The sequence below is a fragment of the Triticum dicoccoides genome, chromosome 1A (assembly GCF_002162155.2).
Source record: "Triticum dicoccoides isolate Atlit2015 ecotype Zavitan chromosome 1A, WEW_v2.0, whole genome shotgun sequence".
NCBI classification, from domain to species: domain Eukaryota; kingdom Viridiplantae; phylum Streptophyta; class Magnoliopsida; order Poales; family Poaceae; genus Triticum; species Triticum dicoccoides.
This window is the reverse complement of record NC_041380.1, coordinates 471742292-471814380: the sequence shown is the minus strand read 5'-3', so window position 1 is coordinate 471814380 and position 72089 is coordinate 471742292.

Here is a 72089-nt window from a genome sequence, read left to right as displayed (position 1 = left end):
GCGGAAGGCCACCTTCATCAGCACCTTCTGGAGAACCCCGGCGCAGATTTTGCGCGACTCGTCGGCCAGCTGCTTTGGGATCCTCTCCCGGAGCCGCTGGAGTGCCGTCGCCACGCCCTTGAAGAACAGGCTGAGCTTGGCGCTGGGTTGGAGATTCTCGTCGGAGGGATACCCAAAGTCCTCCATCCCCAGGTGCGCCAGCTCCTCGTCGATGATTGCGGCAATATTCACCAGACCCTCGGTCCAGTGCTCCACAGTATCTCTGAATGAGTTCTAGGTAACTGCGATGCTCTCCAGCAGTGCCTTGTCAGCCTTGACCTTCTCCGACAAGGTCTTCTCCCGCTCCTTGGCGTCGTCCAGCATCTGCGTCAGCGTGGCCAGCTTCAACTCCAGGTCTGCATTGGAATCCTTGGCGGCGCTGAGCTCCTTGCCCCTCTCAGCGAGAAGACCTTGCAGCTCACCGTGGGGGGCAGCATCCTTCTCATGCTCACGCTTGAGCGCGGCAAGCTCCTCGCCGCTCTTCCCGATGTTGGCCTCCAGCTGCGCCACCTTCTCCTCCAGCTCTTTCTTGGCGGCCTCTGCGGTTGCGGCAGCGTCCCTTGCTTCCTTGAGCGCCCCGCCAAGTGCTTGCTCGCGCTCGGCGAGCTCCTCCTCGTAGCTGTCGAGGTTGGCCTTCTGCTGCACCAATTCACCTTCTCGCGCGGACTGCTTCTCGGCGGCCAGCCTTTGTTCCTCCTCAGCTTCGGCCTTCTCGAGAAGGAAGGCCGTGCGCTCCTCGGCGAGTCGCTCCCGCTCCTGTGCCAGGGACCGGAGAGCTTCTTGATTGTGGCCCCGGAGCTCCTCTGCGCGCTTCTCCATATCAACTCCCGCCTTCGCGACAAGCGCTTCCCGGGAAGCCAGCTTGGCTTGCCGTGCGCGGTCGAGTGACAGCAGCTTCCGCAGCAGCTGCTCCTCCTCAGGCTCGCCACTGCTGCTGCTGGGCGCGTCGACCAACGACAGTCCAGCGGAGGCGAGCACCTCCTCGTCGAAAATTTCCCCCTCGACCGGCGCCCTGGAGCTCGACGCCCAGGGTAGCTTGATGAAGATATCGTCGCTGGCCTTCAAGTAGGCGCCGGGCTGGGGCTCCTCGGAGCCCGGCTCTGCAGCAGCGGCAGAGGGATCGGCGATTGGCGCAGCGCCTGGCGCTCCTGCGTCCTCAAGGTCGTCAGTGCGATCGCCCGACCCCTCGCCGGCTTCTGCGGCGGCAGCCTTGGCGGCCTCCTCGCCGGCGGTCTCATCAGCACCGGCCCCTTCTTCATTGGCGGCGGCGTCGTCAGTGCTGCCATGCGCGCCTTCCTCACCGGCGCCCTCTGTCTCCATTGGCTCAGCAGCAGATGGGTCTGAAGAACGAAGAAGGGAGAAAAATCAATCAAAAATCCAAGAGAAGAAAATCAGAAGAAGAAGAACCCAAGGGAAAGTTTTTGGACAAGTGAATTACCTGTGCCAAGATCTGTAGTTGCGGTCTCGGCCGCTGCAGGATCGACGGTGCTGTCCCTTGCTGGAGAACTGCCCCTTGCCGGAGAGTTCTCCCTTGCCGGAGAGCGCTCCCTTGCCGGGGACTCCTCCCTTGGCGGCGTAGTCGAAGCAGATGGCACTTCGGGACCAGCTTCCGGGCTCTCCTGATATGGCTGCTCTGCTCCTACACAAATCAACAAGCAAGATATCAACAAAGGAAAAAGCACTCATGCGCGCCTGACAGCAGAAAGCTAACTATGAACTTACGCTGGGGGCTGCACTGGGGGCTGCTTTGAGGAGTGGTTGCCGGGTCCGTCAAGGTGGTCTCGGACCCACCCCCTGCTGACACGGTGGGGTCATCTTCGATGACAATCACCACGGCCTTGGCCCTCTTCGCCGCTCTCTGGGCCAGTGTCCTGAAAAGAAAGGAGTTCAGATTGAAGCAAGTCAGATACAAGATAAAAACAGCAAGATTGAAGAACTACAAGAGCACCAAAGAAACTTACTCTTCTTCCTCCTCGTCGGAGCTGAGCGCGGAAAGATCGAAGTCCGGCTCCCCTCCGGTGCGGCGAGGCGGAGGAGTAGGATCCCTTGCCTGCTTGGCGGGGGCGGTGGCGGTGGCCCGAGAAGATCCCGCTCCAGTTGCCGCTGCTGCGTGAGGCGCTCCCGCGGCAACATTGCTTGCCGCGGTAGAGCGTGTCGCACGGCTCGGCGGCTGTTGACCCGGCTGCCGCCCCGCTACGTCCGCGGCCCTGCGAAGACGCCTTCTTGGCGGGGCCGGGGGCTCCGCCTGCGGCAAGCTTTCTGAAGGCCCGGGCTCTTCCTCGCCGGCCTCGCTCGGCTCAGCTTCAGAGCCAGCAGGCTCTTCCTCGCCAATGAACTCCGCGCGCTCAGCGAGGTTTGCCGCCTCTGCCGCCTCCGCCTCCTCCACAGTGAACCCGAACGCGCCCGCGGCAGCTGCGGCCGCAACCCCTTCCGCCCTAGTGGCGATGCGCTGCAGCTCCTCGTTGGTGGTGTCACGGGTGAGGCTCTTCTGCTCGTCAGCGCGGACCGGCACTTCTTCCAAGTTGTCGAAGAATGCTTGCACGACGTCATCCGCAGGCTCTTGCCAAGTTGGAACGATTCCGTGTGAATCGCACAACGGCATCATGGCGCGGATCCGGTCAAGCGAAGAATTATTGCACAATGGAACGATGCCCCTCGCCAGCGTGAATGGGTGCTGGGGATCGCGTTTGAACAACTCCAGGAGCATTGCATCTAGCTCCAAGACGGTGAAGTTGTAGTTGAGGCCCGGCCGCAGCCTCATGATGTCCGCCGAGTTCTTGAATTACCAGGCGGGCCTCCCCCTCTCCTGCAGGGGGGCGATGCGGCGGCGGAGGAAATCTGCGCCTACAGCGCCTACAGTGAGCCCGGCAAGCCTGAGGCGAAGGATCCTAGTGATGGCGATCTTCAGCCTCTCGTCTTCCGGGGCCATGTTGCTCCAGTCATTGCCGCGCACTATTGGAGCTTGGCACACGGCGGTGAAGGGCTGCGGATTCTCCTCGATGATCCAGCACCACTCCGCTCTCCACTCCTCCCACTTGCTGCGGAGCTCAGCCTCCAAGTACGCCTCCTTCTTGCCGACTTTCGAGATCCAGGCGATCCCTCCGGCAAGCGGCTCTCCTCTCTCTACCCGAGGCATGAAGAAGTGGCGGAAAAGGGCAACATTGGGGTGGACTCTGACAAAGTTTTCGCACAAATGTGCAAAAACTGCCATGGTCAGAACGGCGTTGGGGGTGAAATCAAGTAGGCGGAGGCCGTAGGTGTTCATGATATCGTAGAAGAACTCCGAGAAGGGCGGGCAGAGCCCGCAATAGAAGAACAGCGCGAAGAATGGGTACCCGTTTGGAGCCAGTTCTGAAGCAGCGGCCGGGAGTACCCTCGTGCGCGGATGCGCCTGCGTCTCCGTCGCCCAAAAGAGGTAGAAGTACTCCCTCAGCTCCTTCGCGCCGAGCTGGGGGGAGAAGATCGCCCGCTCCTTCCGCAGCGCCGCGAGCCGCTGCGCGTCGGCCGACTTCACGCCCTTTCCCTTGTCGGCTTTCGGAGCCATGGCGGAGGTGGTGGGGGAGGTCGACGGCGTTGGTGATGCTGGTGGCAATGGGGGGCGGAGCGCTGCTCTCTCAGCTTCGAGAAGAAGGGGGGGAGCGGCGGAGGTTCGTGAAGATGGAGTAGTAGAAACCAGCGAGGGGGAACGAACTGCCCCTGTTTCCTCTGCTTATAAAGAGGGACGGGGCAGACGTTTCGCCCTTCCGAATAAAGAACCACCCACGATCTCTCCCACGATGCCGCATTCAACGCGTGCCGTTAGGGGAGAGCGCGGTGGATACGGAGCGAGATTTGGCGCGGCCCAGTCCGCGTGTGCCCGTGCCCTGTCTTGGGCCTGGCCCAACAGCGCTCGGCACCGTGTCTGGCCCAGGCCCGGGGGCTCCTGTCGGTGTACTAGAATAGGGGTACCCTAGTACCCTGAACTTGTGCACGGGCAGTTGCAGCACCCTGCGGCAAGGCTTGCCGGGCGAACGCCAAGATCCTCCGTGGTTCCCTTGGAGCCATTCAAGAACAAAGTATTTAAGCTCAGGAGACAAGGCCCCGGCAAGAGGAGCTTGCCGGGAAGGCCAACCAAGGCACTCCAAGGAACTTGCCGTGACGCGCCACGTGCTCCGGCAAGGCAACAAGGCCCCGACAAGAGGAGCTTGCCGGGAAGACCAACCAAGGTACCTCGAGGCCCGATGAGCGACAAGCTTCCGGACCCGACAAGATAACAGCACTGGCAAGGCGCTTGCCGCGGCAGGCGGCCACTCTGTGCCCACGCTCCAGCACATCCACCAACGTGTCGCTCTGGGGGCCTCTCCAGGCGCGCGTGGCGGGAGGCTGTGCAGCCAGCGGTGCGCAGTGGCATGCGAAGCTGACAAGATCGCCATCTTGGCGAACGGTGGCGCCCCTAACGGTCCTTTTCTGCACTGTTTGGGCGACTCAGACGGGCATTTAATGCCCTTGTCCCCTGCCGTCAGGGTTAGGTAGGGTGCACTGTACAAGTAACTGTACCAAGCACCTCACTTTTTACATTTGTACCCTTCTCTGCGTTGCCACCTGTCGGTGACCCCTTTAGCGTATGAAAGGAGGCCCATGCGCAACGTAGGGGGGTTCGACTGGTTCGGAACCCAAAAAAAACACTACGCTCTCTCTATGGAGCAAGAACACAAGATAATCAAACAAGCAGCAGTAGGAGTGTTATCTCTTCGGAGAGCTCCGAAGCTGGGTAAACTGCTCGTGTGCTTCGCCTCGATCTGCTCTTCGTGTGATCTCCGCCCCCCGCCGAACCGAAAGGGGCTCGGTCCGCCGGCCCCATAGATGTTCGTGGATCAGTTTTGCCAACAATATTCCTCCCTCGTAATAATATTCAGTAGCATCATGAATGAATTCAACAATATAAGCAGCACCTAAAGCATTCTTTTCATGATCTACAAGCATAGAAAATTTACTACTCTCCACACAAGCAAAATTCTTCTCATGAATAATAGTGGGAGCAAACTCAATAAAATAATTACCATGTGAGGCATAATCCAATTGAAAACTAAAATCATGATGACAAGTTTCATGGATATCATTATTCTTTATAGCATACAAGTCATCACAATAATCATCATAGATAGCAATTTTGTTCTCATAATCAATTGGAACCTCCTCCGAAATAGTGGATTCATCACAAAATAAAGTCATGACCTCTCCAAATCCACTTTCATCAATATGATAATCATAAATAGGAGGCATGCTTTCATCATAATAAATTTGCTCATCAAAACTTGGGGGACAAAAAATATCATCTTCATCAAACATAGCTTCCCCAAGCTTGTGGCTTTGCATATCATTAGCATCATGGATATTCAAGGAATTCATACTAACAACATTGCAATCATATGCTCATCATTCAAAGATTTAGTGCCAAACATTTTATAGACTTCTTCCTCTAGCACTTGAGCAGAATTTTCCTTTCCATCATACTCACGAAAGATATTAAAAATATGAAGCGTATGAGACAAATTCAATTCCATTTTTTTGTTGTAACTTTCTTTTTATAAACTAGACTAGTGCTAAAACAAGAAACTAAAAGACTCGATTGCAAGATCTAAAGATATACCTTCAAGCACTCACCTCCCCGGCAACGGTGCCTTAGGGAGTCCTGGATTAGGGGGTCTCCGGACAGCCGGACTATCTCCATTGGCCGGACTGTTAGACTATGAAGATACAAGATTGAAGACTTCGTCTCCTGTCTGGATGGGACTCTATTTGGCGTGGAAGGCAAGCTAGGCAATACGGATATGGATATCTCCTCCTTTGTAACCGACCTTGTGTAACCCTAACCCTCTCCGGTGTCTATATAAACCGATGGGTTTTAGTCCGTAGGACAACAACCATAACATACAATCATACCATAGGCTAGCTTCTAGGGTTTAGCCTCTCCGATCTCGTGGTAGATCTACTCTTGTACTACCCATATCATCAATATTAATCAAGCAGGATGTAGGGTTTTACCTCCATCAAGAGGGCCCGAAACTGGGTAAAACATCGTGTCCACTGCCTCCTGTTACCATCCGGCCTAGACGCACAGTTCGGGACCCCCTATCCGAGATCCGCCGGTTTTGGCATCGACATTGGTGCTTTCATTGAGAGTTCCTCTATGTCGTCGCCATTAGGCTTGATGGCTCCTACTATCATCGATAGCGATGCAGTCCAGGGTGAGACTTTTCTCCCCGGACAGATCTTCGTATTCGGCGGCTTTGCACCACGGGCTAATTCGCTTGGCCATCTGGAGCAGATTGAAAGCTACGCCCCTGGCCATCAGGTCAGGTTTGGAAGTTCGAACTACACGGCCGACATCTACGGAGACTTGATCTTCGACGGATTCGAGCCACAGTCGGGCGCGCCGCACTGTCACGATGGGTATGACCTAGCTCTGCCACCGAATAGTACCTCAGAGGCCGCACCCGCATCAGCTCCGACCCTTAGCCTGGAGCCCACCGCGCCAATCGAGGACGGGTGGTTAGACACCGCCTCAGGGGCTGCAGTCTCAATGGCGATCAAGCCAAACACCAGCCTGACCCTCTGCGCAGCCCGTGACTCCAAGGTGCCGGACTCTTTTCCGGACTCCGAACCATCCGCGCCCCTGCCAGTCAAATTCGATTGGGCGCCGATCATGGAATTCACCGCCGTGGATATCTTTCAGCACTCGCCCTTCGGCAACATTCTGAATTCTCTAAGGTCTCTCTCTTTGTCAGGAGAGCCCTGGCCGGACTATGGCCAACAGGATTGGGATGCGGACGACGAAGAAATTTGAAGCCCACCCACCACCCACTTCGTAGCCACTGTCGATGATTTAACCGACATGCTCGACTTCGACTCCGAAGACATCGACGGTATGGACGATGATGTAAGAGACGAACATGAACCAGCGCCTATAGGGCACTGGAAAGCCACCTCGTCATATGACATATACATGGTGGATACACCCAACGAAGGCAATGGCGACGAGATAGCGGAGGATGACCCCTCCAAGAAGCAACCCAATCGCTGACGTCAGCAGCGCCGCTCTAAGTCCCGCCAAAGCAAAAGTGGTGATATCGGCACAGGAGATAATAACACTCCGGATAGTGCCGAAGACAACAACAATCCCCTCCAGCAAGATTTAGAGCAGGAGGATGAAGGAGCCAGCTCTCGTGAGAGAGCGGCAGATGGAGAGGAGGAGGATGACAACTACACCCCCACCCTCCGAAGACGAGGCAAGCCTCGGCGACGATGAATTCGCCGTACCAGAGGATCCCATCGAACAAGAGCGCTTCAAGCGTCGGCTTATGGCCACGGCAAATAGCCTGAAGAAAAAGTAGCAGCACCTTCAAGCTGATCAAGATCTGCTAGATGACAGATGGACTGAAGTCCTCGCGGCCGAGGAATATAAACTCGAGCGCCCCTCCAAGAATTACCCAAAGTGCAGGTTACTACCCCGACTGGAGGAAGAAGCGTATGATACGGCTGATCGGCCACCTCGTGGCCGCAATAGAGAGGCATTCCAGCCAAAAGCTCAGCCTCCACCCCAACGCCATTCAAATAAAAAGGCATGGGGAGATACGCCAGACCTGCAAGACATATTGGAGGACAAAGCAAAGCATGCAAGATCGATCTACGGATCACGACGGCGCACCACTTTGCGAGACGATAAACGTCACACCGGATACAGTGAAAGCAAATCTGGCCGGGCCGAACACAGCGGGCAAGACCCATTCGAGTTGCGTCGCAATATAGCCCAATACAGAGGCGCCGCACACCCCTTATGCTTCACAGACGAAGTAATGGAACATCAATTCCCAGAAGGTTTCAAACCTATAAATATTGAATCATACGACGGCACGATAGATCCCGCAGTATGGATTGAGGATTTCCTCCTCCACATCCACATGGCCCACGGTGATGACTTACACACCATCAAATACCTCCCACTAAAGCTCAAAGGACCAGCGCGGCATTGGCTTAACAGCTTGCCAGCGGACTCCATTAGCTATTGGGAAGATCTGGAAGCCGCATTCCTTGACAACTTTCAGGGCACTTATGTGCGTCCACCAGACGCCGATGACTTGAGCCACATAATTCAGCAGCCAGAAGAGTCGCCCAGGCAATTCTGGACTCGGTTCCTTACAAAGAAAAATCAAATCGTCGACTGTCCGGATGCGGAGGCCTTAGCGGCTTTCAAACACAACATCCGAGATGAGTGGCTAGCCCGGCACCTTGGTCAGGAAAAGCCGAAATCTATGGCAGCTCTCACGACCCTCATGACCTGCTTTTGTGCGGGAGAAGACAGCTGGCTGCCTCACAGTAATAACATATCAAAGAACCATGATACCTCAGATACCAAGGATGGCAATAGCAGGTCACGTCGCAACAAACATAAGCGCCGCATTAACAGTGAAAATAGCGAGGATACGGTAGTCAATGCCGGATTCAAAAGCTCTAAACCCGGTCAGCGGAAAAAGCCATTCAAACAAAGTACGTCGGGTCTGTCTAGCTTGGACCATATACTCGATCGCTCGTGTCAAATACACGGCACCCCGGACAAGCCAGCCAATCACACCAACAGGGATTGTTGGGTGTTCAAGCAGGTCAGCAAGTTAATTTCCGAAAACAAGGACAAGGGGCCGCATAGCGATGACGAGGAGGAGCCCCGGCAGCCGCACACTGGAGGACAGAAGAGGTCTCCCCCGCAAGTGCGGACGGTGAACATGATATACGCAACCCACATCCCCAAGAGGGAGCGGAAGCGTGCGCTCAGGGACGTATATGCGTTGGAGCCAGTCGCCCCAAATTTCAACCCTTGGTCCTCCTGTCTGATCACCTTCGATCGCAGGGACCACCCCACTAGTATCTGTCATGGCGGATTCGCCGCACTGGTCCTAGACCCAATCATTGACGGATTTCACCTCACTCGAGTCCTTATGGATGGCGGCAGTAGCCTGAACCTGCTTTATCAGGAAACAGTGTGCAAAATGGGTATAGACCCCTCAAGGATCAAACCCACAAAAACGACCTTTAAGGGCATCATTCCAGGTGTAGAGGCCCATTGCACAGGCTCAATTACACTAGAAGTGGTCTTCAGATCCCTGGATAACTTCCGAAGCGAAGAGTTAATCTTTGATATAGTCCCGTTCCGCAATGGTTATCATGCGCTGCTCGGGCGAACCGCATTTGCTAGATTCAATGCGGTACCGCATTTTGCATACCTCAAGCTCAAGATGCCAGGACCTCGCGGAGTTATTACAGTCAATGGAAACACAGAGCGCTCTCTCCGAACAGAGGAGCACACCGCAGCCCTCGCTGCAGAAACGCAAAGCAGCCTCTCAAGGCAATCAACAAGTTCGGCGCTTCACAACCCGGACACCTTCAAGCGCGCTCGGGGCAATCAGCAAATAGACCGCCTGGCGTGATCTGAGCTCGCGTAGCAATACGGCGGCCACCCCAATCCCAGCCCAGCAGTGAAACTCGTGCCGCGCGTACATAATTACACATTAAAAATACCATGGGCATAGGTGGGGAGGGGGCACAACTGTGGCACGCCCCAAGACGCGGCCTAAACCGCACTAGGGGCTCCCCGTTTGGTTATTTTTCTTTTTCTTTCAGGACCTTAATCTCTGGAAACACTGTCCGGCAGCACTATTGCCGAACACATGATGCAGCAAACCAAGGAGGCAGACAGCTATGTTATACCACAGAATTCCCAGGTTGATTACAGTAACGAGTGAAATATTCAATTTAATATCATTCCTCAGCTTGCCCTTGGAAGGGACATAGTCCTACTCTTTGCTTATCGCACTATCTGTATCACTCTGCTTTAACGCAATTTTTTAATAAACAATGCATGACATTACAACTATTATTGCATTCTTGTTATATATATATATATCTATGTGTTCATTGATGACGCCTTGCAACCGTACACTATGGTAAAGCCAATACACTAGGGGCTTATGTACCCCACAATGCGGTGTGAAAAGTCCGAACACTTTCACAAGTGCGGCACCCCGAACTTATAGCATTATATGCATCAGCTCCGAATCATGTCTTTGGTCAAATGTTGGGTTTGCCCGGCTCCTATGTTTTGGTACCTTACGTTCCGCTCTATCGGCTAAGGTAGCACTAGGAGAACTACTGCGATTGTGCCTCGGTTCTGCTGGGTTCAGCACCTCAGTAGAGAAAGCTAAAACTGACTATCATGATATGGCGAGAGACTGGTCGCTGTTCGCGCGAGGTTTTCAAGTCCCTAAAGACTTATGCCGCTTAGAGCGAGGGGCCGGCCCTGTCCGGCTTAAAGGCGTGTATCGCGCCCCGAATTCGGCCTTCCGAATACCAGGGGCTTCGCCGAAATTTAAAATTATAGAATTCTATGGCTAAGTGAGAGTGATAAAGCATTATTAGTCGGGTTGCCTTGTTCGCTGTGCTGAGCACCTCCCTCAAAGGACCCAAACATGGGAACAAGAGTGCTCACGTTTATCCAGAACAACCCAGCACTCGTGGCATGGGGGCAGAAACCGAGGACTAGCCATCTCTCAGATTGGATAAACAGCTAAACAGAAGGTAATATTTTAAATTCCAACAAGCGTTGCATAGCGCATATGAAACAAGTTTTCATACATACAGGATAAAATGAGCAAGCCTCATTCAAATATTACATCTTTTGAACACTCGTCCGTGATGAGACGGGGACCCGGCAAAACACCCTCGTAGTACATCTCGGGGTGGCGGTGCTCCTTGCCCTCCGGCGGCCCCTCCTTGATCAGCTTCACGGCGTCTAGCTTGACCCACTGCAATTTCACACGGGGGAAAGCCTGACGTGCACCTTCAATGCAGACAGATTGCTTGACGACCTCCAGCCGTGGGCAGGCATCCACAAGCCGCCTCACCAGGCCGAAGAAGCTGTTCGGAAGGGCGTCGCCAGGCCACAGCCGGACTATAAAGCTCTTCATGGCCTGATCGGCCGCCTTATGTAGCTCGACCATCTGCTTCAGCTGGTCGCTCATTGGCACCGGATGTCCGGCCTCAGCATACTGAAACCAGAACAGCTTCTCCGTCGAGCTTCCATCCTCGGCCTGGTAAAATTGTGCGGCATCGGACACACTGCAGGGCAAATCTGCGAATGCTCCTGAAGAGCTCCGGATCCGGGTAAGTAATCGGTAATTTACTTTTACATGCTTGCTTTGCATATAGAAAGCCTTACCCGCCGCTATCTTATTCATCGCGTCGATCTCTTGGAGGGCCTTTTGGGCTTCGGCCTTGGCACTTTTTACACTCTCGAGGGCCGCGGCAAGGTCAGACTCCCGCGTCTTTGAGTCAAGCTCCAACGCCTCGTGCTTCGCCACGAGAGCCTGGAGCTCTTGCTGCACCTCGCCCACCCGAGCCTCGTGCTTCTCTCGCTCGGTGCACTCCTTGGCCGCTTTATCTTCGGCCTTGGTTAGCGCTTGCTTCAGGGTCGCCACCTCGGTTGTGGCCCCTGGCAAACATATGATGATCCTGTCATTTTGCAATCGCGTCCTCTTTTATATATACATATCTATAGACAGGGTATTACTTACCCTTGTTCTCCTCGAGCTGCCTCTTGGCAAGGCCGAGCTCTTTCCTGGACCCCTCGAGGTCCTGCTTCAGTACGGCGACCTCCGCAGTCAGTGCGGCGGACGCCCGTAGCGAAACCTGCATATGCATATTGACACACTTATATTAGAATCCTGCGATATTATTTGATCCTCTGTTCATCTTTTCTTTGTGAACACCGAACAAAGCATCAGGGACTACTGTCTATGCGGTAATATTTCTACTACATATTAAAACACTTACCTTGAAGCCTGTTAGAAGGCTGGCACAGGCTTCAGTCCATCCGCTCTTGGCGGACTGAACCTTCTGGATCACCGCACTCATGATAGTGTGGTGCTCCTCCTTGATGGAAGCGCTGCGAAGCGCTTCCAGCAGATTGTCCGTCGCCTCTGGATGGACAGAGGTCACCGGCACAGGCGTCTTGCCCCTCTTAGAAGGAGGCTGCCTGCCCGAGCCTGGAACTGCTGGAGGTTCCGGTGCGGTGTTCGGCTGAGGGCCGAACTCGAAGCTCTTAGGGGCCCCGTCCCCTCGGCTCCCGGAGTCCGGAAGGTCGCCTTGAGGTGCCTCTGGGACTGTCTCCCCTCGATCCGGTGCCTCTTGAGACAACACCTCGGCGTCGTCGGCAGGATGAGGGGAGGTGGCGGTCGGGACTGGATCTCTATCCATGTCCGACAAGCCCAAGGAGCCGTCCGACGATACATCGATACTGGCTCGTGGCGGCCTGCATAATTGTGTTCGGCGTTAGGGAAAGCAGTGCGACAAAGGAATCCTATGGGTACTCTGGTATCCAAATACTTACGATCTCCCCGGGGGCTTGGCCCTGGGCAACCACTCGTCTTCGCCTTCGTCGGCGGCGGTGGAGCTGTCCGGAAGGAGAGTCCTTCCCTTCTTGGACCCTTCGCCCTCCCCCCCCAGTTGGGGCGGCCTTCCTTTTCCTGTCTCCCCTAGTCGGTGGGGGAGCATCTTCTTCTTCTTCCTCCTTGTCTTCGGGGGAAGAGTGCGCCGCAGAGTCATCAGACGGTGAGTCCGACGACGCCTGGCGTCGGGAACTCTTTTGGGTTCTCTTGGCCTTCTTGGTCTTCTCCGACACCGTATAAGGGGTCGGAGTCAACATCTTCACCAGAAGAGCGTCTGCGGGGCCTTCGGGCAAAGGAGCCGGACAGTCGATCTGTCCGGCCATCTTCTACTAGTCCTGTCAAAGGTACGGGAGTTTAGATCCTGCATAGAGTCAATCTATAAAAAAATAAGTATCCTGTGAAAGGAAAAGAAGCTTACCGCACTGGCTTGGCGCTTCGCACTGAATCCGCGATCCTCAGTAATAGGAGGGGGGACCTCGGCACTTTTGAACAGCACCCTCCAGGCATCTTCATGAATCGTGTTGAAGAGCCTGTTCAGAGTTCGGTGCTGCGCCGGGTCGAACTCCCACAAGTTGAACTCCCATTGTTGGCACGGGAGGATCCGGCGGATGAGCATAACTTGGACTATGTTGACAAGCTTGAGCTTCTTATTCACCATGTTTTGAATACATGTTTGGATTCCGGTCAGCTCTTCCGAACTACCCCAGGACAGGCCCTTCTCTTTCCAGGAGGTGAGCCGTGTGGGGATGCTAGATCGGAACTCGGGGGCCGCTGCCCATACAGGGTCGCGCAGCTCGGTGATGTAGAACCACCCCGATTGCCACCCCTTTATGGTTTCCACAAAGGAGCCCTCGAGCCATGTTACGTTGGGCATCTTGCCCACCATGGCGCCTCCGCACTCCGCCTGGCGGCCGCCCACCACCTTCGGCTTGATATTGAAGGTCTTCAGCCATAAGCCGAAGTGGGGCTTGATGCGGAGGAAGGCCTCGCAATGACGATAAACACCGAGATGTTGAGAATGAAGTTCGGGGCCAGATCGTGGAAATCCAGGCCATAATAGAACATGAGCCCCCGGACGAATGGATGGAGAGGGAATCCCAGTCCGCGGAGGAAATGGGTGAGGAATACTGCCCTCTCATGGGGCCTGGGGGTGGGGATGAGCTGCCCCTCATCTGGGAGCCAGTGCGCGATGTCGTCGGGCAGGTATCCGGCTCTCCTCAGTTTCTTGATGTCTCCCTCTGTCGTGGAACTGTCACGGCAGATGTCCTTAGTGTCAGGACTTAGTCGCTAGGCCAACGCATCTATGTGGTAGCTTGAGAGGGGTTGAGCGGGATGAGAGATGCGATGTTTTACCCAGGTTCGGCCCCTCACGGTGGAGGTAAAAGCCTACATCCTGCTTCATTGATATTGATGATCATGATCACGGTTACAAGAGTGCTCTATTTTCGAGAGCTGTTGTCTAAACCTAACTTGTCCAACCTGTGGAACTTGTGAATCTTGTCCCTTTTGGGGAGCCCTGTCCCTCCTTATATATGTTGGAGGGGCGGTTTACATGTAGAGTCCTATTAGGATTAGGACTAGTCTATCTCTAATACAAACCGGATACAAGTCCAGGTCTTAGCTCCTTGTAAGATAATGTTCCTCATGCCTTTCCTCTTAAACCGGCCCACCATTAGACGTGAACCGGCCTTCTGGGTCTTGGGCCTTGTCATCCGTCTGTCCCGCACGCCAGATCACCAGTGAGTCATAATGACCAGGTGGGTTGCTTGTAAACCGCCAGGTCAGGGCGGGTCGCTAGTAACTCGCCAAGTGTCAGCGGGGTCTTCAGATAAACCGCCAAGTCCGGCCGGGTTAACTTCCAGCCGGTTTACACCGCGAGGTATATCCCCGACATTAGCCCCCAGTTTAATTTGGATTTATCCATGTTAAACTGATCCTGTAAAACAAATACAAGAACAAATTTGATAGATTATGCTCTGGGTTAAGAATTTTTGTAAACCGGTACCTGATCATCCTTAAGTCTTTGTTATTTCCTCCTTCTGGAAAATCCGGGTCAACAGACCAGCTTCATAATCAATTTGCCAACATTGGTTTGTCACCGAGAAATATTGTGAAGAATAATTCCTTTGACTCAGCTCCCAAAGCGCCGGTTTAAGAAATACGGGTCTGAAAATACTTATCTGATATTCAGTCGGTTTGAAGATGTAAAACTAGCCGGTTTAATATTACCAAAATGGCCGGGTTATAAAAACTGATGATCCCAGATTATGACCGTTGATAGACGCCGGGTTATGATTGTTGCCAACGCCGGTTCACAATGCCGGTTCATGATTATTGATGACGTCGGGTTGCAGCCACAGGGTCATAATGATTGGTGACGCCGGGTCAATCTGGTTTGCTCAAACAGAGAATTTGAAAATATTTCTTCGATAATAATATAATACCTATAGCCGCCAAATCTTGAGCAGAACAAAGTGATGGCTTAAGACTTGCTTCAATATAAATGTTACCAATTTTGAAGAAATCCATGTTGTTCATCCCAGTGACTAGTCAGAATTGAGTATTCCACATATGTAGCCCCCAAGTGTCGGGTTGTCATGCTTGCAGCAACCTGGGACTTGTAATTGCTTGATGCTCATAAAAACTTCAACCAGTGTAGCCCCCAAGGGCCAGGTCATTATGCAATAATGAGCAGGGACTTTGTAAATATAATCTTGTAAACTTTGAACAGCAACATGTAGCCCCCAAGGGCCGACTTAGTAAGATAATACTGAACCGGGACTTGATATATACTCTTTAATGAAAATAACATCTTATAATGTAGCTTCCATCGCAGGGCTTGAACCCACGTCCACAAGGTTAAAAGCTTTGTGCTTTACCAACTGAGCAATGGATCCTTCAATATTATGGATGAAAACTTGTGTACCTTGAATTGTTGACAGGAGCAATTGGTAGCCCCCAAGGGCCAGCTCATTATAATATGATGAGTCGGGTCTTCAATAAGACTAGTAAAAATGACTTTGCATTAGCCCCCAAGTGTCATGGTGCATGCTTGCAGCAAGATGAGACTTGCATGTAATCTCAATTTGAATACTGTAGCCCCCAAGTGCCGGGTTGTAAGCCTACAACGACTCGGGACTATTCCTTTCATTGTAGAATAAATCATATCCTTTGATAAAATAATAGCCATTGCGCTAAAGCGACTTTGAAAACTTAATAATACCGGTTATTAATAACCACAAAAATCCAGCCATGTTGGCTATTTAAGATAATATAATCCGGCATGAAAACCTTATTCATTCAATATCATAATGAAAACTCAGCCAAGTTTGGCTATTTGAATAATATGACCCAATGATTTATAAGCGCATGATTCCAATGGCGCAATCCAAATATATATACTGGCGACTTATAGTCCAAAGCCAGGCCGGTTTAACAAACCTGTTTCTGCATACAACAAGTTTAAAGTGTCCTGGCGGTTTACCGCCGGACGGGTCATAATGCCCAACATATAACCCGGGTTTATAACCAAGGCTGCACTTAAGAATAATCAAATATGAAATATATCATACCTGTGACATTGAATCACATTGTTGGTTTTACCAACTTTTTGTAGTAAAGGTAATAACCCCAATCTTGAGTACTGATAACTCCTTCCGTATTGTGCCTGTTTATGATAAAACCGTGCCGGGCTGTGATAAACACCGGTTTACTCCATAATAGGATGGTAACAGAAAATCAAACCGGGCAGATAGTCTCCGGATTAAGATTTGACCGTGCTCCGTCAATTTGTAATTGACAGTTTGGGCCGGTTTAAAACTTTGTCGGTTTAAAAACGCAACAAAAACAAAAGAAACAGCTATCAAGGAAAATATTGAAGCAAAGGCAATGATCAAACCATTTGCAAAAAGAGGCTTATTTGAGCTGATCAGATGGCGTTACCATGGTCGGACACGACCAAGCTCCCGATAGGTGTAGCTATGGTTCAAGTCAGCCAGGTCCCCAAATGAAACCGTGGCATTTATGTCGATCAAGTGGCATGGCAATGGTTCGGGTTTGACCAAGCCCCCAAGTGATTCTGTGGCCTTAGGCCGATCAAAAGGCATGACTGGTTTAGACGTGACCAAGTCCCCAAGTGATCTGGTGGCTCTCGCCTATCAAGAGGTATTGCATTGGTTCAGACACGTCCAAGCCCCCAAGTGATATAACATGATGCTTTTGAAAAGCTAACTCAAGGGGTAAACCGGAGGCCGTTTTAGAACAACTCCGTGTACCACACATGATGTAAAAGAACAGAGACCCCGCTTTATGAAGCAGAAGACCCCATGTGATCAATAATATGTCAGGCCAGTAAGGCGGGATACCCATGCTTGAACCGGGCATCATGGCAGCAGGTCCTCTTTGACAATTTTTAACTTTTTGCAAGAGATAAATTCTTCTTGAACCGGGATCTTGAACCGGATATTAAGAGCTTCAAAGCTTTGTGGGAGACATCTTTCCCTTGAACTGGATTTTAAATCAAAATCCTTTTCTGATGACCCGAAACTTCTTCATTGAGTCGGGATTTTGTAACTGTCATATACTTTCTAATCCAGAAATCTTCTGACAACACGATGTGAATCCGGGACCGGGTTATCTTTCCCTCCAACGTATTGGGGTTCTTGACTTCACTGAAAATCGGCAACGTTTGCTAAGTCATATCATTGTAGCCCCCAAGTCTCAAGGTGACTCGAGGAGTTGGCTTGAGATTCTCCATATTTGACCGTGATATAAACCGGCATAACTTGTATATCATTGGCGTTGATAGAACGATGTGAATCCATAGAAGGTTGAGGTGACTGCGTCGGGTTGTAAATGATCCCATATGAGCCGTGTCAGCAACTCGGCCAATTGTTCCTTCCAACTGGCAATTTGAAGTTAATCAAAACTATAGTGGCGGCGACTTGTGCGCCTGCCCATTGAACCATCCAGTGCAAACAACGGTTGATGATAATTTGTCTCCAATTTGAAAGAAAACCGGGCTACCCAAGTTGTGACTTGCTCATACCCAATAAACAGCTCATGCAGACAGGTGCGGCCCGGTATGTTAATGTAGACCAGGCCGCGGGGGCGGACGACAAAAATGACCGCAGCATCACAGGCGGCACGGACAGATGAGTCGGCCACGGCGTTGTAAGCCGGTGCGGACGAGGAGAGTCGGCACTGGTGTTGTAAACCGGTGCGGACGCATGAACCGGCCGCGGGCATTGTAAACCGGCGCGGACGGAGAGTCGGCCGCGGCATTGTAAACCGGCGCAGACGGAGAGTTGGCCACGGGCATTGTAAACCGGCGTGATCGATCGTGGGTGTAGACAGACGCCAGCAATGTGCTCTCCGTATCTGTGGCACGGTAGCCACTCTTATAATGAGTAATTTTCCTGCACAAAGATCACAAACGAGAGTAATTGTTCTCGAATGAAAAAAAATATCTTAAAAATTGATCGGATGGATTTCACCTGATTCGTGTGGATGATGGACGATCAGTACGTGGCATCCGTAGATAATTTTGCAAAAAATGTTATCCTCCCAAAAACTGTTATCCTCACGCAGATAACCTCCACGGGAGTAACAATCCTAGCGGCCAGAGTGCTAGTACAGAGAGCATCCGATGGATTTTGCTTGAGGATCGGCGGTGAGTGAGCAAACTGGCGTGTATATTCTGATAAATTTTGAGGTGATTGCATTGAAATACGGCTTCTATTTTGTCATTGATACGCAGAGCAACACTTCCTAGCAGCCACACGGTTTTGGTTGAGTGCATTCAACAAGGACACTTCTGGTATATCCATCTTCATTCAAATATTGAGTCTGCTGGGTAATCTTCCCAGAACCAGTTTCACCAGCTATCACAACCACTTGATCTTCCCACACGGGTATTACCTCTGTTGACAAGGAAATTTTGATTCTGCAAAATCGCTGATTGCTTCTGTCTTTTCCTTAAAATGTTAAAAAAAATCCTTTGAAGTCAGCACCATCAACACGCGCCAGGTTAACATCAGCCTGTTGGACTTGACTTGTATATATTATGCTTCTTACAATTTTGCACCGTAAGTGGCCTGCAGAGCAGCATTAGCAAACCGGTGCCGGTCGGCGGGTAGGCGGGACTGCTGGCGAGCCGGCCAGCACGGGCGACGGTTGACGCAAGGGTGGGTGGCTCAAGGTGCAGCCGGCTCGCCGCAAGGGCTGCACCAGGCATCTCCTAGGCGGGCGGCCCTCCTGCTGCAGTCAAAGCGGGCGGCGATTCAGCGTTGACAGTTTAGAACAGGGCGGTTTACGACCGAAAACAAGGCGAGGCGCCCGACTGTGGTTGAAGCGGATTGCGACATTGGTCTTGATGGGTCGCCGAGGGCGGCGCAGGCCGCGGTGGCGGCCCAAATTCAGAGCGAGACGAGGCAGATCGAAGCCGTGGCGGAAAATGAGCCCATGAGTCACCTGCACAGTTCGGCGTCGAGGTGGAGGCGAGGCGCCTTGGAAACGAGCGGCGGCTCGGCAAAGGCCGGTGTAGCTCTGGCAGCAAAAGGCAGAAGCGGGCATCTTGTGAGTGAGTGCGGAGGCCCGAGGCGGCTTATGAGGCGACAGAGACCGTGGGTTGCCAAGAATGGAGACCATGTGGGTTGAATTCGTCAACTCATGCCGGGATGGAGCAAGGCGGGCGACTCATGCCCAAGACCGAGGCGAAGAACGGAGACCACGCGGCTTGAAATTGTGGTAGAAGCGGAATCCGGCGGCTTGGCAGAACCGCGGGACGAACGCCGCGGCGGCTCGGCAGCAGGCGGTTTGATACAGGCAACGTCCGGCTCATATCCAGGTATCGCGAATTGATGATTGCCGGACCCTAGTGACGGCGGGTCCCGCGAAGACTGCGACGGAGAACAACGGCCCAGGGGATTACTCAAAGCAGAAGCGACTTAGCCATCCAGCGGCGACTCGGCCGGGGTGACCACTCAGGCCGTAGCGAAGGCACTCTTGAAGTGTGGCGACTCAGACTCAACAGGCAATTTGACAGCGGCGATTCTTGGTAACTGGGCCGGTTCAAACCGGCGGCGAACAGGCGGACTGCGATTACTTGGATGAGGCAGTAGCAGTAGCCGCGATGGCCAGGCTCAGGCCAGTTTACGGCAGAGGCAAGGTCGCAAAGGCATCGGAGTCACTCGGTCGACAAGTCCATATCCATCTCCTGCCCGTGGTTCCTATTTGGTTTTGATGATTCCCTCTTTCTTCTAAGACGTAGACTCGATGAGTACAACAAGAGCTCTCTGCCCAGCCACAGTAAATATTGATCCTTTTTTGATCTGATAAAATGCCCGCGCAGATGTAGTCATCAAGCCTAAAAACTGATGTAGTACTAGTACTTAATTAGTACTAGCAATTGCTCATGCATATCAGTATGACTTGGTTCCATCTCTTTGTGATAAATCGTACTAGTTGCAGCGATGTGCAATCTCCTCGGGACTTGATCCTGTACGTGGACAACACGACACGGAGAATAGCAGCACAAAATCGACGGTGTATCTTTGGATTTGAACTACAGTGATAGCTGTTGTACTGTCGGAGTAAATAACCATGGGTAGCTTAGGCGGCTCCCCTGGCCCTTCTGAAAAAATTACGAGCCGATTCGGCCCTCAAGAATCCAAGACACAGGGCCGCCTTCCCCTTGCCGGCTGTCTCCAGGCCGGCTATCGGAAGGCGGCCCGACTTCAGCCCTCATGAAGAGAAGCTGCGGGAGGGCCGGCTCTGAGAAGCCGGCCGCGAGAAGGCCGACTCCAAGAAGCCGGCTCCCATAAAGCGGTCAAGATCGTACCCTCGAAGTCTGCATCCACATAACGGCGATGTGACGGGGCGTGGCTATAGTGAAGCCTGCCACCCCCGAATCCCGGAGCACGCCTGGCACAGTGCGCCGTACGGGTGGCCATGACCCGTCCGGCGCAGCGCTGTTGCCACGTTGACCTTGATGTCATCCACGACGGGCTACCAGTACGGCCCACGGGCGGTGGGCCCCTTCGGGCAGAGAGACACCCGAAGGCGGCCAGACCTCCCCCAGTCGGCCCAAGATAGAGCCGGCTCCCCACAGCCTGCTTGCCACCTCCCTCGAAGAAGATGCCCCATTAAGGAGACAAGACGCGGTGGGGCTACAGTGATCGCCCACCAGGCGGCGGCACTGTAGCCACGCCCACTTCGGCGAAGCCCTCGCCACCAAGATTGAGCAACAGTAACCAGCCGCCGACAAGGCCCTGACAGTGGGGCCTGCCTGTCGACCAAGGAGCCGGCAGCCGGCGGGACCCACTAGCTGGCGGGCCCCAGCAGCCGGCGCAGAAGCCAGAGAGCGTAGACACAGACGGCTAGGCCCCGCGCCCAGCCGGATTACCATTGTACCCCCGGGGGGTAGGCCTATATAAACCCCCCGGGGCATCCATGCAAAGAGAGATCAATCCCTGCTAGTCTCAGACAACACATAGGGAGGAGAAGAGAGCAAGTCGTGCCCTTCTTCCTCCTCTCGCCAAACAGCTCAAGGAGCACCGTGTAGCTACTTGTTCATCTAGTGACCATGCGGAGACCCCGCAGAGCAGCAGTAGGGGTGTTATCTCCACGGAGAGCCCCGAAGCTGGGTAAGATTCGCCGGCGTGCATGTCTTCGCCTCATCCCGTTTCCAGGCACCGACGACGTCTTACTAGCTCCCACAATGATAAGCCACCCGTTGGCATATGTCACACCTACCACCCGACATTTGGCGCCCACCGTGGGGCCAGGTGCACCGCCGTCCGGAGACCTGTTCTGGACGGGAACCCTCTTCCTCCCCCGCGAGTGTAGCCAGCCCGGCACGCCCGATGGCGCTTGCCACGACGCGCTACAAGGCATCACCAACATCTGTGCGGCGAGCAGCCTCGCCGATCTCCTTGACAAGACTCTCATCTCTGACGAGCTCGCCTCCGACGCGGGCACCGACCACCTCGTCAACCTTCTCGGCCAGCTCCACGTCTCCGGCGAGCCTGCCGTGGACTTGGAGTCGGTTGGCTCCACCGATCCGATGCCTGTCGACTCCGACACGGCCTCACTCGACACGTTCCCCACCAACGTCACAATCTACAACGACCCGCTTCCCCGGGCCAATGGCTGCGACGCTGTCACCACCGAGGTGATGGTCATCGGCCACGCCGGCGCTTCTGACGAGAGCGCCCCCGACGCCCTGCACGCGGCGGTCCACGACTTGTCCATCCCCCTCCCGGCCGATGCCGACGCTGAAGCACTGGAAGCTCGCCGCCTTGCCCTCCTCGCGGAGAGCCGGAAGTTGGTTTCCATGAGACGCCTCGCTGAGGCCCACCGACGCGAGGACGACCGTGCCGCCTTTGGCACGCCGCCCCCAGGCGGGCCTAGCCAGGCCGGCATTGTCAGACAGCGCGGCGCTGTCGTCGCCGATACGCTAGGAGTCGACCGCCCAGTCTACGCTACTCCACTCGAGAACCTGCACGCCGCCCAGGCGGCCGTAGACGAGCTAGATGGATTGGGGGCCGAAGAACTCCCCCACATGACCCGACGCATCCAGCAGCTGATCGATGCAGCCGCGCAGCGGCACGAAGCCGACGCCCGCGCGGAAAGCCCTCCCCCGCGCCGAGATCATGGCGCGACGTCCCGGACGCCGACTACGGGTAAAACCCGCGCGCGGCGCGAGAAAGAACCGGCTGCCAGCCGAAGCCGAACCCGAATCTCCATCGAGCGAGACGCAGAAGGCCACCCCCAGGCCGTGGAGTGGCGGGGCAACCTGCCTCCGCCCCGGCCCCATGGAGAGAGATATCCCACCCCGCCGCCTGTTGCGCATCTGACTCTCAGCGGCCGGCTAGGTCGCCGCGAAGGAGTCGGCGAGAACGACGCCCGCCATCGGATCGACCGCCTGGCGCGATCCCTGGCGTTAGAAGAAGAAGACGATGTCAGCCCGCCTTGCTTCGGCCCCCGCATCCGCGACGAGCCTTTCCCCAAAGGGTTCTCGCTCCCAAGAGACACGCCCAAGTACAACGGCTCCGTGAAGCCGGAAGATTGGTTGATCGACTACTCCACGGCGATTAGCATAGCCAACGGCAACAGGCGCGTTGCCATGAAGTACGTGCCCCTGATGCTGCAGGGCACGGCGCGGACCTGGCTCAACAGCCTCAAGCCATACAGCATCAACAACTGGCTAGACTTCACAGAAGCCTTCGTCCGCAACTTCACCAGCACCTACAAGCGGGCTCCCAAGCCCAGACAGCTCTCCTTGTGCGTACAAGGCCCCGCCGAGTCCACTCGCGACTACCTCACGCGTTGGGCCGAGCTCCGCAACTCTTGCGAAGGGGTGCACGAGGTGCAAGCCATAGAATACTTCACTGCCGGGTGCCGAGAAGGCACCCTCCTCAAGCACAAGCTCCTCTGCGACGAGCCGACTACCCTTGACGAGCTTCTGATCATAGCGGACAAGTACGCCACCGCCGACTCCTCGATGAAGACCGAACTACGGGTAGACGCGTCCGGAAAGGTACTCAACCCGGCACCCAAGACGCCGGCTGGGGACTCCGGCCGACGCCCACACCAGAACGACCACAAGCGCAAGGCCCGGTGCCGCCCTCCACCAGTCGGCAGGTGGCCACAGTCGAAGACGAGCAGCCCAAAGCGCGGCCCGCACCCAAGAAGCAGAGGGGCGGCAAGCCGGCTTGGCAGCTGGCCTTCTCCTACGAGCAGACTCTCGACGCCCCCTGCAAGTTCCACAGCGGCGCGAAGCCGTCCAAGCACACGACCCGGAAGTGCCACTAGCTCACCCGAATCTCTAAAGGCGAAGGGCTCGCACCGCCTCCGCCTGCCGGTCCGCCGCCTCCGGCTCCGCAGCCGCCGGCCACTCGGCCCGCAGTCGGAGCCGTGCACGATGAGTTCCCCGACGAGCATGCCACCTATATCATCTTTACAAGTCAGCCCGAAGACCGGCGCAGCAAACGTCGAGAGCACCAAGAAGTCAGCATGGTTGCTGCCAACCCCGCTGAGCACATGCACTGGTCAGAAAAACCTATCAGCTGGAGCCGGACCGACCACCCAGAGGTGATGCCGTCTCCCGGCTCTTATGCGTTGGTTTTGGATGCCACCCTTGCAACGGATAGACGCGCTGCCCGATTCTCCCGCGTGCTGATAGACGGCGGGAGCAGCATCAACATCCTGTACCGTGACACCATGGAGAAGCTGAATGTCAAGACGAAGCAACTCATGCCTACTCAGACTGTGTTCCATGGCATCGTACCCGGCCTGTCTTGCGCCCCCATTGGCAAGATCAAGATTGATGTACTTTTTGGGGACAAGGAGCATTTCCGCCGGGAAGCGATCTGGTTTGAAGTGGTGGACCTGGAGAGCCCTTACCATGCATTGCTTGGCCGACCTGCCTTGGCCAAGTTCATGGCAGTTCCCCACTATGCATACCTCAAGATGAAGATACCGAGCACCAAAGGCGTCATCACCATAGCCGGCGATTACAAGAAGTCCTCTGAGTGCGCAGCAGCCAGCAGTCGGCTGGCCGAGTCCCTTGTGATTGCCGAAGAAAAGAAGATGTTGGACCGAGTCGTGGCCATGGCCGGCAAGCAGTCGGCCTTATCCCCCGATCCCAAGGAGCATGATGCTCAAGGATCTTTCCAGCCGGCCAAGGAGACGAAGAAGATACCTCTTGACCCCGAGCACCCAGAGAGGTTTGCCGTCATCGGGGCAAACCTAAACAGCAAATAGGAAGGCGAGCTCGCCGATTTCCTCCGTGAGAATCGGGACATCTTTGCATGGTCCCCCAAGGACATGCCGGGCGTTCCGAAGGAATTCGCCGAGCACAAACTACACGTCCGAGAAGACGCAAAGCCAGTCAAACAACCCCTCCGCCGACTGTCGGAGGAGAAACGCAGGATTGTGGGAGAGGAGATAGCCCGGCTTCTGGCAGCCGGCTTCATTATGGAAGTTTTCTTTCCAGAGTGGCTCGCCAACCCGGTCCTCGTGCTAAATAAGAACAACAAGTGGCGCATGTGTATAGACTACACGAGCCTCAACAAGGCCTGCCCCAAAGATCCCTTTGCCCTGCCAAGGATTGACCAAGTGATAGACTCCACGGCTGGATGCTTACTCAGGGTATCACCAGATAAAGTTAGATTCGGCAGACCGCCTGAAGACCGCCTTCATCACGCCATTCGGAGCCTTCTGCTACCTGACTATGACATTCGGCTTGAGAAATGCCGGTGCCACTTTTCAGCGTTGCATGCAGAAGTGCCTCCTCAAGCAACTCGGCAAAAATGCCCACGTCTACGTAGACAACATTGTGGTGAAGTTGGGGAAGCGCGGCACCTTGCTGGAAGACCTCAAGGAAACATTTGAGAACCTACGCCGGTTCCAAATCAAGCTTAACCCCGAGAAATGCGTGTTCGGAGTGCCAGCCGGCCAGCTCCTAGGCTTCCTGGTCTCCGAACGCGGCATTGAATGCAACCCAGTAAAGATCAAGGCCATTGAGAGAATGGCAATTCCCACCAAACTTCGAGACGTCCAGAAGTTTACCGGATGCTTGGCCTCCCTGAACCGCTTCATCAGCTGGCTCGGAGAGAAAGCTCTTCCCCTCTACCGCCTCATGAAGAAGACCAGCCACTTCGAGTGGAATGACCAAGCCGATCAAGCTTTTCACGAGCTGAAGAAGATGTTGGCCACGCCGCCTGTCCTGGCAGCGCCGACTGAGAAAGAGCCCATGCTCCTCTACATTGTCGCAACCAGCGGGTGGTCAGCACCGTCATCATAGTCCAACGGCCAGAAGAAGGCCGAGCCCATCCGGTCCAGAGGCCGGTGTACTATTTAGCGAGGTGCTGTCTACCTCGAAGCAGAACTACCCGCACTACCAGAAGATGTGCTACGGCGTGTACTTCGCCGCCAAGAAGCTGAAGCCCTACTTCCAAGAGCATCCCATCACGGTTGTATGCACCGCCCCGCTGGCCGAGATCATAGGCAGCCGGGATGCATCCGGCCGGGTGGCGAAATGGGCCATCGAGCTGGCCCCCTATACGATCTTCTACCAGCCTCGCACCGCCATCAAGTCCCAAGCATTGGCCGACTTCCTCGTCGACTGGGACGAGACCCAGTACCTACCGCCGGCTCCCGACTCCACTCATTGGCGCATGCACTTCGATGGGTCCAAGATGCGCACCGGCTTGGGAGCCGGCGTCATCCTCACCTCTCCCAAAGGCGACAAGCTCAGATACACGCTGCAAATTCACTTTCCCGCCTCCAACAACATGGCCGAGTACGAGGCGCTCATGCACGGGCTCCGGCTTGCCAAAGAACTCGGCATTCACCGGATCCTATGTTATGGCGACTCGGACTTAGTGGTCCAGCAATCATCCGGTGACTGGGATGCCAAGGATGCAAATATGTCAAGCTACCGCTTCCTTGTTCAGCAGATCAGTGGGTATTTTGAAGGATGCGAGTTCCTCCACGTACCACGAGCCGACAACGAGCCAGCTGATGCCCTGGCTCAAATAGGCTCCACTCGGCAAGCAATACCAACCGGTGTCGCTCTACAACGCCTCCTCAAGCCGTCTATCAAGCCGTCTCCAGAGTCCGATTCCATCTTCGTGCCGCCTGACCCCGACGCAGCCGGCTTGAAGAACCAAGCAGGTGACCTGGGGACTTCGATAGTCGGCCAGGGGGTATCAGCAGGCGGCTCGGGGACTTCCGTAGTTACACCCGACCCGGGGACTGCCTCACCCAGCTCGGGGACTGCGGTAGTCGGCCCGGAGACTACACCAACACAATAGGCGGCGGCCGACTCCAGCATTTCACTGCCCAGCCCGCCCACCCTGGTCGCAGTAGCTGTTTTGGCAATAGAAGAAGTCGCAGCTTCGTCATGGGCTCAATCCATCCTCAACTTCCTAATAAACCAAGATCTGCCGACTGACGAAGTAGAGGCAAGACAAGTCCAACGCCAAGCCGGAGCATACACAATCGTCAATAGAGAACTCGTCAAGCGCAGTGTCACTGGAGTCCTCCAGCGATGCGTTGAGCAAGAGAAGGGCATTGAAATCCTCAGAGACATCCACCAAGGAGAATGCGGCCACCATGCGGCCTCAAGATCACTCGTCGCCAAAGCCTTCCGCCATGGTTTCTTTTGGCCGACTGCTTTGGATGACGCCAAGGAGTTAGTTAAACATTGCAAGGGATGCCAACTCTTCAGCTCCAAGCAACACATGCCGGCTTCAGCACTCAAGACCATTCCCCTCACTTGGCCCTTCGCCGTTTGGGGACTGGACATGGTGGGCCCATTCAAGACGGCGCGCGGCGGCATGACACATCTGCTTGTTGCCGTGGACAAATTCACCAAATGGATTGAGGCAAAGCCGATCAAGAAGCTGAATGGGCCGACTGCTGTGACATTTATCGCAGATATAACAACTCGGTACGGCGTGCCACACAGCATCATCACCGACAATGGCACGAATTTCGCCAAGGAAGCCTTGGCACGTTTCTACGTGACACAAGGCATCAGGTTGGACCTAGCGTCCGTCGCCCACCCGCAGTCAAACGGCCAGGTCGAGCGAGCCAACGACCTCATCCTTTCCGGCATCAAGCCCCGACTGATCGTACCACTGGAGCGTTCAGCCGGCTGTTGGCTCGATGAGCTGCCGGCTGTCCTCTGGAGTCTGCGCACTACACCAAACAAGTCAACCGGCTTCACTCCTTTCTTCCTCGTATATGGTGCCGAGGCGGTCATCCCAACTGACACCGAGTTTGACTCGCCTCGGGTAACCATGTACACGGAAGCCAAGGCCAAGGAAGCACGAGAAGACGGCGTCGACCTGCTGGAAGAAGGCCGGCTGTTAGCCCTCAGCCGGTCCGCCATCTATCAGCAGGGCCTGCGCCGCTACCACAGCCGGAAGGTCAAGCCAAGATCCTTCCAAGAGGGCGATCTTGTGCTCCGGCTGATCCAGCGAACAGCCGGCCAGCACAAGCTCTCGGCCCCTTGGGAGGGCCCCTTCGTCATCAGCAGAGCCTTAGGCAACGACTCCTACTACCTGATGGACGCGCAGAAGCCGAAGGCACGAAAGAGAGACGACTCCGGCTAGGAGTCGGAACGACCATGGATCGCCAACCTCCTCCGAAGGTTTTACAGTTGAAATGCAGTATGTATCACACTAACTTTTGTACTAAGTACGAGACAATAGGCCCCCCGAGGAGAGCTCGGGGACTGCCATCTTTTGTCTATGAATGAAAAGTATCATGCTTATGGCCTTGTCATTGCATTCACTTTTTTCCGTTCGGCACCGGGTTCGACTAGTCGGCCCGGGGACTGGCCGCCTGGAGTTATATTAGAAGTCCTACCCACAGTCAGAAAAGTAGTGTGCCGGCTCCCAAGCCTTCTCTTGCCAAAAGTCGCAGTTCGAAGAACCGGCTGTCCGGCTGGCAAGAGTTAAGGGCAGGAACGGGTGCCCACACGAAAAACGGCTAGGGACTAACGGACTAATATAACAAAAGCTGTTTTTTCTCCCACCGCCGACCGGCTACCAGAGTAGCCGGCCGGCCGGCTTCTATTCACCTCGCTCCAATCTAAGAAAGCTCGAGTACTTGCCTTCCCAGAAGGGGAAGGCGGCAAAGGAAACAGTCTAAGGATAAAAAGCATACATGAATGGAAACCAAACACGCAATAATATTTACATAAAAGACCTTCAAAAGGCCAGCATTCAACATAGTTCGAATACACCCCCAGTGGGTGGAACCGCGCAAGTTTAATAAAGTTGTCCAAAGGCAACAAGCAGGAAAAAACAAGGACGGCAGACTAAGCCAAGGGAGCGACTAGCGAGTCGGGCAGGTCGGTGGAGACGGCAGTGCCGGCTGGAGGAGTGGTCGGCTGGCGAACCTCGGCATGATCACCGCCTCCCGCAGAGGGCGCGCTAGCACGCGCCTTGTTGCCAGAGGCACGATCAGGCTGAGGTTGGCTGCCTGCTTCACCAGTCGGCTCAACGTCTTCGCTGTCCTCTCCTTCGTCGTCTTCGCCTTCATCACTGGAGGCGATCTCCTCTGCCGAGTCTTCACCCGCTGTCGGGTCCAGCCCGAACCACTCCTCCGGCTGGGCAACGCCGTCGTCATTGATCTCAGGAGCGAAGACACTGATGTCAGTACACTCGGCGATCGTCGAAGCGCGCTAAGCGATAGCCAGCCGCACCTCCTCCAACTCTTCGTCGGCCTCCAGCCGCCAGGTGCGCAGCTGGTCCAGGTTCAGCCCCGGATACCAGGCTCGGACGAACTCCAGCGCCCGCCCAGCTCCAAGCCGGGCTGCCGACGCCTTCCAGGCCTCGAAGCGGCCAACCGCCACCTCCAGCCAGTCGGCAGTCTGACTCGGGGTGCGGGAAATCGTCTCGCTTGGACAGAGGGCGGCCAACACCTGCGCCCCGGCACGCTGGAGGCGGCGGAGCATACGGTGAGCCGGCTGCAGCCGGGCTCGGACCGCCAAGAGCTGCTCCTCAAGCGTCCGGCTCGTGTTCGGCGCGATTTCAGCCCCCGCCTGCCGACATACCTCGCGATGGGCCTCGATGGATTGGGTGGCGAAGACGGAGTAGCCAGGAAAGTAGTCTGCACAGAGAACAAAAAGCAGCACAAGTCAGAACACAAATCAGGGATCAAAGGGCAAGCAGGGAGTGAAGAAGGCGGCTTACCGTCGATCAGATCCTCGATACGGCTGAAGCCCTCGCTCAGCGCCTGCTTCGCTTTAGCCCAGCCCGCCGCTTCGGTCTCGAACTCGGCCTTCAGGGCGTCCTTGTTGTCCTGCGCCTTCTTCAGGGCCGCCTTGTGGCTCTCCTCCTGGTCGGCCAACTTCTTGACCAGGCGGTCACGCTCCAGGACCAAGGCGCTGTACTCGGCTTCCTTGGCGCGAAGGGCGGCTTGGGCCCCGCTGAGCTGCTCCCTCAAGTCGGCATTGGCTCCTGCAAGCATGAAGACAAAGGAAAAATTAATAAGGGGAAGTTGTCAAGGAAGATCCGACCCGGCTGCTCAGCAGTCGGCCCGAATCTCGGGGACTACACCCAGTGGGTGCGCTGACGCGCCCCCATAGGAGATGAACGAGACAAACACGCACTTCGACTGCTGGTCAGGTCCTCAGTTCTCCGGCCCAGCTCCTGAGCCTGGGAGTTGAAGGCGGCTGCGCGAAGGTTATGATACTCCTAGAAGATTATACAGGAGGCAAGGATAAGTTAAGTTGTCAGAACCTAGTAAGTTCCAAGCCGCCTGCGCAGTAGCCGGCTTGGAACTCGCGGACTACACCCAGTGGGTGCGCTGACGCGCCCCCACGAAAGAAATCGAAAGAGCAAAATAACCAAGGACAGAAGACTCACCCGGATGACGGCTCGCGTTGAGAGAAACTCTTGAGTGTATCGCTGCAGCGAGGCGGCCTGAGCTTGAAGCCGGTTCCGGACCTCCTGGGCCGCCGCGTTCAGCTCGCCCGTCCCCCCGCTGGGAGTCCACTCGGACGTGCTGACGCTGGCCGCCTCTAGGGCCTCCGCCGTCTGGCTCGCACCCGCTGCTCGGTGCGGTTCCGGTGCGAAGGCGCCACCCCCTGCGCGCCGGCGCAATGCCGACTGCACCTCGAGGCCGGCCCTGCCGCCGGCTCGCCCCTGGATGGCTGCTCTGGTGCCGCAGCTGATTGGCCGCTTTGGCCCGCTCCAGTCGGCGCCGTCTGCGACGCCCCCTCCACGAAGATCACGGGGTCCTCCCGCCTCTCCATCACCGGCGGGCCTTGGTCGACCTCCTCCGACAGGGGCACGGGAACGTCGGGGGCCACGGCGCGGAGGGGAACAACGAGCACCGGAGGCCGGTTGTGCGAGGCCTCCGCCTCCGTCTCCACGGCTGCCACCTTCGCCCGGGCCTTGGCCGCCGCGTCGGCCTGCTCCTTCGTCGCCTGGGCGGTCCTTCGCTCCGCCGCCTCCCGCTCCTCCCGCGCGTTCCGCTCCGTGGCCTCCTTAAGGTCGGCGCGGGGATCCACGCGGCGGGAGTTTGAGGACCCTCCAGTCGGCCCGACTACGGAGCCGCCAAGACCTCGCTCGAGAGAAAGCGGCGCCCTGTCTGGCAAGAAAAGAAAGGTTTAGAAGAGTTTCGGACGAAGAAGACAAAAAATATATACGCAAGACATTCGACGACTTACGCAGAGATCGCCTGCGGCTGCTTCACCGCCTTGCAGAAGCGGGCCGCCTTCGCGGCCGCCTCATCCCGCTTGGTCGCCGCCGTGGAGGCCTTGGATTTTTTTGGCTGGCTGCCGAAGAAGGTCGACGCGGCCCGGCGCTTCTGCGCGCCGCCACGGGCAGCCGACACGGCAGACGAGCCCGCGCCTTGATGATTGGGTGCCGGCTGGCGGTGCGGGGCAACTTCGACCTTGTCGTCATCTGGCCAGTCCTCGAAGCTGGCCTCGAGTCTCGCGCCTCCGGCCTCGTCGCCTTCCCCCACGATGGCGTCTTCCATGGCAGCCGCTCCCAGGTCCGGATCGTCGGTATCGTCCACCGTGCGGTTGGGGAGGAGCTGGCGCTCTACCCCCACGGCCCCGGCTGTCGGTGGGAGAAGAGGGTTCTGCAAAAGGCAAACCAATTGATCAAGAGTCGGCTATCATGAGGCCGGCTACAAAAAAGGAAGAAAAGAAGAAAGAACTTACGGCAGGCGGAGGGTTGGCGCGGGAATACGGCTCCTTGCCGTATCGCCAATCCTCGGCGAGCTTGCAGTTGGAGATATAATTCACCATGTAAGACACCTCTACGTGAGGCATCTCCCTGGTGGTCAGCCGGCATGGGTTGAAGCGGCCGCTCATTTCGCAGATCATGTGAGGCCGGCCTTGGAGCGGAAGAACCCGACGCTCCATGAAGGCGGCCACCAAGTCGGCTCCGGTCAGGCCCTCCGACTGGATCATCACCCGAAGCCGGGAGACGGCTGCGTTCCCGGCCTGAGATAGCGACCTGGCCCGGTAGCTCCACGAAGGCTGCCTCCCAGCCGGCGGGCCAGCTAAGTAAGCCGGCAGGTTGACGTAGTCGCCTTGCTGGGCGACATTCTTCACGTAGAAATAAGACTTCTGCCAAAGCTTCACCGACTGGATCAGCGGAATGGACGGGAACGGATTGTTCTTGCTCGCCCGCGTCATGGCAATGAAGGCTCCGCAAGGGGTGGGCACACCCGCGACGACGGTGCCGAGCTTGCTTTGGAAGAACTCCCCCCAGAGCTCGAGCATGGGGAGAACTCCAAGAAAACCCTCGCACAGGGTGACGAAGGCCGACAGCAGCATCACCGTGTTGGGCGTGAGGTGATGCGGCTGGAGGTGGTAGAACTCGAGGAAGGCTCGAAGGAATCCGCTCGCCGGGAGGCCGAAGCCGCGCAGGCAGTGCGAGCGGAAGATCACCCGCTCGCCCTCCTCCGGTGCCGGCGAAATCTCCCTCGCCGGCGCTTGACGAACCCGCACAAGGTTCTCGCCGGGCAGACGCCGCGTCCGGCGGAGGAACTCGACGTGGTCCTCATGGACGTTGGAGCCATCCCACGAGCTCGACAGCGCCATGGGAGCGATGCGGCGGGGAACAAGACAAAGCGACGGCGAAACGGCGCGGCAAAGGATTGCTGCGGCGGGGAGCAAGATGAAGCGACAGCGGAACGGCGCGGCAAAGAGTTGCTGCGGCGAAGAGAAGAAGAAGGAGGGCGAGAAGGGGCGGAGTGAGGGAGAACGCGCGAGCCTCTGCCGCTCCCCCTCCTCCTCCTACTTATAGACCGGGCGACGGAGCCGAGGAGGCGCGGCGTGGGGGAACATGGGGATCAACTGCGTCCACTCCCCCACGTCCCGCGATTATTTGTGCCTTGATGGCAGAATAAAACCGCCGCGGGAAGGCGAGCGGTCCATGTGGGCCGCAGAAGATCCGCGCTCGGACCGAGGCCTGCGAGTGGCGGGCCCGGGCCTGCGGCGACGTCCCATCGCGCACGTGCATTGGCAGGATTTCCTAGCCACGTGGCCCGCGTTCCCACCTACGAGAAACGGAGCTTTTCCGAAGACGGCGCGCACGAGCAAAGCCGGCCCCTCGGGATAGGAAGCTGACCTAGCTTCTCGTCCCTTTGTCAGCCTCGAAGCTCGATCAGCTTCGGGGACTACTGTTGGAGTAAATAACCATGGGTAGCTTAGCCGGCTCCCCCTGGCCCTTCTGAAAAAATTACGAGCCGATTCGGCCCTCAAGAATCCAAGACACAGGGCCGCCTTCCCCTTGCCGGCTTTCTCCAGGACGGCTATCGGAAGGCGACCCGACTTCAGCCCTCATGAAGAGAAGCCGCGGGAGGGCCGGCTCCGAGAAGCCGGCCGCGGGAAGGCCGACTCCAAGAAGCCGGCTCCCATAAAGCGGTCAAGATCGTACCCTCGAAGTCTGCATCCACATAACGGCGATGTGACGGGGCGTGGCTACAGTGAAGCCTGCCGCCCCCGAATCCCGGAGCACGCCTGGCACAGTGCGCCGTACGGGTGGCCATGACTCGTCCGACGCAGTGTTGTTGCCACGTTGACCCTAATGTCATCCATGACGGGCTACCAGTACGGCCCACGGGCGGTGGGCCCCTTCGGGCAGAGAGACACCCGAAGGCAGCCAGACCTCCCCTAGTCGGCCCAAGATAGATCTGGCTCCCCACAGCCGGCTTGCCACCTCCCTCGAAGAAGATGCCCCATTAAGGAGACAAGACGCGGTGGGGCTACAGTGATCGCCCACCGGGCGGCGGCACTGTAGCCACGCCCACTTCGGCGAAGCCCTTGCCACCAAGATTGAGCAACAGTAACCAGCCGCCGACAAGGCCCTGACAGTGGGGCCTGCCTGTCGACCAAGGAGCCGGCAGCCGGCGGGACCCACTAGCCGGCAGGCCCCAGCAGCCGGGGCAGAAGCCGGACAGCGTAGACACAGACGGCTGGGCCCCGCACCCAGCTGGATTACCATTGTACCCCCGGGGGGTAGGCCTATATAAACCCCCCGGGGCATCCATGCAAAGAGAGATCAATCCCTGCTAGTCTCAGACACCACACAGGGAGGAGAAGAGAGCAAGCCGTGTCCTTCTTCCTCCTCTCACCAAACAGCTCAAGGAGCACCGTGTAGTTACTTGTTCATCTAGTGACCACGCGGAGACCCCGCAGAGCAGCAGTAGGGGTGTTATCTCCACGGAGAGCCCCGAAGCTGGGTAAGATTCGCCGGCGTGCATGTCTTCGCCTCATCCCGTTTCCAGGCACCGGCGACGTCTTACTGGCTCCCACAATGATAAGCCACCCGTTGGCATATGTCGCACCTACCACCCGACATGTACCCTCGTTGTACAATAGTTGAATACGGAAACTGTGATCTTGACGACTTGGCGGCAGATTCTTGCCTGGTTTCGGTTTCGCCGAATCATTATAATATGTACCGCAGCTGCTCCGTGCGCAACCCTAAAACTTGCCTCAATCTCATACCTTGCAGGCTGACTAAACTGGCTTCTGAATTGAATGTTGACGCAGATCTTTTTGAACTGGCGCTTTTATCCAGAAAATCGCAAAGCTTCTCATTCCATTAGAGAAATCCCTCCAAGAACTCAACACCACCGTGCGTGAGCCCCACGGTGGGCGCCAACTGTCGTGGAACTGTCACGGCAGATGTCCTTAGTGTCAGGACTTAGTCGCGAGGCCAACGCATCTATGTGGTAGCTTGAGAGGGGTTGAGCGGGACGAGAGACGCGATGTTTTACCCAGGTTCGGCCCCTCACGGTGGAGGTAAAAGCCTACATCCTGCTTCATTGATATTGATGATCATGATCATGGTTACAAGAGTGCTCTATTCTCGAGAGCTATTGTCAAAACCTAACTTGTCCAACCTATGGAACTTGTGAATCTTGTCCCTTTTGGGGAGCCCTATCCCTCCTTATATATGTTGGAGGGGCGGGTTACATGTAGAGTCCTATTAGGATTAGGACTAGTCTATCTCTAATACAAACCGGATACAAGTCCAGGTCTTAGCTCCTTGTAAGATAATGTTCCTCATGCCTTTCCTCTTAAACCGGCCCACCATTAGACGTGAACCGGCCTTCTAGGTCTTGGGCCTTGTCATCCGTCTGTCCCACACGCCGGATCACCAGTGAGTCATAATGACCAGGTGGGTTGCTTGTAAACCGCCAGGTCAGGGCGGGTCGCTAGTAACTCGCCAAGTGTCAGCGGGGTCTTCAGATAAACCGCCAAGTCCGGACGAGTTAACTTCCGGCCAGTTTACACCGCGGGGTATATCCCCGACACCCTCCGTGACGGAGGAGACCATCCACTTGCCTCCCGCTCCGGACATGGTTGGAGAAGGTTGAGGTGGAAAGTGTGGACTTGGGCGCTAGAGCTCGAGTGTGCGAAAACGGATGAGCAAAGGAGGAAGAGGGTGTGGATAGAAAGGTGAATCCTTATCCCTTTATATGGGCGGATGGAGCTAAGCGTCCCCAATTGCCTCGTAAAACTCGCTTATCCCCAAGCGCCACAATTGATGGCGCGGTTGGGTTACCCACGCCCGTATTGATGAGAATCCCGTAATAAGGGGACACGATCTCTGCTTTGACAAGACGTGTCGGAAAACTGCCTCGCGTTATGTGCGGGGCTGGTTAAAGGGAACAGTTCGAATAATCACCGGGCCATGACATGACGTCATACTATTAAGACAAGTCAGCAAATTAGATCTGTGAAAATATTATTCTCTCTAGGGTGGAATGTGGAACTTATTTTGCAGGGTCGGGCACTATCCTCATATTCAAATTATTCTGTGATGTATTCAGAGAAGGAACCCGACTTGCAATGCCGAAGACAATACTGTGTGCCGGACTCATCGTCATTGAAGTCTGGTTCAGGGGATACTGAGGGAGTCCTGGATTAGGGGGTCTCCGGACAGCCGGACTATCTCCATTGGCCGTACTGTTAGACTATGAAGATACAAGATTGAAGACTTCGTCTCGTGTCCGGATGGGACTCTATTTGGCGTGGAAGGCAAGCTAGGCAATACGAATATGGATATCTCCTCCTTTGTAACCAACCTTGTGTAACCCTAACCCTCTCCTGTGTCTATATAAACCGAAGGGTTTTAGTCCGTAGGACAACAACCATAACATACAATCATACTATAGGCTAGCTTCTAGGGTTTAGCCTCTCCAATCTCGTGGTAGATCTACTCTTGTACTACCCATATCATCAATATTAATCAAGCAGGACGTAGGGTTTTACCTCCATCAAGAGGGCCCGAACCTGGGTAAAACATCGTGTCCCCTGCCTCCTGTTACCATCCGGCCTAGACGCACAGTTCGGGACCCCCTACCCAAGATCCGCCGGTTTTGACACCGACAGCGCCAGAAAAGAGCTTGATGTCTACTACACAACCTTCTTCTTGTAGACGTTGTTGGGCCTCAAAGTGCAGAGGTTTGTAGGACAGTAGCAAATTTCCCTCAAGTGGATGACCTAAGGTTTATCAATCCGTAGGAGGCGTAGGATGAAGATGGTCTCTCTCAAGCAACCCTGCAACCAAATAACAAAGAGTCTCTTGTGTCCCCAACAAACCCACTACAATGGTAAATTGTATAGGTGCACTAGTTCGGCGAAGAGATGGTGATACAAGTGGTATATGGATAGTAGATAAAGGTATTTGTAATCTGAAATTATAAAAACAGCAAGGTAACTAATGATAAAAGTGAGCGTAAACGGTATTGCAATGATTGGAAACAAGGCCTAGGGTTCATACTTTCACTAGTGCAAGTCCTCTCAACAATAATAACATAATTGGATCACATAACTATCCCTCAACATGCAACAAAGAGTCACTCCAAAGTCACTAATAGTGGAGAACGAACGAAGAGATTATGGTAGGGTACCAAACCACCTCAAAGTTATTCTTTCCAATCAATCCATTGGGCTATTCCTATAAGTGTCACAAACAGCCCTAGAGTTCGTACTAGAATAACACCTTAAGATACAAATCAACCAAAACCCTAATGTCACCTAGATACTCCAATGTCACCTCAAGTATCCGTGGGTATGATTATACGATATGCATCACACAATCTCAGATTCATCTATTCAACCAACACATAGGACCTCAAAGAGTGCCCCAAAGTTCCTACCAGAGAATCACGACGAAAACGTGTGCCAACCTCTATGCATAGGTTCATGGGCGGAACCCGCAAGTTGATCACCAAAACATACATCAAGTCGATCAATAGAATACCCCATTGTCACCACGGGTATCCCACGCAAGACATACGTCAAGTGTTCTCAAATCTTTAAAAACTCAATCCGATAAGATTACTTCAAAGAGGAAACTCAATTCATTACAAGAGAGAAGAGGGGGAGGAGAAACATCATAGGATCCAACTATAATAGCAAAGCTCGCAATACATCAAGATCGTATCACCTCAAGAACATGAGAGAGAGAGAGATCAAACACATAGCTACTAGTACATACCCTCTGTCCCGAGGGAGAACTACTCCCTCCTCGTCATGGAGAGCACCAGGATGATGAAGATGGCCACCGGAGAAGGATTGCCCCCTCCGGCAGGGTGCCGGAATGGGTCTAGATTGGTTTTCGGTGTCTACGGAGGCTTCTGCCGGCAGAAATCCTGATCTATTGTTGCCACGGATGTTTTTAGGGTATATGGAGATATATAGGCGGAAGAAGTACGTCAGGGGGGCCACGAGGGGCTCACGAGGGTGGAGGGCGCGCCTAGGGGGGTGGGCGCGCCCCCCTGCCTCGTGGCCTCCTCATAGAGCCCCCGACGTGCACTCCAAGTCTTCTGGGCTTCTTTCTTCCAAAAATGAGTTCTGTGAAGTTTCAGGTCAATTGGACTCCGTTTGATTTTCCTTTTCTTTGAAACCCTAAAACAGGGTAAAAATAGAAACTGGCACTGGGCTCTGGGTTAATAGGTTAGTCCCAAAAATGGTATAAAAGTGTATAATAAAGCCCATAAACATTCAAAACAGTAGATAATATAGCATGGAGCAATCAAAAATTATAGATACGTTGGAGACGTATCAATGACCATACCCTCGAAATCACTTCTATCTTTGCTTGCTAGTTGATCGCTCTATTGCTATGCTGTGATGCCTACCACTTGCTATATCATGCCTCCCATATTTCCATGTCAAGCCTCTAACCCACCTTTCCTAGCAAACCGTTGTTTGGCTATGTTACCGCTTTTGCTCAGCCCCTCTTATAGCATTGCTAGTTGCAGGTGAAGCTGAAGTTTGTTCCATGTTGGAACATGGATATGTTGGGATATCACAATATCTCTTATTTATTTTAATGCATCTATATACTTGGTAAAGGGTGGAAGGCTCGGCCTTATGCCTGGTGTTTTGTTCCACTCTTTCCGCCCTAGTTTCCGTCATACCGGTGTTATGTTCCTTGATTTTGCGTTCCTTACGCGGTTGGGTGTTATGGGAACCCCTTGACAGTTTGCTTTGAATAAAACTCCTCCAGCAAGGCCCAACCTTGGTTTTACCATTTGCCTCACCACCACCTACTATTCCCTTGGTAGTCGCACTACCGAGGGTCATCTTTATTTTAACCCCCCCCAGGCCAGTGCTTCTCTAAGTGTTGGTCTGAAACAGAGCCACTTGCAGCGCCACCTCGGGGAAACTTGAGGGTTGGTTTTAGTTGTACGTAGTGTTCATCCAGTGTTTCCCTGAGAACGAGATATGTGCAGCTCCTATCGGGATGTCGGCGCATCGGGCGGTCTTGCTGGTCTTGTTTTACCATTGTCGAAATGTCTTGTAACCGGGATTCCAAGTCTGATCGGGTCTTACTGGGAGAAGGAATATCCTTCATTGACCGTGAGAGCTTGTGATGGCTAAGTTGGGACACCCCTACAGGGTTTTGAGCTTTCGAAAGCCGTGCCCGCGGTTATGGGCATATGGGAATTTGTTAATGTCCAGTTGTAGAGAACTTGACACCTAACTTAATTAAAATGCATCAACCGCGTGTGTAGCCGTGATGGTCTGTTCTTGGCGGGGTCCGGGAAGTGAACATGGTTCTTGTGTTATGCTTGAACGTAAGTAGTTTCAGGATCACTTCTTCATCACTTCTAATTCATGACCGTTGCGTTGCTTCTCTTCTCGCTCTTATTTGTGTATGTTAGCCACCATATATGCTTAGTGCTTGTTGCTGCTCCACCTCACTACCCTTTCCTACCCATAAGCTTAAATAGTCTTGATCTCGCGGGTGTGAGATTTCTGAGTCCTCGTGGCTCACAGATACTTCCAAACAGTTGCAGGTGTCGATGATACCAGTGCAGGTGATGCAGTCGCGCTCAAGTGGGAGCTCGATGAAGATCTTGATCATTGTTGTGTTCTGTTTCCTTTTGATCAGTCGTGGAGCCCATGTTGGGACGATCGGGGATCTAGCATTTGGGGTTGTCTTTCTTTATTTTTGTTCCATAGTCGGACCTTGATTGTATCCTTGGATGATGTATGATATATTTATGTTTTGTTTGAAGTGGCGATTGTAAGCCAACTCTTTATCCCCTTCTTATTCAGTACATGGGATGTGTAAAGATTACCCCTCTTGTGACATGCCTACCATGCGGTTATGCCTCTAAGTCGGGCCCCGACACGTGGGAGATATAGCCGCATCGTGGGTGTTACATAGGATCCTTGTGCCAGAGGTCAATATACTCAAGGATCAGCTTGGGATCCAACTTCAATGGCACATTTGTGCCTTTGGCTCTAGCGGCCCTCTGCTGTCTGTCTCTGATGATTTCAGCGAGTTCATCATCATCACCTTCGTCATCAGTGGACGATACTGTTGGGGAACGCAATAATTTCAAAAAAAATCCTACGCACACGCAAGATCATGGTGATGCATAGCAACGAGAGGGGAGAGTGTTGTCCATGTACCCTCGTAGACCGTAAGCGGAAGCGTTATGACAACGCGGTTGATGTTGTCGTACGTCTTCATGATCGACCGATCCTAGTACCGAAAGTATGGCACCTCCGCGATCTGCACACGTTCGGCTCGGTGACATCCCACGAACTCACGATCCAGCAGAGTGTCAAGGGAGAGATTCGTCAGCACGATGGTGTGATGACGGTGATGATGATTTTAGGCGAAACAGGGCTTCGCCTAAGCACCGCTAGGATATGACCGAGGTGGATTATGGTGGAGGGGGGCACCGCACATGGCTAAGAGATCAATGATCAACTTGTGTGTCTATCGGGTGCCCCCCTCCCCCGTATATAAAGGAGTGGAGGAGGGGGAGGTCCGGCCCTCTATGGCGCGCCCTGGAGGAGTCCTACTCCCTCCGGGAGTAGGATCCCCCCTTCCCTAGTTGGACTATGAGAGAAGGAAGGGGGAGAGAGGGAGGAAGGAAAGGGGGCACCGCCCCCCTTCCTAGTCCAATTCGGACCAGAGGGGGAGGGGCGTGCAGCCTGCCCTGGCTGTCTATCTCTCCACTAAAGCCCATTAGGGCCCATATACTCCCCGGGGGGTCCCAGTAACCCCACGGTACTCCGGTATATGCCCGAACTCACTCGGAACCTTTCCGATGTCCAAACATAGGCTTCCAATATATCGATCTTTATATCTTGACCATTTCGAGACTCATCGTCATGCCCGTGATCACATCCGAGACTCTGAACAACCTTCGGTTCATCAAAACACATAAACTCATAATACCGATCGTCACCGATCGTTAAGCATGCGGACCCTACGGGTTCGAGAACTATGTAAACATGACCGAGACACATCTCCAGTCAATAACCAATAGCGGAACCTGGATGTCCATATTGGCTCCCACATATTCTACGAAGATCTTTACCGGTCAAACCGCATAACGATATACGTTGTTCCCTTTGTCATTGGTATGTTACTTGCCCAAGATTCGATCGTCGGTATCTCAATACCTAGTTCAATCTCGTTACTGGCAAGTCTCTTTACTCGTTCCTAATGCATCATCCCGCAACTAACTCATTAGTCACATTGCTTGCAAGGCTTATAGTGATGCGCATTACCGAGAGGGCCCAGAGATACTTCTCCGATAGACGGAGTGACAAATCCTAATCTCGATCTATGCCAACTCAACAAACACTATTGGATACACCTGTAGAGCATCTTTATAATCACCCAGTTACGTTGTGACGTTTGATAGCACACAAGGTGTTCCTCCGGTATTTGGGAGTTGCATAATCTCATAGTCAGAGGAACATGTATAAGTCATGAAGAAAGCAGTAGCAATAAAACCGAACGATCATTATGCTAAGCTAACGGATGGGTCTTGTCCATTACATCATTCTCTAATGATGTGATCCCGTTCATCAAATGACAACACATGTCCATGGCTAGGAAACTTAACCATCTTTGATTAACGAGCTAGTCAAGTAGAGGCATACTAGGGACACTCTATTTGTCTATGTATTCACACATGTACTAAGTTTCCGGTTAATACAATTCTAGCATGAATAATAAACATTTATCATGATATAAGGAAATATAAATAACAACTTTATTATTGCCTCTAGGGCATATTTCCTTCAATCTCCCACTTGCACTAGAGTCAATAATCTAGTTCACATCGTCATGTGATTTAACACCAATAGTTCACATATTTATGTGATTAGTTCACATCTCCATGTGACTAACACCCAAAAGTTTTACTAGAGTCAATAATCTAGTTCATATCGCTATGTGATTAACACCCAAAAAGTGATCATGTTTTTCTTCTGAGAGAAATTTAGTCAATGGGTCTGTCACAATCTAAGCCATATGTATTTTGCAAATTTTCTATGTCTACAATGCTTTGCACGGAGCTACTCTAGCTAATTGCTCCCACTTTCAATATGTATCTAGATCGAGACTTAGAGCCATCCAGATCGGTGTCAAAGCTTGCATCAACATAACTCTTTATGACGAACTCTTTGTCACCTCCATAACCGAGAAACATTTCCTTATTGCACTAAGGATGTTTTAACCGCTATCCAGTGATCCACTCCTGGATCACTATTGTACCCTCTTGCCAAACTTATGGTGAGGTACACAATAGGTCTGGTACACAGCATAGCATACTTCGTAGAACCTATGACTGAGGCATAGGGAATGACTTTTCATTCTCTTTCTATTTTTTGCCATGGTCGGGTTTTGAGTCTTTACTCAACTTCACACCTTGCAACACAGGCAAGAACTCCTTCTTCGACTGTTCCATTTTAAACTACTTCAAAATCTTGTCATGGTATGTGCTCATTGAAAATATATCAAGCATCTTGATCCATCTCTATAGATCTTGATGCTCAATATGTAAGTAGCTTCACCGAGGTCTTTCTTTGAAAAACTCCTTTCAAACATTCCTTTATGCTTTCCAGAAATTTCTACATTATTTTCGATCAACAATATGTCATTCACATATACTTATAAGAAATGTTGTAGTGCTCCCACTCACTTTCTTGTAAATACAGGCTTCACCGCAAGTCTGTATAAAACCATATGCTCTGATCACTTTATCAAAGCATATATTCCAACTCCGAGATGCTTGCACCAGTCCATAGATGTATCGTTGGAGCTTGCTCACTTTGTTAGCCCTTTAGGATCGACAAAACCTTCTGGTTGCATCATATAAAACTCTTCTTTAAGAAATCCATTAAGAAATGTAGTTCTGACATCCATTTGCCAGATTTCATAAAATGTGGCAACTGCTAACATGATTCAGACAGACTTTCAAGCACCGATGCGAGTGAGAAAATCTCATCGTAGTCAACACCTTGAACTTGTTGAAAACATTTTTGCGACAATTCGAGCTTTGTAGATAGTAACACTACTATCAGCGTCCATCTTCCTCTTGAAGATCCATTTATTCACACTGACTCACCGATCATCGGGCAAGTCAATCAAAGTCCATACTTTGTTCTCATACATGGATCCCATCTCAGATTTCATGGCCTCAAGCCATTTTGCGGAATCTGGGCTCATCATCGCTTCCTCATAGTTCGTAGGTTCATCATGGTCTAGTAACATGACTTCCAGAACAGGATTACCATACCACTCTGGTGCGGACTGTACTCTTGTTGACCTACGAGGTTCGGTAGTAACTTGATCTGAAGTTTCATGATCATCATCATTAGCTTCCTCACTAATTGGTGTAGGAATCACAAGAAGTGATTTCCATGATGAACTACTTTCCAATTTGGGAGAAGGTGCAATTACCTCATCAAGTACTACTTTCCTCCCACTCACTTCTTTCGAGAGAAACTCCTTCTCTAGAAAGGATCCATTCTTAGCAACAAAATATCTTGCCTTCAGATCTGTGATAGAAGGTGTAACCAACAGTTTCTTTTGGGTATCCTATGAAGACGCACTACTCCAATTTGGGTTCGAGCTTATGAGTTTGAAACTTTTTAACTTTAAGAAACGACAGCTTTGGTTTCTTGCCAAACCATAGTTCATACGGTGTCATCTCAACAGATTTAGATGGTGCCCTAGTTAACATGAATGCAGCTGTCTCTAATGCATAACCTCAAAAAGATAGTGGTAAATCAGTAAGAGACATCATAGATCGCACCATATCCAATAAAGTACGATTACAACGTTCGGACACACCATTATGCTGTGGGTGTTCCAGGTGGCATGAGTTGCGAAACTATTCCACATTGTTTCAAATGAAGACCAAACTTGTAACTCAAATATTCGCCTCAGCGATCAGATCGTAGAAACTTTATTTTCTTGTTACGATGATTTTCCACTTCACTCTGAAATTCTTTGAACTTTTCAAATGCTTCAGACTTATGTTTCATTAAGTAGATATACCCATATCTGCTCAAATCATCTGTGAAGGACAGAAAACAACGATACCCGCCGCGAGCCTCAACACTTATCGGATCGCATACATTAGTATATACTATTTCCAATAAGTCAGTTTCTTGCTCCATTGTTCCGGAGAACGGAGTCTTAGTCATCTTGCCCATGAGGCATGGTTCGCAAGCATCAAGTGATTCCAAAAGTCCATCAGCATGGAGTTTCTTCATGCGCTTTACACCAATATGACCTAAACGGCAGTGCCACATATAAGTTCCACTATCATTATTAACTTTGCATCTTTTGGCTTCAATATTATGAATATGTGTATTATTACGATCGAGATTCAATAAACCATTTATATTGAGTGTATTACCATAGAAGGTTTTATTCATGTAAATAGAACAACAATTATTCTTTGACTTAAATGAATAACCGTATTACAATAAGCATGATCCAATCATATTTATGCTCAACGCAAACACCAAATAATATTTATTTTAGGTTCAACACTAATCCCGAAGGTAAAGGGAGTTTGCGATGGTGATCTTATCAACCTTGGAATCACTTCCAACTCTCATCATCACCTCGCCCTTAACTAGTCTCTGTTTATTTTGCAACTCCCGTTTCGAGTTACTACTCTTAGCAACTGAACCAGTATAAAACACTGATGGGTTGCTATAAACACTAGTAAAGTACACATCAATAACATGTATATCAAATATACCTTTGTTCACTTTGCCATCCTTCTTATCCGCCAAGTATCTAAGGCAGTTCCACTTCCAGTGACCATTTCCTTTGCAGTAGAAGCACTCAGTTTCAGGCTTGGGTCTATCTTTGGGCTTCTTCATGGGAGTGGCAACTTGCTTGCCATTCTTCTTGAAGTTCCCTTTCTTTCCCTTTCCCTTTTACTTGAAACTAGTGGTTTTGTCAACCATCAGCATTTGATGCTTTTCTTGATTTCTACCTTCGTCGATTTCAGCATCACGAAGAGCTCGGGAATCGTTTTTGTCATCCCTTGCATATTATAGTTCATCACTAAGTTCTAGTAAATTGGTGATAGTGACTAGAGAAATTTATCAATTACTATCTTATCTGGAAGATTAACTCCCACTTGATTCAAGCAATTGTAGTACCCAGACAATCTGAGCACATACTCACTGGTTGAGCTATTCTCCTCCATCTTGTAGGCAACATACTGTTAGAGGTCTCATACCTCTCGACACGGGCATGAGTACCAATTTCAACTGTTAGAACATCTTATATGTTCCGTGGCATTCAAAACATTTTTGAAGTCCCGGTTCTAAGCCGTAAAGCATGGTGCACTAAACTATTAAGTAGTCATCATACCGAGCTTTGTCAAACGTTCATAATGTCTGCATCTGCTCCTGCAATAGGTCTGTCGCCTAGCGGTGCATCAAGGACATAATTCTTTTGTGCGGCAATGAGGATAATCCTTAGATCACGGACCAAGTCCACATCATTGCTACTATCATCTTTCAACTTATTTTTCTCTAGGAACATATCAAAATTAAACGGGAAGCTACATCGCAAGCTATTGATCTACAACATAGATATGCAATTACTATCAGGACTAAGTTCATGATAAATTAAAGTTCAATTAATCATATTACCTAAGAACTCCCACTTAGATGGACATCCCTCTAATCATCTAAGTGATCACGTGATCCATATCAACTAAACCATGTCCGATCATCACGTGAGATGGAGTAGTTTTCAATGGTGAACATCTCTATGTTGATCATATATTCTATATGATTCATGCTCAACCTTTCGGTCTCCCGTGTTCCGAGGCCATATCTGCATATGCTAGGCTCGTCAAGTTTAACACGAGTATTCCGCGTGTGCAAAACTGGCTTGTGATGTCTACTACACAACCTTCTTCTTGTAGACGTTGTGGGCCTCCAAGTGCAGAGGTTTGTAGGACGGTAGCAAATTTCCCTCAAGTGGATGACCTAAGGTTTATCTATCCGTGGGAGGCGTAGTATGAAGATGGTCTCTCTCAAACAACCCTGCAACCAAATAGCAACGAGTCTCTTGTGTCCCCAACACACCCAATACAATGGTAAATTGTATAGGTGCACTAGTTCGGTGAAGAGATGGTGATACAAGTGCAATATGGATGATAGATATAGGTTTTTGTAATCTGAAAAATATAAAAACAGCAAGGTAACTAATGATAAAAGTGAGCACAAACGGTATTGCAATGCGTTGAAACAATGCCTAGGGTTCATACTTTCACTAGTGCAAGTTCTCTCAACAATAATAACATATTTGGATCTTATAACTATCCTTCAACATGCAACAAAGAGTCACTCCAAAGTCACTAATAGCAGAGAACAAACTAAGAGATTATGGTAGGGTACGAAATCACCTCAAAGTTATCCTTTTTGATTGATCTACCATAGAGTTCATACTAGAATAACACCTTAAGACACAAATCAATCAAAACCCTAATGTCACCTAGATACTCCTATGTCACCTCAAGTATCCGTGGGTATGATTATACGATATGCATCACACAATCTCAGATTCATCTATTCAACCAACACAAAGAACTTCAAAGAATGCCCCAAAGTTTCTACCGGAGCGTCAAGACAAAAACGTGTGCCAACACCTATGCATAGGTTCATGGGCGGAACCCGCAAGTTGATCACCAAATCATACCTCAAGTGGATCAATAGAATACCCCATTGTCACCACGGGTATCCCATGCAAGACATAATCAAGTGTTCTCAAATCCTTAAAGACTCAATCCAATAAGATAACTTCAAAGGGAAAACTCAATCCATTACAAGAGAGTAGAGGGGGAGAAACATCATAAGATCCAACTATAATAGCAAAGCTCGCGATACATCAAGATCGTACCACCTCAAGAACACGAGAGAGAGAGAGAGATCAAACACATAGCTACTGGTACATACCCTCAGCCCCGAGGGTGGACTACTCCCTACTCATGGAGAGCACCGGGATGATGAATATGGCCACCGGAGAGGGATTCCCCCTCTGGCAGGGTGCCGGAAGGGGTCTAGATTGGTTTTCGGTGGCTATGGAGGCTTCTGGCGGCGGAACTCCCGATCTATTCTGCTCCTCGAAGTTTTTAGGGTATATGGGTATATATAGGAGGAAGAAGTACGTCGGTGGATCTCCAGGCTGTCCACGAGGCAGGGGCGTGCCCAGGGGGTGGGCGTGCCCCCCACCCTCGTGGGCAGCCCGGGACTCTCCTGGTCCATCTCTGATACTCCGTGGGCTTCTTCTGGTCCAAAAATAAGTTTCGTGAAGTTTCAGGTCAATTGGACTCCGTTTGATTTTCCTTTTCTGCGATACTCTAAAACAAGGGAAAAAACAAAAACTGGCACTGGGCTCTAGGTTAATAGGTTAGTACCAAAAATAATATAAAAGTGCATAATAAAGCACATCAACATCCAAAACAGATAATATAATAGCATGGAACAATCAAAAATTATAGATACTTTGGAGACGTATCAGCATCCCCAAGCTTAATTCCTGCTCGTCCTCGAGTAGGTAAATGATAAAAACAGAATTTTTGATGTTGAATGCTACCTAACATATTTATCCATGTAATCTTCTTTATTGTGGCATGAATATTCAGATCCATAAGATTCAAGACAAAAGTTTAATATTGACATAAAAATAATAATACTTCAAGCATACTAACTAAGCAATTATGTCTTCTCAAAATAACATGGCAAAAGAAAGCTATCCCTATAAAATCATATAGTCTAGCTATGCTCCATCTTCACCACACAAACTATTTAAATCATGCACAACCCCGATGACAAGCCAAGCAATTGTTTCACACTTTTGATGTTCTCAAACTTTTTCAATCTTCACGCAATACATGAGCGTGAGCCATGGGTATAGCACTATATGTGGAATAGAAGGGTGGTTGTGGAGAAGACAAAAAGGGAGAAGATAGTCTCACATCAACTAGGCGTATCAAAGGGCTATGGAGATGCCCATAAATAGATATCAATGTGAGTGAGTAGGGATTGCCATGCAACGAATGCACTAGAGCTATAAATGTATGGAAGCTCAACAAAAGAAACTAAGTGGGTGTGCATCCAACTTGCTTGCTCATGAAGACCTAGGGCACTTGAGGAGGCCCATTGTTGGAATATACAAGCCAAGTTCTATAATTAAAATTTCCCACTAGTAAATGAAAGTGACAAAACAAGAGACTCTCTATCATGAAGATCATGGTGCTACTTTGAAGCACAAGTGTGGAAAAAAGGATAGTAGCATTGTCCCTTTTATTTTATTTTTTATTTGGCATTTCCCTTTTTTTATTTGGCCTTTCTTTTTTATTTGGCCTTTCTTTTTTTTCTCATTTTTTTGGCCTTTTTTGGGGGGACAGTACTCTATGAATGATGATCATCACACTTCTATTTATTTACAACTCAATGATTACAACTCGATACTAGAACAAAGTATGACTCTATATGAATGCCTCCGGTGGTGTACCGAGATGGGCAATGAATCAAGAGTGACATGCATGAAAGAATTATGAATGGTGGCTTTGCCACAAATATGATGTCAACTACATGATCATGCAAAGTAATATGACAATGATGGAGCGTGTCATAATAACGGAACGGTGGAAAGTTGCATGGCAATATATCTCGGAATGGCTATGGAAATGCCATAATAGGGAGGTATATGGAAATGTCAATATATCTCAGTGGCTGTTTTGAGGAAGGTATATGGTGGGTTTATGATACCGGCGAAAGGTGCGCGGTATTAGAGTGGCTAGCAATGGTGGAAAGGTGAGAGTGCGTATAATCCATGGACTCAACATTAGTCATAAAGAACTCACATACTTATTGCAAAAATCTATTAGTTATCGAAACAAAGTACTACGGAATGCTCCTAGGGGGATGGATTGGTAGGAAAATACCATCGCTCGTCCCCGACCGCCACTCATAAGGAAGACAATCAATAAATAAATCATACTCCGACTTCGTCACATAACGGTTCACCATACGTGCATGCTACGGGAATCACAAAGTTCAACACAAGTATTTATCAAATTCACAACTACTCAACTAGCATGACTCTAATATCACCATCTTCATATCTCAAAACAATTATCAAGTATCAAACTTCTCTTAGTATTCAATGCACTTATACGAAAGTTTTTATTATATCCCTCTTGGATGCCCATCATATTAGGACTAGTCTCATAACCAAAGCAAACTACCATGCTGTTGTAAAGACTCTCAAAATAATATAAGTGAAGCACGAGAGTTCATCTATTTCTTCAAAATAAAACCACCGCCGTGCTCTAAAAAGATATAAGTGAAGCACTAGAGCAAATGACAAACTACTCTGAAAGATATAAGTGAAGATCAATGAGTAGTCGAATAATTATGCAACTATGTGAAGACTATAACATTTAAGAATTTCAGATCTTGGTATTTTATTCAAACAGCAAGCAAAACAAAATAAAATGATGCTCCAAGCAAAACACGTATCATGTGGTAAATAAAAAATAGCTCCAAGTAAAGTTACCGATGAACGAAGACGAAAGAGGGGATGCCTTCCGGGGCATCCCCAAGCTTAGGCTCTTGGTTGTATTTGAATATTACCTTGGGGTACCTTGGGGTACCTTGGGCATTCCCAAGCTTAGGATCTTGCCACTCCTTATTCCATAATCCATCGAATCTTTACCCAAAACTTGAAAACTTCACAACACAAAACTTAACAGAAAACTCGTAAGCTCCGTTAGCGAAAGAAAACAAAACACCACTTCAAGGTACTGTAATGAACTAATTATTTATTTATATTGGTGTTAAAACTACTGTATTCCAACTTCTCTATGGTTTATAAACTCTCTTACTAGCCATAGATTCATCAAAATAAGTAAACAACACATGAAAAACAGAATCTGTCAAAAACAGAACAGTCTGTAGTAATCTGTAACTAACGCAAACTTCTGGAACCTAAAAAATTCTAAAATAAATTTCTGGAAGTGAGTAATTTATCTATTAATCATCTGAAAAAATAATTAACTAAATATCACTCTCCAATAAAAAATGGCAGCAATTCTCGTGAGCGCTAAAGTTTCTGTTTTTTACAGCCTGATCGCAAAGACTTTCCTCAAGTCTTCCCACAGGTTCTACTTGGCACAAACACTAATTAAAATCATAAAACCACATCTAAACAGAGGCTATATGACTTATTTATTACTAAACAGGAACAAAAAACAAGAAACAAAAATAAAGTTGGGTTGCCTCCCGACAAGCGCTATCGTTAAACGCCCCTAGCTAGGCATGATGATTTCAACAATGCTCACATAAAATATAAGAATTGTAACATAAATAGAGCATCATGAATAATATGACTAGCACATTTAAGTCTAACCCACTTCCTATGCATAGGGATTTTGTGAGCAAATAACTTGTGGGAACAAGAATCAACTTGCATAGGAAGGTAAAACAAGGATAACTTCAAGATTTTCAACACATAGAGAGGAAACTTGATATTATTGCAATTACTACAAGCATATATTCCTCCCTCATAATAAATTTCAGTAGCATCATGAATTAATTCAACAATATAGCTATCACATAAAGCATTATTTTCATGATGCATAAGCATATAATTTTTATTACTCTCCACATAAGCAAATTTCTTCTCATGAATAGTAGTGGGAGCAAACTCAACAAAATAATTATCATGTGAGGCATAATCCAATTGAAAACTAAAATCATGATGACAAGTTTCATGCATATCATTATTCTTTATAGCATACAAGTCATCACAATAATCATCATAGATAGCAACTTTGTTCTCATAATCAATTGGAACCTCTTCTGAAATAGTGGATTCATCACTAAATAAAGTCATGACCTCTCCAAATCCACTTTCATAAATATAATCATCATAAATAGGTGGCATGCTTTCATCATAATAAATTTGCATATCAAAACTTAGGAGACTAAAACTATCATCTTCATTAAACATAGCTTCCCCAAGCTTGGGACTAACATTAATTGCAGCAAATATATTCTCAAAAACATCATCTTCATCAAACATAGCTTCCCTAAGCTTGGGCCTTTTCATATCATAAGCATAATCACTCTCATCATTAATAGTATGGATAGCACCAATAGTATAGCAATTATCATCATCACAAGGAGTAATAGGATCAACATCATTTGGGAGAGATACCTTATTACCTTTGCTTCTCCGTATTTTCTTTTTCTTCTTCACATCATGTGTGGGTTTAATCCTCTTTTTGGAGCTCCTTATTAATGAGATTGGTTGAATAGAAGGCTCCTCCTCGTTACCTGATTCATCATAAGAAATAATAGGAGGATATTGGGAAGTCTCTTCCCTTTCATTAGTATTCTCTTCATCTTCTATTTGTTTTCTTTTCTTTATGTAATTGGCAATATAAGGATTTTCAACGCAATTCACCGCACAATACATATAAATTTCTTCTAGATCAACATCGAGGAATTTCTCGAGGTTATATTCTGGAATAATCTTAGTTTGACGTTTCATTTCTTCATAACCCAAAAGCAAACTAAGTTCATTATAATGTGCAAGGGAAATCAAGTCATCACAATTTTTGGACACGATTCGATCATGAAACAATTTGCATTTGACATTTAAATGACCATGTTTATTGCAAAGTTCACAAGTACGGCTAAGAAAATTTAAATTTTCAGCACAAACATCTAGCCTTTCTTGCAACCATTTAGTTTCTAAGTACTTATGCCTCTTGCAAAATCTATCTTCCCTAATTGGTGTGTACTTGCAAACTCTATGCACTCCACAAAAATCGACATGCTTATAAGAGACATTCTCATCATGACTAGTGCAATCATCATTAGTACTATGGATATTCAAAGAGTTCATAATAATAACATTGCAATCATGCTCATCATTCAAAGATTTCGTGCCAAACATTTTACTGCATTCTTCTTCTAACACTTTGGCACAATTTTCCTTTCCATCATACTCACGAAAGATATTAAAAAGATGAAGCGTATGAGGCAAACTCAATTCCATATTTTTTGTGTAGTTTTCTTTTATAAACTAAACTAGTGCTAAAACAATAAACAAAAAGATTTGATTGCATGATCTAAAGATATACCTTCAAGCGCTAACCTCCCCGGCAACGGCGCTAGAAAAGAGCTTGATGTCTACTACACAACCTTCTTCTTGTAGACGTTGTTGGGCCTCCAAGTGCAGAGGTTTGTAGGACAGTAGCAAATTTCCCTGAAGTGGATGACCTAAGGTTTATCAATCCGTGGGAGGCGTAGGATGAAGATGGTATCTCTCAAACAACCCTGCAACCAAATAGCAACGAGTCTCTTGTGTCCCCAACACACCCAATACAATGGTAAATTGTATAGGTTTTTGTAATCTGAAAATATAAAAACAACAAGGTAACTAATGATAAAAGTGAGCAGAAACGGTATTGCAATGCGTTGAAACAAGGCCTAGGGTTCATACTTTCACTAGTGCAAGTTCTCTCAACAATAATAACATAATTGGATCATATAACTATCCCTCAACATGCAACAAAGAGTCACTCCGAAGTCACTAATAGCGGAGAACACACGAAGAGATTATGGGGTACGAAGCCACCTCAAAGTTATCCTTTCTGATCGATCTATCATAGAGTTCGTACTAGAATAACACCTTAAGACACAAATCAATCAAAACCCTAATGTCACATGGATACTCTTATGTCACCTCAAGTATCCGTGGGTATGATTATACGATATGCATCACACAATCTCAGATTCATCTATTCAACCAACACAAAGAACTTCAAAGAGTGCCCCAAAGTTTCTACCGGAGAGTCAAGACGAAAACATGTGCCAACCCCTATGCATAGGTTCATGGGCGGAACCCGCAAGTTGATCAGCAAAACATACCTCAAGTGGATCAATAGAATACCCCATTGTCACCACGGGTATCCCACGCAAGACATACATCAAGTGTTCTCATATCCTTAAAGACTCAATCCGATAAGATAACTTCAAACGGAAAACTCAATCCATTACAAGAGAGTAGAGGGGGAGAAACATCATAAGATCCAACTATAATAGCAAAGCTCGCGATACATCAAGATCGTACCACCTCAAGAACACAAGAGAGAGAGAGAGATCAAACACATAGCTACTGGTACATACCCTTAGCCCCAAGGGTGGACTACTCCCTCCTCATGGGGAGCACCGGGATGATGAAGATGGCCACCGAAGAGGGATTCCCCCTCCGTCAGGGTGCCGGAATGGGTCTAGATTGGTTTTCAGTGGCTATGGAGGCTTCTGGCGGCGGAACTCCCAATCTATTCTGCTCCTCGAAGTTTTTAGGGTATATGGGTATATATAGGAGGAAGAAGTACGTCGGTGGATCTCCGGGCTGTCCATGAGGCAGGGGGCGTCCCCAGGGGGTGGGCGCGCCTCCCACCCTCGTGGTCAGCCTGGGACTCTCCTGGTCCATCTCCGATACTCCGTGGGCTTCTTCTGGTCCAAAAATAAGTTCCGTGAAGTTTTAGGTCAATCGGACTCCGTTTGATTTTCCTTTTCTGCGATACTCTAAAACAAGGAAAAAAAAACAAAAACTGGTACTGGGCTCTGGGTTAATAGGTTAGTCCCAAAAATAATATAAAAGTGCATAATAAAGCCCATAAACATCCAAAACAGCTAAAATAATAGCATGGAACAATCAAAAATTGTAGATACGTTGGAGACGTATCAGCTTGCACCCGTTGTATGTGAACGTAGAGCTTATCACACCCGATCATCACGTGGTGTCTCAACACGAAGAACTGTCGCAACGGTGCATACTCAGCAAGAACACTTATACCTTGAAATTTAGTGAGGGGTCATCTTATAATGCTACTGACGTACTAAGCAAAATAAGATGCATGAAAGATAAACATCACATGCAATCAAAATATGTGACATGATATGGCCATCATCTTCTTGTGCCTTTGATCTCCATCTCCAAAGTACCATCATGGTCTCCATCGTCACCGGCATGACACCATGATCTCCATCATCTTGATCTTTATCAATGTGTCATCACATGGTCATCTCGCCAACTATTGCTTTTGCAATTATTGCTATCACATAGCGACAAAGTAAATCAATTACGTGGCGCTTGCATCTTATGCAATAATGAGACAACCATAAGGCTCCTGCCAGTTGCCGATAACTTCAACAAAACACGATCATCTCATACAACAATTTATATCTCATCACGTCCTGACCATATCACATCACAACATGCCCTGTAAAAACAAGTTACACATCCTCTACTTTGTTGTTGCAAGTTTTACATGGCTACTACGGGCTGAGCGAGAACCATTCTTACCTATGCATCAAAAACCACAACGCGGTATAGTGATTGCTTTTTGATCTTCAGAAAGAACCATGTTCATTGAATCCGATTCAACTAAAGTTGGAGAAACTGACACCCACCAGCCACCTGTGTGCGAAGCACGTCGGTAGAACCAGTCACGTGTAAGCGTAGCGTAATGTCGGTCTAGGCCGCTGAGGGAGTCCTAGATTAGGGGGTCTCCGAACAGCCGGACTATATCCTTTTGCCGGACTATTGGACTATGAAGATACAAGATTGAAGACTTCGTCCCGTGCCCGGATAGGACTCTCCTTGGCGTGGAAGGCAAGCTTGGCAATACGGATATGTAGATCTCCTCCCTTGTAACCGACTCTGTGTAACCCTAGCCCCCTCCGATGTCTATATAAACTAGAGGGTTTAGTCCGTAGGACAACAACAATCATACCATAGGCTAGCTTCTAGGGTTTAGCCTCTATGATCTCGTGGTAGATCAACTCTTGTAATACTCATATCATCAAGATCAATCAAGCAGGACGTAGGGTATTACCTCCATCAAGAGGGCCCGAACCTGGGTAAACATCGTGTCCCCCGGCTCCTGTTACCATCCGCCTTAGACGCACAGTTCAGGACCCCCTACCCGAGATACGCCGGTTTTGACACCAACATTGGTGCTTTAATTGAGAGTTCCACTGTGTCGTCACCGTAAGGCTTGATGGCTCCTTCGATCATCGGTAACGATGCGGTCCAGGGTGAGGTTTTCCTCCCCGGACAGATCTTCGTATTCGGCGGCTTCGCACTACGGGCCAACTCGCTTGGCCATCTAGAGCAGATCAAGAGCTACGCCCCTGGCCATCAGGTCAGGTTCGGAAACTTAAACTACACTGCCGACATCCGCGGAGACTTGATCTTCGACGGATTCGAGCCCATGTCAGGTGCACCGCACAATCACAACAAGCATGACGTAACTCTGCCGTCGGACAGTGTTCGGGAAATCACACCGGAAACTACTCCGGCCTTTAATCCGGAGCAAATTGCGCCATTCGAGGACGGGTGGATAGACCCCGCCATGGAGGCCGCACTCTCAGTGGCGATAGAGCCGGATACTGACTTCACCCCTTATGAGAGCCGTGTTGCCGAACCATTGGATTCATCTCCGGCCATGGACTCCGAGCCGCCTGTGTCCATGCCTATCGAATCCGATTGGGCGCCGATCATGGAGTTCACCTCCGCGGATATCTTTCGGCACTCACATTTCGGCGATGTGCTAAATTCATTAAGGCCTCTCTCCTTTTTAGGAGAACCTTGGCCGAACTATGTCCGGCTAGAATGGGATACGGATGACGAAGAAATTCGCTCCCCACCCACCACCCACTTAGTAGCCACTATCGATGATTTAACCAACATGCTCGACTTCGACTCCGAAGACATCGACGGTATGGACGACAATGCAGGAGACGAGCTGGTACCACCGCCCACAAGGCGCTGGACCGCCACCTCATCATATGATATATACATGGTGGACACCCCCAAAGAAGGCAATGGCGACGAGATAGCGGAGGATGACCCCTCCAAGAAGCAACCCAAGCGCCGACGTCAGCGGCGCCGCTCTAAGTCCCGCCATAGCAAAAGTAGTGATACTGTCACAAGAGACAATAACACTCCGGATAGTGTCGAAGATGACAACAATCCCCTCCAGCACGATTTAGAGCGGGAGGGTGAACAAGCTAGCCCTCCAGAGCGGGCAGCAGATAGAGAATCGGAGGAAGACAATTACATGCCTCTCTCCGAAGATGAGGTGAGCCTCGGCGACAAATAATTTATTGTGTCTGAGGATCCCGTCGAGCAGGAGTGCTTCAAGCGCCGGCTTATTGCCATAGCAAATAGCTTGAAGAAAAAGCAACAATAGCTTCAGGCTAATCAAGATTTGCTAGCAGACAGATGGACCGAAGTCCTTGCGGCCGAGGAATACGAATTCGAGTGCCCCTCCAAGAGTTACCCAAAGTGCAGGTCGCTACCCCGACTCGAGGAGGAAGCACTGAAACCTACATCACCAGTGTACAATGCGGCTGACCGGCCACCTCGTGGCCGAGCCAGAGAGGCGTTTCAGCCTGAAGTTCAGCCTGCACCCCGCCGCCACTCAAAGGAAATATCAAGGCCTGGGACAACACGCGGGACCTGCGAGACATATTGGAAAGTAGGGAAAAACATGCAAGGTCGATATACGGGTCACGGGGGCGTGCGCCAACACGGAACGATGACCGTCACGCCGGATACACTAAAAGTAAATCCAGCCGGGCCGAATACAGTAGACAAGACTCATATGAAATGCGTCGTGATATAGCCCGGCACAGAGGCGCCACACACCCCCTATGCTTCACTGATGAAGTTATGGATCATGAATTCTCGGAGGGTTTTAAACCCGTAAATATCGAATCGTATGATGGTACAATAGATCCCGCTGTATGGATTGAGGATTTCCTCCTCCACATCCACATGGCTCACGGTGATGATCTGCATGCCATCAAGTACCTCCCACTAAAACTTAAAGGACCAGCTCGGCATTGGCTGACTAGCCTGCCAGCAGACTCCGTCGGCATTTGGGAGGATTTGGAAGATGCATTCCTTGACAACTTCTAGGGCACTTATGTGCGACCACCAGATGCTGACGACTTGAGCCATATAACTCAGCAGCCAGGGGAATCGGCCAGGCAATTCTGGACACGGTTCCTAACTAAGAAAAACCAAATTGTCGACTGTCCGGATGCAGAGGCCTTAGCGGCATTCAAGCATAACATCCGTGACGAGTGGCTCGCCCGGCACCTCGGCCAGGAGAAGCCGAAGTCTATGGCAGCCCTCATGACACTCATGACCCACTTTTGCGCGGGCGAGGATAGCTGGCTGGCTCACAGCAACAACACATCAAGGAATCTGAGCACTTCGGATACTAAAGATGCCAACGGCAGACCATGTCGTAACAGACACAAGCGCCGCAACAACGGCGATAACGTCGATGATACGGCAGTCAATGCCGGATTCAGAGGCTCCAGATCCGTCAGCGGAAAAAACCATTCAAAAGAAGTAATCCGGGCCCGTCCAGTTTGGATCGCATACTTGATCGCTTGTGTCAAATCCACGGCACCCCGACAAGCCAGCCAATCACACCAACGGAGAATGTTAGGTGTTCAAGCAGGCCGGCAAGTTGAATGCCGAAAACAAGGACAAGGGGCTGCACAGTGATGACGAGGAGGAGCCCCGGCCGCCGAACACGGGAGGACAGAAGAGGTTCCCCCCACAAGTGAATACGGTGAACATGATATACGCAACCCACATTCCCAAGAGGGAACGAAAGCGTGCACTAAGGGACGTCTATGCCATAGAGCCCGTCGCCCCAAAGTTCAACCCATGGTCCTCTTGTCTGATCACCTTCAATCGTAGGGACCACCCCACTAGTATCCGTCACGGCGGATCCACCGCATTGGTCCTAGACCCCATCATCGATGGATTTCACCTCACTCGAGTCCTTATGGACGGTGGCGGCAGCCTGAACCTGCTCTATCAGCATACAATGCGTAAAATGGGTATAGATCCTTCAAGGATCAAACCCACCAAAACCACCTTTAAGGGCGTCATCCCAGGTGTAGAGGCCCATTGCACGGGCTCAATCACACTGGAAGTGGTCTTCGGATCTTCGGATAACTTCCGAAGCGAGGAGTTAATCTTCGATATCGTCCCGTTCCGCAGTGGCTATCACGCACTGCTCGGGCGAACCGCATTTGCAAAATTCAATGCGGTACCGCATTACGCATACCTCAAGCTCAAGATGCCAGGACCTAGGGGGGTCATAACAGTCAATGGAAACACAGAATGCTTGCTCCGTACGGAAGAGCACACTACGGCCCTCGCAGCAGAAGCACAAAGCAGCCTTTTAAGGCAAACCGCCAATTCGGCGATATAGCCCCTGGACACCGTTAAGCGAGTCCGGAGTAACCTGCAACAGGATCGCCTGGCACATTCAGAGCTCGCCTAGCAATTCGGCCCCCGTCCCAGTCCCTGTAACATCCCAAATTTTCAATTTGGAATGTTATGCATAAATCATTCATGCATATCATATTTTATTGCACTTCGTTTCGTGAATCCTCGAAATCCTAAGCAACTCAAGGACCCTCGGGGAGAGTTGGGGATTTCCCTGTTTTCATATTTGAGTTTTATCAAATATTGAAACGAGGATTTTTGGTTTTAATTATTTTTCTCTTCAAAAATATTTCATATTAAAATACATGAGAGGAGATAATACGACTTCTCCAAAATAAATGAAATATTGGAGGAAAAAGATTAAAATCAAATATTTGATTTTTATCTAGAGTTAATTGCTATTTTATTTGAATTAGAAAAATTGCATGTTTTTCAAAGTTGCATTTTAGGGCCAAGAAAATGTTCATCTTGTTCTACATATTTTATTTAGACGGTGAAAATTGGTTTTGGCATTTTTAGAATTTTATTTTATTTTCTAGGATTTTTTTTAGTTTTGGCGGAATTATTTAAAAAACGCGCAGTGGCTAACTGGGCCGAAGCCCAGCCGCCGGCCCACTCCCCGCGCCGCCATCCCCTAGCGGGAGACCGCCGCCGCGCCGCCCGAACCGGAGTCCGGCCCGGACTCCACTCCACTCCCCGCGCCATGCCCCCTCCCCCAAGCCACGCCGCCCCCGCCTCCTTATAAGCCGCCACCCCGCCACCCGCAACCGCACCGCCGCCGCTCGCTTGCCGCGCCGCCCCGCTGCCCGCTTGCCGCGCCGCCGCCGCCCCTCACCGGAGCCGCCGCCGCCGCCACCCTTTGCCCGCACCGCCGCCGCCACGCACTGCCCCGCCCTCACCGGAGCCGACCCCGCCGCGCCGGACTTCGCCGGAGGTAGAACCGTTCGGTTTTTAAAAAAAAGCCCGGTTCGTTTTTTTTAGAAACCCTAGTTTTTTTGGATAGACCGGTTCACCGGTTTTTCACGGTTTAGTTACTTTGCGGACGTTCGTCCGTACGTTCATTTTAACGAACGGAGTTTACTCGTTATTAACAGACAACGAACGCTCGTTCGTTAGCCTATTCGTCAGTTTTCTTTTTCTCGAATTTTCTGCGATTATTTTCAGTCGCAATTTCTGATCCGATTTTCATTTTAGTTCATCTTTTCGCTCGTTTGTCGGAATCAGGCGATTCAAGCGCCTAGATCTTCGTCTCGAAACCCTCCTTCCGTTTAACCAACTTGAACAAGCTTTTGCTACTGTAAAATTTGACCCTAGTCCAGATTAGTAAATGGACCTTGTTTCTTTCGCAGTTTGAGTTTCGTTGCTCCGCTTGATTTGATTCTTTTCGCAAACCGGAGTTCTTGAGTTGAGCTTTCTGGTTAGATCTTCTTGTTTGAGTTTTACCCGTGTTTCTTTGCTTGATTGCTTATGTATGCTATTGTTTGTCTGCGATAGAACACCCGGAGTGCGAAGCGTGCTACTACGAATCCCTAGGTTTTGCGGATCATCAGCAAGGCAAGTAACACTTTGATCACACCCCTTTATCACCCAGTTTTTATGCATTAGTTCCAATCCTCAAACATTGCATGGTTAGATGTGATTAATATGTGATTTGGGAAGTAGTTGATGAGGTAGAACCTATTGCCCTGTTATATTCAAACCCTTGGGAGTTACTTCTACGTATTGCTTATATTGCTATGCTATGCTCATAGACGTGGTTGGGTGAGTAAAATCTATGACAGATGTGAGATTGTTAATTAATGGTTTAACTTAAGGTGGCAACTTGAATACACATCTGGGTGGATTGTTTGTTGGGCACCTGGAGAATCCAGTGTTGTCCTAGGATATCCCGGAGTACCCGTGTGATAATCCTATGGTCCGCCACCCAGGCTCAAAGGGAACTGAGATATTTTCATGCTAGAAACTTCCGTGTGCAGCCACGAGCTATTATGGGCTCTAGCATAGTGGAGTAAGTTGCGTGAAGCTCCCGAAGAGGTGGATCAGCAGGTAGTGGGATGTAGGTTTGGTATGGTCTGCTCGGAGTAAGGAGTTAATGCTCCTGAAAAACTGTGTCTCGGTCGTCCGTTTCTCAAACACCCTGTAGTGCGAGAAATCCAACGGAGGAGATCGAGTCTTGTGGGGAAAAGTGTGCAAACCTCTGCAGAGTGTATAAACTAATCATGGTTAGCCGTGTCCCCGGTTATGGACAGCTTGAGTATCTAGTACTTGGAGTATCATAAGTATCTCATCACTCTAAACTAATATTGTTGGGTTGTTAATTACTTTAATTGGGTTTGAGTTGGAAGAACCTTCTCAATGATGTTTCAACTACCATGATAGTTAAATAAAATATATTCCTTCGGTGTAGGGGAAAATTGGCTTTTCGCAAAAACTATAACCATAGAGCTTTCCACCAGCCAAATATGCATATAGTGATAGCATTATTCTGTTCTTGCTCTACTGTGTAATCTTGCCAGCATATTCCATGTGTTGACCCGTTTTCGGGCTGCAACATATTATGTTGCAGACTTTTCAGACGAGGAGTAAGGTTCGTTAGGTCGTTGTCGTGCAGCTCAGCTATGTCGTTGGAGTTGATGGACTCACTTTATCTTCCAAGCCTTTCGTTGTTATCGTATTAGATGGCCTTAAGCCATATTTATTGTAATAAGTTCTCTTTTGAGACATTCGATGTAATAAGTGTGTGATTGCTACTCTATTATAAATCCTCGAGTACTGTGTGTGTCAGCATTACCGATCCAGGGATGACTCTGAAGCATAGAGACTTGACCGTTTGAGGTCGGGTCGCTACAGTCCCAGTCAAGCGACGAAATCTGTGTCGCGCATACATAATTACACACTGAAAATATCATGGGCATAGGCGGGGGCACGATCAAGGCATGTCCCGCAATGCGGCTTAACTGCCCTAGGGGTTGCATACCTTTATCATTTTTTCTCTTTCAGGACCTTACTCTCTGGAAGCCCTCTCCGGCAATATGATTGCCGAACACATTACGGGAAGGAACAACCAAGGAGGCAAGAAAGCTAAGACGTACAAGGGAACCCCCAGGTGGTCTCTCATAACAATCGACATACCCGCTTTTTACTACACCATACGCAGCTTGTCCTTGGATAGGACATGTCAAATAGTCCTATTTTTTTGCTTATTGCACTACTTGTATCAGTACGCTTCGACGTATTATTTAAATAACGATGCATAGCATTAGTCTATTATTGCATTATCCATCCCTTTTTTCTTATATGTTCATTTACGACAACTTGCACCCGTACATTCTCGTACGGTTAGTACGCCAGGGGCTTTAGTTTACCCCATAATACGGCATGAGAAGTCTGAACACTTTCGACAGTGCGGCACCCCGAACTTATAGCATTATATGCATCAGCTCCGAATCATGTCTTGGGTCAATAGTTGGGTTTGCCCGGCTCCCATGTTTTGGTACCTTACATTCCACTATATCGGCTAAGGTAGCGCTGGGAGAACTACTATGATTGTGTCCCGGTTCTTCCGGATGAGCACCTCAGTAGAGAAAGCCGAAAACTGACTGTCATGATAAGGCGAGAGCTGGTCGCTGCTCGAGAGGTCTCAAGTCCTTAAAGACTTTTTCCACTTTGGGCGAGGAGTTGGCCTTGCCCGACTTAGGCGTATATAGCGCCCCAAATTCGGCCTTCTGAATACTAGGGGCTTCGCCAAAATTTAAAATTGTAGACTTCTATGGCTAAGTGAGAGTGATAAAGCCTTATAGTCTGATTGCCTGGTTCATTGTGCTGAACACCTCCCTCGAAGGACCCAAAATTGGGATAAAGAGTGCTCAAGTTTATCCCGAACACCCCAGTACTAGTTACATGGGGGCAGAAGCCGACGACTGGCCAACTCTCAGACTTTATAAACGGCCGCACAAAAGGTAATATTTTAAATTCAAAAAGCGTTGCATAGCGCAAATGAACTTGTTTCACATTACAGGATCACATGAGCATGTTCATTCAAAAATTACATCTCTAGCACATTCCTCCGCCACAAGGCGGGAACCCTTCAGGACACTGTCATAATACATTTCGGGGCAGCGATGCTCCTTGCCCTCCGGCGGCCCCTCCTTCACCAGCTTTACGGCGTCCAGCTTCGCCCAGTGCACCTTCGCCCGGGCAAAAGCCCTGCGCGCACCCTCGATGCAGATGGACCGCTTTATGACTTCAAGCCGTGGGCAGGCATCCACAAGCCGCCTCACCAGACCGAAGTAGCTGCTAGGCAGGGGATCGCCAGGCAACATCCGGACTATAAGACCCTTCATGGCCTGTTCGGCCGCCTTGTGAAGCTTGACCAGTTGCTTCAGCTGGTTGCTCAAGGGCATTGGGTGTTCGGTCCCAGTATACTAAGACCAAAACAACTTTTCCATCGAGCTCCCCTCCTCAGCTCGGTAAAACTCCGCGGCATCCAGTACACTGCAGGGAAGATCTGCGAACGCTCCTAGAGAGCTTTGAACTCGGGTAAGTAAAAGGAAAGTTTCCTTCACATGCTTGCTTTGCATACTGAATGCCTTACCCGCTGCTATCTTCTTCACCGCATCCATCTCCTGGAGGGCCTTGTGGGCTTCAGCCTTGGCGCTCCGTGCACTTTCGAGCGCCTTCGCAAGCTCGGACTCTCGCGTCTTAGAGTCAAGCTCCAAGGACTCGTGTTTTTTGGCGAGAGCCTTGAGCTCTTGCCGCACCTCGCCTACCCGAGCTTCTTGCTTTTCCCGCTCAATGCACTCCTTGGCCACTTTGTCTTCAGCCTCAGACAACGCCTTCTTCAGGGTCGCCACCTCGGTTGTGGCCCCTAGAAAATTCATGATGATCCTATTACTTTACAACCGAATTTGTTTTTAATATATAGACAAGGTATTGCTTACCTTTGCTCTCCTCGAGCTGCCTCTTGGTAAGGCCGAGCTCGTCTTTGGACCGCTCAAGATCCTGCTTCAGTGCAGCAACCTCCGCAGTACGTGCGGCAGCGGCCAGCAGTGAAGCATGCATATGCACATAGACATATTCTGATTAGACTCCTGAGTCATTATTTGATCCTCTATTCGGCCTTTCTTTGCGAACGCCAAACAGAGCATCAGGGGCTACTGTCTATGTGGTAATATTTTCCTATATTTTGATTGCTTACCTCAAAGCCTGTTAGGAGGCTGGCACAAGCTTCAGTTAGTCCGTTTTTGGCGGACTGAACTTTCTCAATCACCGCACTCATGGACAAAGGCCACCAGCACGGGCGGCTTGCCCCTCTTAACGGGGGATCGCCTGCCGGAGTCCAGAACCACCGAAGGTTTCGGCGCAGTGTTCGGCTAGGGGCCGAACTTGGAGCCCGTGGGAGTCTTGCTCCCTTTGCGCCCAGGGTCCGGAGGGTCGCCTCGAGGTGCCCCCAGGACTACCTCCCCTCGGCTCGGTGCCTTTTGAGACAACACCTCAACGTTGTCCATAGGGCAAGGGGTGGAGGCGGTCGGAAGTGAATTGCTATTCATATCTGACGAGTCCAAAGAACCGTCCGACGAAGATACGTCAAGATGGGCTCGGGACGGACTGCATAATCATATTCTGCATAAGGAGAAGCAGTGCAATAAAACATACCATGAATTACTATGGTATCCGGATACTTATGACTTCGCCAGGGGCTTGTCCCTGGGTAACCACTCGTCGCCGCTGTAGGCGGCCGTCGTGGAGCAGTCCGGAAGGAGGGTCCTCCCCTTCTTGGACCCTTCGGCCTCCCCGGTTGGGGTGGCCTTCCTTTTCTTGTCTCCCCCAGCTGGGAGGGGAGAGCTTTCCTCTTCCTCCTCCTTGTTTTCGTGGGAGGAGTGCGCCTCGGAGTTATCGGACGATGAGTCCGATATAACCTTGCGCCGGAGACCCTTTTGGGTCCCCGTGGCCTTCTTCTTGGCCTTCTTCACCGGGACCTCGTAAGGCGCCGAAACCAGCATCTCCGCTAGGAGACCATCTGTGGGATCTTCAGGCAGGGGGGCTGGGCAATCGATCTGCTCCGCTGTCTCTACCCAGTTCTGTTAAGGGCATGGAAGCTTAGATCCCGCACATGATTAAACTGGGGCAAATAAATAACCTGTGAGATATAAAAACTTACCGGATTGGCATGGCGCTTTGCGTTGAGTCCGCGGTCCTCGGTAAGGGGAGGAGGTACCTCGGCGCCCTTGAACAGCACCTTCCAGACGTCCTTGTGCGTCGTGTCGAAGAGCTCTCGCAGCGTCTGGTGCTTGGCCGGGTCGAACTCCCACAAATTGAATACCCGTCATTGACACGGGAGGATCCGGCAGAAGAGCATGACCTGGACCACGTTGACGATCTTGATTTTCTTGCTCATCATGTTCTTGATGCAGGTCTGGAGTCCGGTCAGCTCTACTGGGGAACCCCAGGATAGGCCCTTCTCTTTCCAGGAAGTGAGCCACGTGGGGATTCCGGATCAAAATTCGGGGGCCGCCACCCAGTTGGTGTCACACGGCTCGGTGATGTAGAACCACCCCGATTGCCACCCCTTTATGGTCTCCACATAGGAGCCTTCGAGCCAGGTGACGTTAGGCATTTTGCCCACCATGGCGCCTCCACACTCTGCTGGCTAGCCGACCACCACCTTCGGTTTAACATTGAAGGTCTTCAGACACAGGCCAAAGTGCGTCCTGATGCGGAGGAAGGCCTCGCACAGGACGATAAACGCTGAGATGTTGAGGATGAAATTGGGGGTCAGATCATGAAAATCTAGCCCGTAGTAGAACATGAGCCCGCGGACAAACGGGTGAAGGGGAAATCCCAGTCCGCGGATAAAGTGGGTAAGGAAATCTACCCTCTCATGGGGTTCAGGCATAGGGATGATCTGCCCCGCATCTGGCAGCCGGTGCGCGATGTCCGCGGCCAGATATTCGGCTTCCCGTAGCATTGTGATGTTCTCCTCCGTGACAGAGGAGACCATCCACTTGCTCCTGCTCTGGACATGCTTGGAGTGATTTGAGGAGAAAGACGCGAACTTGGGCGCTGGAGCTCGAGTGTGCAAGAATGGATAAGCAATGAGGAAGAAGGCGTGGGTAAAAAGGGTGAATCTTTGTCCCTTTATAAGGGCGGAGGAGGCGATGCGCCTCCCCACTTACCTGGTAAAATCGCTTATTCCCCGAACTCCGTAATTGATGGCGCGGTTGAGTTACCCATACCCATATTGATGAGAATCCCATGATAAGGGGACACGATCTCTGCTTCGACAAGAGTGTCAAGAAAACCGCCTCGTGATATGTGCGGTGCTGGTTGAGAAAAAGTTTCGAATAATGACCGGGCCGTGGTATGATGTCATGATGTCAAACATGTCAGCAGATTAGATTTGTGCAAATATTATTCTCTCTACAGTGGTATATGGAACTTGTTTTGCAGAGCCGGACACTATCCTTGTGTTCAAAATCTTCTATGGAGTATTCGGAGGAAGAACTCGCCTTGCAATGCCGAAGACAAATCTGCGCATCGGACTCATCGTCATTGAATCCTAGTTCAGGGGCTACTAAGGGAGTCCTGGATTAGGGGGTCTCCGGACAGCCGGACTATATCCTTTGGCCGGACTGTTGGACTATGAAGATACAAGATTGACGACTTCGTCCCGTGTCCGGGTAGGACTCTCCTTGGCGTGGAAGGCAAGCTTGGCAACAAGGATATGTAGATCTCCTCCCTTGTAACCGACTCTGTGTAATCCTAGCCCCCTCTGGTGTCTATATAAACCGGAGGGTTTAATCCGTATGACAACAACAATCATACCATAGGCTAGCTTCTAGGGTTTAGCCTCTACGATCTCGTGGTAGATCAACTCTTGTAATACTCATATCATCAAGATAAATCAAGCAGGACGTAGGGTATTACCTTCATCAAGAGGGCCCGAACCTGGGTAAACATCGTGTCCCCCGCCTCCTGTTACCATCCGCCTTAGATGCATAGTTTGGGACCCCATACTCGAGATCCGCCGGTTTTGACACTGACAGCCGCTTCATCCAACAATACCGCCGAATCCAGAATCAACTAGTGACAGCAAGCAATATGTATATACCCACGCCCACAACTCCTTTGTGTTCTACTCGTGCATATAACATCTACGCATAAACCTGGCTCAGATGCCACTGCTGGGGAATGCAGTAATTTCAAAAAAAAATCCTACGCACACGCAAGATCATGGTGATGCATAGCAACGAGAGGGGAGAGTGTTGTCCATGTACCCTCATAGACCGTAAGCGGAAGCGTTATGACAACGCAGTTGATGTAGTCATACGTCTTCACGGTCGACTGATCCTAGTACCAAAAGTACGGCACCTCCGCGATCTGCACACGTTCGGCTCGGTGATGTCCCATGAACTCACGATCCAGCAGAGGTCGAGGGAGATCTTCGTCAGCACGACGGCGTGATGACGGTGATGATGATGCTACCAGAATAGGGCTTCTCCTAAGCACCGCTATGATATGACCAAGGTGGATTATGGTGGAGGGGGCACCGCACACGGCTAAGAGATCAATGATCAATTTGTGTGTCTATGGGGTGCCCCCCTGATAGTCTCCAATGTATCTATAATTTTTGATTGTTCCATTGTAACACCCCGGATGTAACCTACCCAATATGTACTCCAACTCTTGCCGTTTCCGGCGTTAAGTTATTTTATTTTCTCGGGTTCGGGTCCTTGTCTCCATGTGTTGTTATTGTTGTCATGCATCTCATATCATGTCATCATGTGCATTGCATTTGCATATGTGTTCATCTCATGCATTCGAGCATTTTCCCCGTTGTCCGTTTTGCATTCCGGCGCTTCGTTCTCCTCTGGTGGTCATTTCTACCTTTCTTTCGTGTGTGGGGATTAAACATTTCCGGATTGGACCGAGACTTGCCAAGCGGCCTTGGTTTACTACCGGTAGACCGCCTGTCAAGTTTCGTATCATTTGGACTTCGTTTGATACTCCAACGGTTAACCGAGGGACCGAAAAGGCCTTGTGTGTGTTGCAGCCCAACACCCCTCCAATTTGGCCCAAAACCCACCAAAACCCTCTCCATCATCTAGAGCGTTCGATCACGATCGCGTGGCCGAAAACCGCACCTCATTTGGACTCTCCTAGCTCCCTCTATGCCTATATATACCTCCCCCATTCCAAATCCGGATCTCTCCTCTTCGAAACCCTAAAATCCCAGATCCGCCGCGCCGGACAATGTCCGCCCCGGGCCGGACACACCGCGCCGCCGCGCCCAACCAGTGAGAGGCTGCCACGTGTCCTCGGCCGGCCTCCTCCATCGCGGCCCGCGGGAGCCCGCATCCGGCCCCCCTGGCCCATCCGGCCCCCCCTGGCCCATCCGGCCAGCGCCGCCGCCCGCACCCGTGCACCCGAGCGCCCGCCGCCTCCTTCGCCGTCTCCGGCGGCCGGACGCCGCCGACCGTCGCTCGCCACCGCCCTCTTCTCGCGCCGATCCCCCTCGACCGCGCCGCCCCGTCGCAGCTCCGGTGGCCGCCGCCCCCACCGACGCCGCCCTCCGCCGCCGCCTCGCCGTCCTCCTCCCGGCCGGCAAGTCCCCGGCAAGCTCTCCCTCCTCCGGCCATCTCTCTCCTCCGGCGAGCACTGTTCCGGTCATCCTCAAAGTCCGCGCCGATCCGGATCCAGATCTGAGAAATATTTCGGTTGACTTTTTGCCCGAAACCCTAGTTCATATTGCCATGTTCATTATGCCGTAACTTTGCATCCGTAGCTCCGTTTTGGTCATATAGCATATCAAAATGTTCATCTCCGAGAGTACATCATTTCATCTAATTGCATCATTTTAATTTGAGTTCATCTTGATACCCGAAATGCTGTTAGACGAGTGCTACTTGAGATAATTGTCAGATCTGCTACTCCATTTAGATATTTGTCATTTTTGCCATGATTATTGTGTGCATGATATGCCCTGGTGCTCTACATATGTTTTGTTAAGGGTTTTGACATCTTTCCAGAGGTGCAACCCATGTATTTTTGTGATGTGTGTGGTGACTAGCACGAGCTTGCAAAGTGAGGCACTTGGTAATGCTGATTTCAGGGACTTAGCATTTCCACTAAGTCCTTGAGCTGTTTATCTCATATGGCCATATGTTCATGTTGTTTCCTAGTGATCCGTGCCTCTCTTGAGGATGATCAGTAAGGTTGTTTTGTTAATCTTGTAGTGCTCTATCCATCCATGTCTTTGTTTGCAATTATGGAGCACCCTAGCTTGAGTCAATCGAGCTCTACTTTTGCTATTTCGTGAATCTGGGCAGATTGTCTACTTGTTAGCGATTTTGCCGATGATGTTGTAGTTGATCCGTGCATGCTATGTTATTGTTCTTGCCATGTCTAGATTGCATTTTGTGTATTCTTGATGGGTGTATGCGTAGATTGTCATGACTTACTCTGTAGTGAGTGCATCAAGCTCGTAAGCATGCCTACTTGATATCTGTTTTCAGCATGCTCCAGTTTTCACTAAGTTTGAGAACTGATTATGTTTTTGCCATGTTCACATGCTTGCAATTGTATTTTCTGATCCCTTTTGGCTCAAGGTCACTAAGGGACTTTTGTTAAGCTCTTTGAGTAGCTCCATTCCATGCTTTATTTTGCCATGTTCAGGTCCTGTAGCATATAGTTTTCATGCTCCAAAGAGTGCTACCTGATCTGAAATTCCAGACAAGTGTTAATTTCACTAAGTCTGAGATCTGTTTACCATATGCATTTTTGACATGCTTGTTTGAACCTGTTAGTAGATGAATTGGCCGTATCTCAGTGCTAGACATTTGTTAAGCATCTTGAATGCATCCCTGCCATGTATTTTGATGCCATGTTTGAATGTTGTAGCATGTTCATCTCATTGCATTTAGATGGCTACTTGCTGTAAAACGCAGAACGTGGCCATATTTGAATCGCTTGCCATTTGCAAACCGTAACTCCGATTCCGGCGTTCTTTATATCGTTTTCAAGCGATTTCATCTCGTCTTTCCAGTGGCACACTTGGATTCCCAAGTTGAGGCGAGGTTCATGCATTCTCTGTCACATCTTGCATATGCATCCCGCATCGCATCCCGCATAGCATATCATCTTTGCATCATATTGTTTGAGCTTTGCACGTGGTTGATTGTGTCCTTGTTGCTTGTTTGTCTTGTTTGGGTAGAGCCGGGAGACGAGTTCCCTAATGAGGTGCCTGTTGAGTTTGCTTTCGAGGATCCAGTCAACTCTGACAACTTTGCAGGCAAGATGATCATACCCTCGAAATCACTACTATCTTTGCTTTGCTAGATGCTCGCTCTTTTGCTATGCCAATGCTATGATGCCTACCACTTGCTTTCAAGCCTCCCAAGTTGCCATGTCAAACCTCTAACCCACCATGTCCTAGCAAACCGTTGTTTGGCTATGTTACCGCTTTGCTCAGCCCCTCTTATAGCGTTGCTAGTTGCAGGTGAAGATTGTTCCTTGTTGGAACATTATTTACTTGTTGGGATATCATTATATTGCCATGTTATTTTAATGCATCTATATACTTGGCAAAGGTGGGAGGCTCGGCCTCTCGCCTAGTGTTTTGTTCCACTCTTGCCGCTCTAGTTTCCGTCATATCGGTGTTATGTTCCCGGATTTTGCGTTCCTTGCGCGGTTGGGTTATAATGGGAACCCCTTGATAGTTCGCCTTGATTAAAGCTTTTCCAGCAATGCCCAACCTTGGTTTTACCATTTGCCACCTAGCCTCTTTTTCCCTTGGGTTTCCGGAGCCCGAGGGTCATCTTATTTTAGCCCCCCGGGCTAGTGCTCCTCTGAGTGTTGGTCCAACCGAGCGATGTCCGGGGCTACCAGGGGCAACTCTGGGCTGGCCTACCCGACGTCTGGCTCATCTGAGTGTGCCCTAAGAACGAGATATGTGCAGCTCCTATCGGGATTTGTCGGCACATTCGGGCGGTGTTGCTGGATTTGTTTTAACCTATCGAAGTGTCTTGAAGAACCGAGATACCGAGTCTGATCGAAACATCTCGGGAGGAGGTCTATTCCTTCGTTGACCGTGAGAGCTTGTCATGGGCTAAGTTGGGACTCCCCTGCAGGGATTTGAACTTTCAAAAGCCGTGCCCACGGTTATGGGCAGATGGGAATTTGTTAATGTCTGGTTGTAGATAACTTGAACCTTAACTTAATTAAAATGAATCAACAGTGTGAGTTATCGTGATGGCCTCTTCTTGGCGGAGTCCGGGAAGTGGACACGGTGTTGGAGTAATTCTTGCCACAGGTTTGCCCTCTTTAGTTATGTGTTCGCGCTTTGCCTCCTCTTCTCGCTCTCTTTTGCGAACAGGATAGCCACCATATATGCTAGTTTCTTGCTGCAGCTCCACATATATTTTTACCTTGCCATACCTATTAAGCTTAAATAGTCTTGATCGCGAGGGTGCGAGATTGCTTAGTCCCTATGGCTCACAAATTACTATTAAACCAGATGCAGGGCCTGATGATTCCGCTCCAGATGGCGCGCTTGAACTCAAGTGGGAGTTCGACGAGGACTCTCAATGATACTATGTTTCCTTTCCTGATGATCAGTAGTTGTGCCCAGTTGGGGGTGATCGGGACCGTGTCGTATGTTGGGTTATCTTTTGTTTTGGCGCCGTAGTCGGGCCATGAGTGTTTGAATGATGTAATGTTATTTATGTACCTTGATTGACGTGGCGAGTGTAAGCCAACTATGTTATCTCCCCTTTTATTATCTATATTACATGGGATGTTGTGAAGATTGCCTAACTTGTGACATATGCCTTCAATGCGATTATGCCTCTAAGTCGTGCCTCGACATGTGGGAGATATAGTCGCATCGAGGGTGTTACAAGTTGGTAATCAGAGCCTTCCCCGACCTTAGGAGCCCCATTGCTTGATCGTTTTTAGCGGCCGAGTTGTGTCTAGAAAAATGTTTTGAGTCATTTAGGAATTATATATCGGAGAGTTTAGGAATTATTTTTACTTCCCAGTCTCCACATCGCTCTGGTAAGGCATCCTGACGTAGAGTTTTGACTCTTCTCTTCTCAAATTTCACTAAAAAAAATTAGGATCACGCGGGTATCTTGGAATCGTTCCGATGGTTTTATGACGAGAACATTGTCTTGGTGCCTCCTGTCAGGGGTTTTGTGGAAGTGTCCCGGGGAGTTGAGCTCTGAGGTGTTGTCGTCATAATTTTATCGTTGCAGTTCTGGAATACCTGAGTCTAGTACGTCGACATCGAAAATCTCTTTTATGCAGTTCGTTGGTGAGATAACCTCGACGCCACCCAGTACTGGGGCGGGAGTTCGGGAGTATCGCCATAACTTGTATAATGGATGCTTTTCGAAGGTTGAGGTAGATGGTTTCCAAAGTTTTTTTCTTGGTTATGTGTTGAAGGATGGATACAGCTGGATGTAGGATTTGCTAGATTTGGGTGAGATATTATGCTTCCCCTGTATCCCCAACACCTGATTGCATAACCGGAAAGGTTCGGGAGTTTCATAGGTGGGAATTCTCGTAGCTCTAGTTCTTCTTCCACGGATATTTGGTTTGAGATTGGGATTTCTTACCGAGTATTCGTTCTTGATCCGTACCTTGTTGATTTATTTCTCTACCTTAATTCTACGTGGCTTCTCAATTTATGGATATGTGACCATTTCAAGAGGAATGCATTCGTTCATTTTGTTCGGATGTGAAGACTTTATGTTGCAATTTTCATTTCGTTGGATTCAGCTTCATTTTATCTGTCAATGTGCTAACAGTGGTCAACCTCTTCAGGATGGCTCCCGCTAAGAGCACCAATCAGAATCAGAATCAAGATCCGCCACCACCTCCACCTCCTCCGGAGGCATGGCAAGCTGTGATGGCTGCAACCAATGCAAACACACAGTTGATCATGCAAATTCTTCAAGAGCGCAATCAAGGCAACCAAGGGAACCAAGGCAACAATCAGAATCACTTTGCTACACTCAACCAGTTCCTTGCTAACGGGCCAAAGACTTTCAGCAATTGTGTTGAGGCAACTGATGCTGACGATTGGCTCGTGGATCTGTGCAAGCATTTCGAGTGAAGTAACGTCAGGCCTGAGGACTTCGTCAAGTTTGCTTCCTTCCAACTCAAAGATCAAGCTGTAGAATGGTTCCAGCAGTACAAGGATTCTAGAGGTGGACATGCGATTACTTGGGATGAATTCCGTCAAGATTTCAGAGCTCATCATATCCCTCAGAGCGTGGTCGAAAGCAAGTGTGAGGAATTCCGCAACCTGAAGCAAGGCTCTTTGTCTGTCTATGACTACAACAAGTTGTTCCAGAAGCTCGTTCGCTTTGCCAAGCAGGACGTCCTGATGAGAAGAGCATGATATACCAGTTCAGGGGTGGTCAGA